General features: G+C 39.6%; 1 protein-coding gene across 1 annotated transcript; it reads left to right on the forward strand.

The window, feature by feature from the left end:
* Positions 1 to 6,262: 6,262 nt before the first annotated feature.
* Positions 6,263 to 54,505, forward strand: LOC142151907 (tropomodulin-3-like). Its single transcript, XM_075207999.1, has 10 exons — positions 6,263 to 6,369; positions 23,229 to 23,425; positions 31,780 to 31,936; positions 43,749 to 43,871; positions 45,014 to 45,082; positions 47,403 to 47,533; positions 48,039 to 48,146; positions 48,834 to 48,977; positions 49,840 to 49,984; positions 53,303 to 54,505. The coding sequence occupies exons 2-10, from the start codon at positions 23,300 to 23,302 to the stop codon at positions 53,335 to 53,337; spliced, it is 1,038 nt and encodes a 345-aa protein (XP_075064100.1). The 5' UTR covers positions 6,263 to 6,369; positions 23,229 to 23,299; the 3' UTR covers positions 53,338 to 54,505.
* The last annotated feature ends 17,584 nt before the right edge of the window (positions 54,506 to 72,089 follow it).

Here is a 72,089-nt window from a genome sequence, read left to right on the forward strand (position 1 = left end):
AAATGTAATTGTTTCTGCGTACAGGGCAAATACTGCATGCTCATGCACTCTGCACACATATATTGACAAGATCTATTTTTACACTCCATTTTAGAGGTTGCTAGGCCACACCCTCCTCAGAACTCAAACTGCACACAGTTGCTCGATTTACTCCTAATTCTAAATCAGCCTCACCATGTCATGGCAAGGGTGACTAATGCGCAGCTTCCATTAGTCCCCCTCAGCTACTGACACCAACATATTTGAGAGGCATATTGGTTTCAGTAGCTGAGGGGGAGTGCTGGCGCTGTATTGCAATTTGGAGGCTTCTGGGGTACCTCTTGGTAAATACAAAAGTGGAAGCTGCTCAAATCAATTTATAGGCCATAACAGGTGCTGAAAGGGTGGGGTTATCCTGCAAGGAACATACACACAACATTTTTTCCCCCAGCACACTGCTATAGCCAGCAACAGATCTGCCATTTCTACTGTAGATAAAAATGCAAAAGTCTTTGTTGCACACATTTGCAAATGTATGTTTAAGCCATCCTGCCACGCCAAGGCGCTTTTGCTAATAGGATGGTCCTACTCTAAACAATGAGAGTCCCATATATTTGGGCCATACATATGTGTTTTTAAATTGAGAGCCAACTTACCAAAGAGGTACCCCAGAAGCCTCCAAACAGCAATTCAGTGCCAGTACCCCCTCTCAGCTACTGACACCAACATGCCTCTCAGACAAATACAAAAGTGGAAGCTGCTCAAATCAATTTATAGGCCATAAGAGGTGCTTGAAAGGGTGGGGTTATCCTTCAAGAAACATACACACAACATTTTTTCCCCCAGCACACTGCTATAGCCAGCAACAGATCTGCCATTTCTACTGTAGATAAAAATGCAAAAGTCTTTGTTGCACACATTTGCAAATGTATGTTTAAGCCATCCTGCCACGCCAAGGCGCTTTTGCTAATAGGATGGTCCTACTCTAAACAATGAGAGTCCCATATATTTGGGCCATACATATGTGTTTTTAAATTGAGAGCCAACTTACCAAAGAGGTACCCCAGAAGCCTCCAAACAGCAATTCAGTGCCAGTACCCCCTCTCAGCTACTGACACCAACATGCCTCTCAGACAAATACAAAAGTGGAAGCTGCTCAAATCAATTTATAGGCCATAAGAGGTGCTTGAAAGGGTGGGGTTATCCTTCAAGAAACATACACACAACATTTTTTCCCCCAGCACACTGCTATAGCCAGCAACAGATCTGCCATTTCTACTGTAGATAAAAATGCAAAAGTCTTTGTTGCACACATTTGCAAATGTATGTTTAAGCCATCCTGCCACGCCAAGGCGCTTTTGCTAATAGGATGGTCCTACTCTAAACAATGAGAGTCCCATATATTTGGGCCATACATATGTGTTTTTAAATTGAGAGCCAACTTACCAAAGAGGTACCCCAGAAGCCTCCAAACAGCAATTCAGTGCCAGTACCCCCTCTCAGCTACTGACACCAACATGCCTCTCAGACAAATACAAAAGTGGAAGCTGCTCAAATCAATTTATAGGCCATAAGAGGTGCTTGAAAGGGTGGGGTTATCCTGCAAGGAACATACACACAACATTTTTTCCCCCAGCACACTGCTATAGCCAGCAACAGATCTGCCATTTCTACTGTAGATAAAAATGCAAAAGTCTTTGTTGCACACATTTGCAAATGTATGTTTAAGCCATCCTGCCACGCCAAGGCGCTTTTGCTAATAGGATGGTCCTACTCTAAACAATGAGAGTCCCATATATTTGGGCCATACATATGTGTTTTTAAATTGAGAGCCAACTTACCAAAGAGGTACCCCAGAAGCCTCCAAACAGCAATTCAGTGCCAGTACCCCCTCTCAGCTACTGACACCAACATGCCTCTCAGACAAATACAAAAGTGGAAGCTGCTCAAATCAATTTATAGGCCATAAGAGGTGCTTGAAAGGGTGGGGTTATCCTGCAAGGAACATACACACAACATTTTTTCCCCCAGCACACTGCTATAGCCAGCAACAGATCTGCCATTTCTACTGTAGATAAAAATGCAAAAGTCTTTGTTGCACACATTTGCAAATGTATGTTTAAGCCATCCTGCCACGCCAAGGCGCTTTTGCTAATAGGATGGTCCTACTCTAAACAATGAGAGTCCCATATATTTGGGCCATACATATGTGTTTTTAAATTGAGAGCCAACTTACCAAAGAGGTACCCCAGAAGCCTCCAAACAGCAATTCAGTGCCAGTACCCCCTCTCAGCTACTGACACCAACATGCCTCTCAGACAAATACAAAAGTGGAAGCTGCTCAAATCCATTTATAGGCCATAAGAGGTGCTTGAAAGGGTGGGGTTATCCTGCAAGGAACATACACACAACATTTTTTTCCCCCAGCACACTGCTATAGCCAGCAACAGATATGCCATTTCTACTGTAGATAAAAATGCAAAAGTCTTTGTTGCACACATTTGCAAATGTATGTTTAAGCCATCCTGCCACGCCAAGGCGCTTTTGCTAATAGGATGGTCCTACTCTAAACAATGAGAGTCCCATATATTTGGGCCATACATATGTGTTTTTAAATTGAGAGCCAACTTACCAAAGAGGTACCCCAGAAGCCTCCAAACAGCAATTCAGTGCCAGTACCCCCTCTCAGCTACTGACACCAACATGTCTCTCAGACAAATACAAAAGTGGAAGCTGCTCAAATCAATTTATAGGCCATAAGAGGTGCTTGAAAGGGTGGGGTTATCCTGCAAGGAACATACACACAACATTTTTTCCCCCAGCACACTGCTATAGCCAGCAACAGATCTGACATTTCTACTGTAGATAAAAATGCAAAAGTCTTTGTTGCACACATTTGCAAATGTATGTTTAAGCCATCCTGCCACGCCAAGGCGCTTTTGCTAATAGGATGGTCCTACTCTAAACAATGAGAGTCCCATATATTTGGGCCATACATATGTGTTTTTAAATTGAGAGCCAACTTACCAAAGAGGTACCCCAGAAGCCTCCAAACAGCAATTACCTCTTGGTAAGTTAGCTCTCAATTTAAAAACACATATATGTATGGCCCAAATATATGGGACTCTCACTGTTTAAAGTTAGGACCACCCTATTAGCAAAAGCGCCGTGGAGTGGCGGGTGGCTTAAACATACATTTGCAAATGTGTGCAACTGAGTGTTTGTTCCTTTCAGGATAACCCCACCCTTTCAAGCACCTATGAGCCTATAAATTGATTGAGCAACTTCCACTTCTGTATTGAGGGTGACTAATGCCCAGAAGAGTCTCCACCCAGTTGGACCTCTGACCACTAAAATTTAGGATACATCAAGGATGGCCTTGTAATAAAATGACAAAAAAGTCCAGCTGCTGCTGAGAGAACAGTAAAATAGGATGGTCAGACAGATGCTCATTTGGCCTACTGTTCTTATTCCACCATAGCAAATCGATTATCAGAATTGGCTGTATCGGAGCTGCCTGCAAATAAAACCAGTGGGACTGTGCCCATCAGGGTCTGTGCCCCCCCGGCTGTCTTTCAGTCCCAGCCTGGCTTTAAACCAAAGGCTCAGCTTAGACCAACTAGAATGAATCCATGTATTATTAACTTCAATACATTTAAACAAAAATGAGGTTACTGCAACTGCAATGTACACAAATCACTAATAAGGCACGGTGGCTAAGTGGTCAGCACTTCTGCCTCACAGCGCTGGGGTCATGAGTTCAATTCCCGAACATGGCCTTATCTGTGTGGAGTTTGTATGTTCTCCCCGTGTTTGCGTGGGTTTCCTCCGGGTGATCTGGTTTCCTCCCACACTCCAAAAATATACTAGTAGGTTAATTGGCTGCTATCAAAATTGATCCTAGCCCCAAAAGAGGTAGAGTGTGCCGGACAAGGTCATCATCTGTAATGCATTAATCCAACCTAATAAATAAAGACCAGGGGTAAATCTATCAAGTTGCGATTTTGAATTTCTGGCAATTTTCTAGGACGAGTTTAAAATCGCAGATTTATTAACTAGCGATTTTATGTAAAATCACTGTTTTCAAAATCGCAGTCCTGATTTTTTGCCACTCTAGCTATGCAAATCGCCAACTATATGAAGCTGCGATTTTTGCAAACTCGCCCGAGTTTGAATTAAAAATCGCCAGATACAACACGCTGCTTTCTATAGGCGAGACTGGCAAACACATCACTGTTACACTGCAGGGCAATGTTAATTTGCCAGGAGGCACAATGACAGTTTAAATAAGCCATCTTTTTTGTTATAGAGGGGCAACAATGATTATGATTTTGTTTTACAGGGGACAGTTTATTTTAAGAATAAATTAGTGGCCCAATGTAATTATTGATTAAATGTAAGTGGGTTTTTTTTTTTATCACAGTGTCTTACTATTTCATCAGCAGTGGGGCAATATTTATATTTTTATGATATCTCAACACTTAAAATTTCCAGATGGGGACACCATTAAAAGTACAGACTTGTGGCACTACAAGTCTCAGCATGCACATGAGCACTTGTACTATCAGAAGTCTGTACTTTTAATGGTGAGTCATCAGAAAATGTTAAGTGTTGACATATCATAAAAATATAAATATTGCCCCACTGCTGATGAAATAGTAAGACACTAATAAAACAAAATGTAATAGTCTGGAACACTGATAATTTAGGTGAGGTTTAGTGATTTAGTGATTACAGGGATGAGAATTAATATTGTGCTGCATTAATTACTGGAGCATGTAGGACAGTATGGTTATTAATTTGGTGCAATACATGATTTCACTAAGGCTCTAGTTGTAGTGTAGGCCATGGTATACATGGTGCAATTTGTGTAAAATGTGTAAAAGGAAAATGGGGTAATTATTCAAGTGTAATGTGTGACAACAGTGTGTGCTAAATATTGCAGTGTAATGTCTGACAGCAATATGGAGTAATTGTCGCAGTGTAGTCAGGGCCGGATTAACCCAAGGTCTAACTGGGCTACAGCCCAGGGGCCTTGAGCATCCAGGGGGCCCTTGAAAGTGCTCAGCAGCATTATTGATCGGTCGGGGGCGCCCCCGCCTAATCAATGCTGCTGAGCACTTTCACTGCGGTCCTTCCCCGGCGCGCTGTAGTCTCCTTACTGAAGAGATCTCGTGAGTCTTACTCTCACGAGAACTCCTCAGTAAGGAGCGTACAGCGTGCCGGGGAAGGACTGCAATGCCAAGAGAAGGAGGCAAGTGCCTTGAGGGCAGCTCGGCTCACAGGGGGAGGGGGCCTCAACGGGGGAGTGGAGGCCCCTTAGCCCAGGGGCCTCCATTCCCTTAAGTGTAGTGTGTAATGGCAGAATGGGTCAGAATGGCTGACCTGCCACAGGTTAGCCAAGCCTGTTCTAGTGGGACAATCCCGATTTTTGGTGACTGTTCTGCCCAATCTAAGGGGCAGGTCAAGACTGTGTACTCTTTATATACACACTGCATTCTTTATATACTACACTATGGTGCTAGCTGTCCTTCGTGGGCTGACCACTCCCCCTCTAGTGTCTGGTCTCGCCTCTATGATGGCTGGCCACACCCCCTCTGGTAGGCCCCTAGCATTGCAGTACCCGGATGGGCCCTTCATGCCCGACACAGTCCGACACTGTCTGGCTATATCTATGCAATTAAAGGACAAGTCCAACATTGTGCACAGTATAATAAAGTCCATTTTACTATTACGTTCTTTTTTATGGTTAGTATTACTGTACTTTTTTTTTCACATGGAAGGACCTTTGACTCTATTACTACCTTTACTCTACCACTCCCTATTTGGTTATAAAATACATTTCCATTGTAAATTAGGCTATCACATTTTAATTGCAATTACACGATGGGATACAGTATCCCGATATATATTTTTAGGGATAATTTCTATAGGGAATGAAATGTGCTTGTGTTCTGTATTCAGTTAACTATGAAAGTGTTTTGTAAATAAATGTATAATATATATAATATTTACATAAGAAAGTCAGTGCTAATTTACAAGGATCATGATCTTTGCTAAGCACTGTATGAGCAAGCACCCTAAACATAGATGAGGAAAGAATACACTAAACGTACAGTGCACTGCTTCACTTGACACGAAACCTGCTTTACCCCTGTCCTGACGACATGACAGTGACACACCCTTCAGATAATTATCTACGTCTGTCACACAGATTCCAAGCGGATGACTCCCCCACACTACAACTCCCAGGCTCCTTCGCGCCCCGGTCCCAGGGAGTGCCTGCGCATGCGCTGTGCTGCTGCGGGAGCAGCTTCTGTTTGGTGTGTGTATAGGTTGGTGGGTGCTGGCGGCTTCCTGGCAGTTGTGCAGGGGGCTTGTTATACTGAGGTAAGACTGCACGTTCTGTGTTCTGTACTGTAAGGGGCTCCTGGATGAGTAAACTCGTATTGTGCACTAATTGTCAGTAAGCACGGGACGCGTAAGGATTGAATTGTCTGCAGCTACTTGATGTTTCCAGGAAGTTCTGCACGGAGAGCTAGACGCAGCCCGGGACACACTGCCTACCTGGCTGTGTTGTCAGAGTTGCTGCTCTGGTAGTTTATGTGTAAGGCGGATATAAGCAACCTGTAGCCAGACAGAACTACATGTCCCAGTGTGCCCTGGCATCCCCAGGCTGGGACGTGCACTTAGCAGCGGGAGAGCTATTTGCTGCCAGTTCCTGGGGTAATAGCGTTGGGCTTTGGAAAGCAATGTTTTCTGTTACCAGGAGTAGACATTTAAACAGGGAGAAGTACTGCTCATTGGGGTGTGTGCAATCTGAAGTATTCTGCTGTGTGATTCATTGCAATGATTGTACCACACAGGTTGGTTTGGGGGAAATTGGTATTTGTGACATATGTCACAATGGTACGTTGCCTCTAATGGGTTTTTGGTCTGGATTCTGTTGCATTATTAAATCTTTGAGCTAAAATGTATCTCCTTGTACCCCCAATAGACAGCTTTGACAATACCTGTTAATGTGCTCTTCAGCATCTAAAGCAGAGGTGTCCAAACTCAGTCCTCAAGGGCAACCAACAGGACATGTTTTCAGGATTTTTGTCTGTAGAAACAGGTGGGATAATTACTGAACCAGCCAAATAGATTCTCACCTGTGTCTGTTTAAAGAAATCCTGGAAACATGAACTGTTGGCAGCCCTTGAGGACTGAGTTTGGACACCTCTGCTCTAAAAAAAAATAGAACCTCTTTTTATGGAGACTTGCATTTTTAAATGTGCTTCACAGCTTGTTTCCCATACTTTAATGCACAGTATAGGATGTATTTGTAAAGGTACAATGAATAAAAAACACGTTGGACACATTTTAATGATGTGTTTTTAAAATTTAATTTGCCTGCTTTTTACCTGCGCATTTGTGTGAACCACCCAAAATGTGTTTAGTGTAGTAACAGCCATATTTTTGTGGATTTGGGAAAACAAATATCAATTGTGCAGTAATGCTAAACATTGTTATTTGTGTTATGGACTTTTTATCTTTATTATGTTTACAGATAGATGTTTTGTGAATGTTCTTCTATTATTCCGAATCGGTGGGAATCCTCTACCCAGCTTTTCCTTCACGTTTAAAATCTTTATTGTACATGTTTATGAACATATCTTGCAAATGTTTATTTTAGCCATGTTTCTGTAATTACACATCTACTTAAACAATGTAATGGCTGAAGTCATTCCAAATACCTGGGACGCTGTTATTTGTCTGACAAATGTGAGCAGTCCAGCATGTTAAATATTCTTCATCACTTGCTTACAATGGGAAAAATGTTAGATTGTTATACAACCTATGGTGACAGACTGGTTTAGTCACCCATGTTTTTAGAAACAGGAACTCACTTCTTTGTATGTAAATATTATTTTGTGTTCATTGCCAGTTGTATAGAGAGTGTTGGTGTGTTCTACCAATAAAGGTAAAAAGTTGGCATTTAGTAAGGTGGGTGAAGCAAATAATAAAAAGAACCAATCGTAGTTTTGTTTCAGTGACCCAGTATTGTAAATGATGAAACATGAGTGTCGCAGCTTGTGATTAACCATCGGCAGTGACCAAGAGGGAAGGCTACAATGGCCTTGGTCAGGACACAAAAGAAAGACTGTAAGGGTCATTTATGAAACACAAACAGTTCAAAACCACCTTTCGTATTTATTATTGTCATTACTGTTTATATAGCAACACCACACTACACAGCACTTTACAGATGTTTTAATAGTTCACATACATCCCTAGCCCATTGGAGACTAGAGTCAGTTCTCTTCCACACAAGCACACACATTAAGGTTACATTTTGTCAGTAGCCAGTTAGTCTACCACTATGTTTTTGGGCTGTTGGAGAAAACCTACTCAAATACTGAGAAAACATGCAGACAGATAATGCCCTTGTTTGAATCGATCCCATGGCTCCAGCACTGTGAGCCATCACTGCTAAACCCTGTGCCACCTTTATGTGCACTTGCGTTTCTGATTGGGTGTTTCACAGTGCACACCCACTTCACTATCCTTGGAACCCCCAGTAAATGAATCTGTGCCTAGCTCTGCAGGTTTTTTTGGATGAACATGAAAAAGAACACGGTGAAAAGATTGAAATGTAGCAACCTACTAAACATTTAATACAGGGGTGGACAAAGTAATGAAAATGTAGATTCCATAATATAAAATTAAGGGGCCAGGAAAGATGTGGGAGCCCTTTCTATTGATGTCAATGGATGTACAAGTCTGTTGCCAGCAGTCATTTTTGTAGGAGTATTGACTATTTCATTCCTGGTATTTGTTGATATCTTCTTTTTAATTAACGAGGGAGATGATTCTGTTTAAATTCTACTAAAATACTACCTGGTTTAGCTTCATGTCTGCCTTCAATTAATTAAGGGATATCGGCACCCTTTATAACATATGTCACTTTTTTGTGTTTTTTGAAGTTTACTACATTGGTCTAAGTGCCCATAGAAATCCTGCAGACGTGCAGTTGGAAGGTACTTTTAATGGTACTCATTTTGTATCTCCGAAAGTCAAGTCTTTTTTTGGGGGAGAAATAGGCTATGTATCCTCCTACAAAGCAGGTAACGTCCTTGTCATTGCTCCCTGTCCACCTGTTGGATCTCATTTAAATCTCATCCCGCAAAACTAAATCTCATTTTTCATGCCCCATATCCATACTCTGTAAAGAATATCCCTCATCCTTCCAACACCTTTCGTCAGATGTTGCAAACATAGTCTCCTCCCCAGACGTTGCTATCTTGGCCAGTAAATCCATTTGTGTGTAAAACTGAGTTGTATTTATTTTTTAGTGGGCATGTGATGTCCCTGGAGGTCAAAATCATTTTTAGTTCCAGATATAGAAGATCCTTGAAGGGTATCTTATCTTAGATTGTATTATGCCTGATCCTTTGTTAGCAGAATTTAACAGAGAAGTGAACATTCAATATTTGTAACACAATAGCTTCAACAGGAACAAATTGTTAGTGTTGTTTTTTGTTTTCTTGATTCTGGTTCCCTGCTGCCACCATTCTTAACATAATACTGATTTTGTATTTAGATGTAGGCGGAATAGAGAATTGTCTCTATTTGGTTCTGCAAGTATTATATGGTTTAGTTTTTTGCAATCCCCAGTGGCATCAGTGTGTGCAGTTTGGAGGTTTGATTACTGACTATGATGTCTGTACACTAGCACATTTTAAATGTATTTTTAACTTGTTACCTTGGACTGCACAGGTGCTTAGTTTCAGTGTGGTGACATGTGTACTATACATTGGGGAAAGTTTAACATTTTCTGGTTTGTGTACTTATTTATTTTTGAGAATGCCTCTCAAATGTCACCAGTTGTAAGCTCAATTGTTGCTCAAGTCCTGTGGAGTGTTTCTAACACCCCTTTCACACAAGGCATGGATAACTCGGGTAGAGTGTTGGTGTGAATGGGTCGCAACCAGGGTTTTTCCCATGTTGGAGCCGGATACACTGCAGTATGAAAGGTGTTCCCAGGTTATTTTACCCGGGTTCTGTTAAAAGCAGGCTCATTGGCCTCTGCTGCCTGTTTATGAGACTCTGTTGTCCCCTTTTAATGAGTCCACTTGATAAAGCAGGGCAGACACAGGATCAGTGTGAAAGCTGGCGACCTGGGATGTATTCTGGACCTGAGTGTGGTGTGAAGGGTTGTAACACGAGTTGAAACAGTGTTCATTATCCCGTGTCTGACCTGGGATTTTGGTGAGAAAGGGTTATTAGATAGCAGTCTGATAATATATATGTATCTGTTTATGCATCTAGTATCTATCAACCCATTACCCAGAAAGTTATTGAGAGAGGGAAAGACAAGAATCCTTTTTAAACCTCTCTTATAGAATTTAGGCATGCTGCTCCAAATTATGGAATATCACAAGATATGTGTGTAATTTTATTTAAGTTCTTATTGGAGATGAAATCCTTTAAGTTCTGTAACATTGTGCTATTAGATACTTAGAAATCTTTGTCAGGGACAGTTAAATGCAGTAGTTAAGACGATAGACATGTGGAATGTAATGCAGCTGGTCATGCAGCCCAAACAGTAGGTTAACATGTGGCTAGTTGATCAAACTGATGAGAAGAAATCAACATTCAACCAAAAACAAACTAACTAGACTAGGTGACTGCACTTCACTTACTCTGTGATATCAAAATATGAAGATCAGTAATGGAAATTAATTTGGTTACGAGGGCTAATTGTTGCCCCCTTGATTGCTGTATGTAGCCCACCATTGTTCTTGCAGGTTAACTTTTTTAAAATTGAATCTGCAATTCTATTAGTTGATGTTTGATGAGTGTGACTGTTTTTAGCATGTGGAGTTCACTGACAGCCAATTCAATGCTAAAAGGCTCTAACCACAACATATACTACTTTGGATATACTGTTTGTCTTTGGAGACTGAAGTCTTTGTTAGGTTTGCAGTTATATACATGGTTTATAAATATTTCAAGAAAAATGCATCTTTATTTGAAATAAAGAAATGTGTTTTATCCCCTTACCCTATGTTTGTATACAACTTGTAATTGAAGAATTGAAAGGTGGACTATCATCATAAAGCCTTGGATTTTGAGCACTTATGAGAAAGCACATGGGTGTGCCGGCAGACAAAAGTACCTCACTGGTACTTTAAAGTTCAGACAAATTGTCTAGTTATATGAACACCATGGGAACGTTACTGTATTTTGTTCCATTATTAACATTGCTTTTTCAGCCTCAACATGACCAACTTGTTAGAGTAGTTACACAGAATGTAGCTTCCTGTTAGACATGATATATCCCTAATGATTCTCAGAGTGATTAGCATACAGATAAAATTCCTTGCGCCTCCAGGTGTTTAAATGGATACATTTTGCAACATTTTTTTTAATTTTATTTTTAACCACAATCACTTTGTGTGGGGAGTCTCCTGATCTTCTAGTGTTGAAATTATCCAGGCACAGAGGAATAACAAGCAAAAAATATTGTCCCCAGGTCAAATTGAGAGAAGGTGTCATCCCAATAGGATAGACAATTGTTCTAGAGGTAATTTTATGCTTCTTTGTGCTTGACTGACACATCAGTGTGTTGAAAAAGTATTCAGCCAATTAATTGTTGACCTGTTTTTGCTGCAGGCTCTGATTTTGAAATAGATAGAAGTGTGATTTATTTTTGGGGCACTGATACACAATCAGAATTCCACGACAAATCAAAATTCTCGAAAACCTTACTACACATTAAGGAAAGCCCCTCTAGAAAAGTTTACCTTTATAAGGTATAGATATATACTTTCATATAGTTTCAGATCATCTTGTCATTGCAAGTTCACATTTGCACAGGTGCAATATATTCTCTAACAATCTCACAAGTTGTCCATTGAATTGACCTATGTAAGAAATGAGTGGATCATGTATTATCAATTATTTTGCAACTGTAAATACCTCTTTCTGTGAGATACTGCAGCATGGTAAAGATTAAAATAAAACAACAAAAGACAAGATGAAAGAGCATAATAAACTGGTCAGACATTAATATAGAGGCACAAATCTAGACAGGATACGAGACCTTTGCAAAACCAACATCCCTGGAGCTCCATGCAGTCCATTGAAGTAGAAAATTGCAGCCACACTGTATAAATTTGGCCACCCTTCCCCCTAAATTTAGTTTCTGGGCAAGAAGAGCACTCTTCAGAGAAGCCACTGTCACATTGAACAAGCCACAGAAGTCTGTAGAAGATAATGTCCAAGAGATTTCACAAAAAAGTGTTTATAAGGGGGTTACAAGAGAGTGTGTATCCTTACCAGCAAAGATTGTATAGAATGCCATCTACAAGATAATGCATAGATGTAACAGAAAGTAGGGCCTGACAACACTAAAGTAGAATTTTTGGCCAGAATGCTAAAAGATTTGTATGGGACAATGCACATCGACCAAGTAACCACACCACCCCATGAAGTATGGCAGTGTTAGTGTATTATGTATAGTATATTGGTGAATACTTTCATCTGCAGAATACTGGGATCAATTGAAATATGAACCTGTTACCTTCTACCAAAAACCTCAAATTGGTATGGAAGTTTCTTTCAATAGGGCAGTGTTCCTAAATCCATTGCCATAGCAACATTGCTGTGGTTTAAAATGAAGAAAATAAATATCCTTTAATAGCAGATTCCTGATCCCAATCTCATTAAAAATCTTTGGCAACTCCTCAAATTTGTTTTCCATAACCTCTCCCCAACTAACCTCTCTCAGCTTGAGCAATGGGCAAAAATTGCTTCATCTTCAAATTAACGAAGACTATTCCAAAAATACTACTTACTCTTATAGCTGCCAGAGGTGGTTCAGTCAAATATTGACTAAACTAAATATAAACATTAATGACAATGACATGTTTTTATTACATTATGGTTTGCTGTTATCGTTCTTTTTTGGGTGACTTAAAAAGAGTGTTTGATTTTTGTAAGTGTGAAAAATGGAATGGAGGCTGAATACTTTTTCAAGGCACTGTGTATCTATAGGCAACCTAGTATCACATATTTCAAGTAATGTGAATGCCTCTTTTTGTGTATATGTGTATTATAGCTGTCTGTATATTTAATGTGTACTTAGCTGTCAGCTCGGAATGCACCCTAGCAGATGTCTCTGTTCACTTGGTAATGCTGTAACTTAAATATATATATTATTATTTTTACTGAAGAGTGGGAATGGAAATAGCATTGTTTCACTGTGAGAAGACGGTTCTGCCCTGTAACTGTGTAGATTTGGAGGCCAGTGAGTCACAATGGGGAAGTTCTCAGCATTTTTTTTGCTTCAGATCTTAATTATCAAGTGACCTCACCCTACTGTTTTGGAATGTTGCATTCCCTTTATGAGGCCTGATAAAGGCTTTTCTCCTTGATTGTTTGCTATAGCCTTTGATGTGTGTGACGGTAGGGCCTGAATCTGTAAGCTCAACCACAGAAACCAGTTTCTGGTATCTTTACCTCAGTAGTTTCTTGGGTTTCACCTGAATGAAAAATCAGACTTCAGATATGAAATGTGTTAGTGTATAAAGGATTTTCACAAACTAGCAGATGGCAGGGTGCATATTTCAGATGTTTACATGTGAATGGCTTTCCCTGTAGCTACCTTTTTAGTATTTTACTTACAAGCCGAAGAACAGGCGCATTGGCTAGGGAAACCATTAAATGCCGTAAAGACTTCTCACATATTCAAGGGCATACTTAGAAATAAAAATGGAATACATTTTTTAACACTGCAACAAACTTTTTGCGATGTCTAAGATTTTTAAATACTTGTATTAATATCCTCTGTTTTGTGGTTTAACATTTAAAGGTATTTGCTAACTCTTCGTACTGTAGAAAAGCTAACAATAACTGTGGATGCCTCCAAAGTTCTAGAGTAATTGATTGGAAAGGCAGGATAATGTGAGATTTTAGGCTGCTATATTTTCAAACTTCAGGCCAACTAGAAACAATGCTTGTTTTCAAAATATGGCAGCAGAAAAGGGAATTATACACTTCTGGATGAAACTTTCTTAAGTAGCTGCCCCAGCCCTTGCCACTTGTGTACCATTGCTGTTGGTGTCAGTGCCCTTCGTGCCCGGTTGTGATAATGGACAAAAGAGTTTCCTGTAGGACCACACACATCTATAGCATTCATTACACTATGGACTGGAGGTGTATGCAAATCAGTCCCCTGGTCACAGCTATCCAGTCAGGTACCACTTGCACTACAAGCCTCCTGGTATGGCTGATTTAAATCTCCCATCGTCAGCAGAGTTTTAGTGCTGGAGGCTCTTTTCACCATGGTCATTGATGGCAAGATCTGATACAAATTACAAGATGATGGTGACAGTTAATTTGTCAAAATAAATTATCCATTTACATGTAGGTGTACATCAGAACAACACACACGTGATTCAATACTTTGACAGTATTCAATTGTGGGTGGTGTTGACTTCTTTTGCTGCAGGTATAATACGTTATGTGATAGGAGACAAATTGTGTTTTGCATGTATTGTTCGTTGCAGTGACCTAGAAAGGCCTCTCTTTGACTTGTAAATTTCTTTGCACAATTGAAGACAGTGAATCTTGATGAAGTAAATTTGATGATCAATTAGTATGTAATTCTCGCTAATAAGTAGAGATATTGAAGATAAGCATGTATTGGTATAGACATAGATTACGATCAGGGAAGGATACAAATTATGATACGTTATTAAATATGAACGCTGTCAAGTCTTAAATGCAAGTTAGTTTCTCTTTTCTGATTTAAGAAATATTTGACATTTATTGATTTAATTACGTTTTCATTTTTGAGATGTAATCATTTGTACCATAACTTCGTTCTTGCTCTATACCTTTTTTTTGCCTCTCTCCTACATGCTTGCTGTCAGTGAGATGTTGCAGAATGCGTAGCGCTGTGTGTAGGTGACTGAGCCTGCACTGTTCCAATCGTCTAGGTGATTCTTATGACAAACCAATTACTGAATGAGTCCCATAATTAACCCGGTTTCTATTGTAGCATTACACTATCCAGGGCCAGCGCTACCACTATGAGAACCTAGGTGGTTGTCTGGGGTGCCAGTTGTTACAAGGCACATAAAACACTAAATTACATAATGTGTATTTTGTAATGGCCCCGTAGCGCCTCCACACAGAGCGTTGACTGCTGAAGGAAGAGAAGCAGCCTGCAGCTTCTTTCATGTGAAGCTGGTAGTTGCTGCTCCCTCATATCAGTGTTGCTGGGACCGTGGAGCTTTGGTTATGGTGTTACAGCCAAGGCCCATGTTCCCAGTCCCAGGAGGAGACGATGGCGCTTCCACCTGCTAAGGGTAAGTAGCCGGGGTGCAACGCAGTAAGGGGGGGCAGGTTTTGCGCCAGCCCTGACTTTATATGCTAGCTAGTTATACCCCTATTTATTAAGTTGACTGGAGTATATGAAAAAAGTATCTTGTAATCCTGTAATCTGGTTATGATAAATTCTGGTTGAAGAGCTCCGCGTTAATGGTGGCCACCATAGGGCCAACCCATCACAACTTACTGTTCTCAAACATATACTGGTCTGAGCGACTCCTACTGAGTGTATGGCTAGGAATATTATTCATTGGTGCTTGCGTTTCTTTTTATGGGAAGAGCTGTAAATAGATTGAAAAACATATGCTCGCAGGAAATAATTTAAACATTGGTTTGAGGCAATAGACAGTGGGACTTTATTAGGAATCTAAGAACTACAATATACGTGGATTAGTTTCCATGTAACCAATAGGATACCCTCTGGATAACCCTGTCATAAGTCAACAGAACTTTTTAATTCACAATCCTAGTACAGACTTTCTAAAGAACATACATGAGTTTAATTACAGGGCTAAATTGTATTTTCCAAAGAGTGAAGTATGATAGTCAGCTGATATGCATTTGTCCCATATTTTTCGTCCTGAGGTCATAACATCTCCAATCCCTCTGTTCCTGGAATAAATTGAGACCACTTTCCACAGCTGGAAATCTTTCAGGACAGACGGAGAAGGATGCTGGAATGTGGATTAATATCTGCTTGTGGACTCCCCTCTTATTTCCAAATTATGTTCCACTGGTGATTTACTAGGCTGGAAACACTGCAAGGAATCATAGGTGATGAATGCACCAAACACAAACTGCTGAATGCTCTAAGTGCCTAAACTCCTTTTAACTATTTCGTTCACCGTTTGTGTCCCCATGTACTTATTCAACAATTAAAATGGATGTTTACACCAAACAAGTTACTGAACCAATGTCTAAGTCACTCCTTACGTCAGAAGCCATTAAACACTCCAGTGTGCCTTGACTCTCATCAACTATATTTCCATTTTGATGAAGAGAAATGGCATTTGAAAGTAAAAGTTTTCTTTCTACATATTTGTATGTATATTTGCTCGGCTGCGCAAAATTCTTCTACCCAAAACAATGGGAATAACTTCATCGCAAAATGTACTTTATTTTCTATCCTTGTAAGACTGGAATGAGTGAGTAGCATGACCTGTGGGAATTTGCAGTAAAGCTGCAACTGATCAGAGCATGTGATCATCAAATGATTCAGAATTGTCAACATTTAAAAGCAATGTCCAGACACTGTGCTGTTGGAAAGTGAACCTTTTAGCATGTCATGGAATATTCATACTGACAAACAATTATACCTAACCAACGTGACCTGACTGCTGGATATAATCATAATACAGTTCTGTTCTATTCTAAACAGACATGGGACATTACACTGTACTAAGTTTTTGTGTTTGGACAGAATTTTAATACAGTTATTATACACTTTAGTTCAGTACACATGCGAATAACTGATACTGAGAACTGCATGCAGTAACTAAACCAGGAATGTATATTGATTATTGTTAAATTACGGTTCCGTGTGTGTATGTGTGTATGTGTCTGTGTATATATATATGTATATATGTATGTGTGTGTATATATATATGTATATATATATATATATATATATATATATATATATATATATATATATATATATATATATATATATATATATTTTTTTTAGGATAAATACTTAACCTTGGTTAACTAGAAATTCAAACAATATGTCCTTTTCACAAGAAAGGTGGGGTCTAGAAGGTAGATCTAGCGTCTGCAACTCTACCTTGAAGTAGACTTGAAGTGCAGACACTTTCCTCAAGGATCAAAACTCTGCATTAATGGAATGCAGGATATCTAAATTATACTCGTCTGCGTGAGCATGAACATTGAAATCAAGCTGACATTTTATTAGGTAACTGCTTAAAAAATTGGGCAAAGTTTCTGTTCTGCCTGGAGCTTTTGTGCACACAGACCTGGTGCAGTGCTTCCCATCTGAAGCTTTTTAACTGAATTAAGAATCAAAAGTTGGTATTCATTAAAAAGTTTTTCATTTTCTTAATCCTCTCTTAAGTAGAGAATTGTATGTATTTAAAGGTCAGCTTTCCTTTTTTAAAGAGTAGAAAACACCAGCTGAATCCCAACACTTATCACAAGTCAACCAGTGGTCGGCCAGCAGCAGAATGTGCCTGGCCAAATAGCTGTCTCAGGGTAGGCTGTGAGCGATCGCGTGACACTCACATGATGATTGTGATATGGTTTGATACTTTCTACCCGGTTTTAATAAGCTGGGAAATGGCTATTTTCCAGACATTAGACCAAAATTAAGTGTTTGTTTTTTTTAAGCACTCTGGCCCTGCTAATTTATCATCTCAGTCTATTGCACATATTGCTGTTCAAATATTAAGGAAATAAGTAGTGTACAAGTGTGTTCCTCCAGGGTGGATATACATCTAAATATTCAGAAGTACTGTCTGGATAGAAGCATCTGTCAGCTTGAGTTCCTTTTTAATGTATCTCTCCCACCAGCAGCACCTGTACTTCTTACACATGAAGACTTTTGTACTACAGCTATCACAACACACCCTGGTGCAAATGCCCCGACATGCATGAACACCTCAGCAAGTGTAGACCGGCTTTATCCCAGAGACTGTTTGTTTACCAGTCACCTGCAGTGTCTCAATGGTTCTATTGTACATATCCACATGATGCTTTGTCTGATAACTGAGCTTGGACACCCCAGTTTGTTACAAACAATCACTGCTTTCCTTGTTCCTCTTCATATTTGAGTCACAGAGTAGAGCTCCAAAAAGACCAGTTATTTAAGGAAATAGTCAATAATCTGTTAGATCAATGTTTTGTTTCCTTTTAAAAGTTTTGTAAGTGATGATTGGTGTTTTCCATAGTTTACTCCAGGCATTGCTGAACTTTTGCAGTTTAATTATAAAAGCACCTTGTTTTTTTTTGTGTGATCATTATGGATTTCTGTTTAAATAGCCTACAAGTAAATTATTACTGCTAACTAGCTTACTCATGATTTCAGCTTTGCCATCTGTTTCCCTTCATTTGGTTGGCATTCACTTTGAAAATGCTTCAATACCGCATGAAAATAGCTTAAATGTTGCTGGTGGCTTTTTTGAGGTTCAGCCAATGGCATCATAGCAAGCAGTAATTTCTACTTACTCTGACATAAAAAAAAATGCAGCAGGGAAGTCCATGATCGTATGCTCTGTGAACCCATGATTTACCCTGCAGATATAAATATAACTGCTCTCTAGGCTCCTGAATGAATGTAACAGAACGGAATTCCCCCCCTTATAAGTCCAGTGGGAGCCTCGATTGATGTGTGCATTTCCAGTCTAAAATTCCTGTTGTTTTTTTTTTGTGAGGTTTCAATAATAAATCAGCGATGTTTTAGTACTGTAACATCCGGCGGAGCCTCAACACGTGAGACTCAGGTGGGACTTCACGCACAATTGAGTTCCTCTAAGAGCTGCTAAGGTGGGAGGTATTCAACCACTCTCATACATCAAAACATGAACAAAATACCAAGAGCTGCATTTGTTTCACACTTTATGGGGCCAATTCAATTAGTCTAGGAATACCGCAGCGCAAAATGGTATTACTGTTAATGCAGTGATTTTAACCTGGATTGTCAACCTGCATTAAAATTACCATACTAATAGTAATACTGCGCACCTTTTCCTTAGTAACGGTAATTGAATTGGCCCCCATGTATAATAAATGCAAAAAGGGTCTTTATAAGAAATAAAAAAGCATACATCATTGTATCAGTGCACTAAACGACAAAATTCTCATTAATGTTAAATATGAGTACAGGTAATTACACTTGACTGGTTCAAGTTGATCGCACCCTACGTATTCTATTGATAACAGTATCTCCAGTAATGTACCTAAACACCACTAGCTCATTTAAATGTGCAAAATTAATATTACTTTTATTTATAGGCATTGTCATGTTCTGTATAGAAACTTCCATGCTTTTACATCATACAGAGAGAGCTAATGGTGTTTCGGTACATTGCCAGTGATCCTGTTATCAATAGATTGTAATGTATTTTTATTATTAAGACCTGATTCCACATTAACGGTGGACTATTGACATTATAAGCATCCCATTTCCATTTTTATACATAGTGTGACAATTGGTATGTTTATGTTTAACCTACCACACAAGTTGTTTCAACGTGTTTTCAGAATGTTGGCATTGGGCACCTAGCTGTTAGGGGTGCTCTCTTGATAGTTTGCAATCGCATATGTTTCTGTAAACATACTTTGCAGATGCTTCGAACAAAGAAAAGGCTATTATGTTGAACTCCCTCATATATACCTGAATGCCCAACACCAATATTTATCATTTTGAAGATATCCAAAGAACCACCGCTTGCTACGTCCTAGTTCTTAGCTGCAGTGTACTGTGTCATTAGTTTCAGGAAGGAGTTTCCTAACTTGATAGTGAACTGATGACTATTTAATGTTTCCACTGTTGCAGTCAGCAGGAAATACTCCCCTTACCCCTCCTTGTTTCGTAAGCTTAAGGTTTACATTTATCTTGGGCACTGTATCAGACTTCATAACCTTATTTTAATGTTTAATAGCCTGTTTTCAAGTCTTTACAAAGGAACTGGGAGAAAACAGAGGTTCCTTAAACTTGTCTTTTTTCATTACGGTTTCTTTTGCTCACAAGCAAAGTGATATTTCGATTACATAGATGGTGGACTGCAATGGGCCCTGTTAAGTGCTTCTATTGCTGAAAACCAGCTATATCTGAACATTTTAGATTGTGTAAGAATGGAACATCTACAATTTATTTTGTCTAAATAAAATGGGAGTGGGTGACACATCTGTAGGCTGGGTGCGCACTACAGAATTTTCCGACTAATGTATTCTCTTTTAACGATTGTACCTAAGACTGACGTTTCGATTAGTCTGTTGATTCATGCATACACACTATAGATGTTTTAACCAATTTTTGAACGACTAACCATCCAACCAGTGATTTTAGTAGTAATGTTGTCTCAAAAGATATTAACTCCATACACACTGAAACAATATTAGCGCTCCCTGCAATATGCAAATATGCAATATGCAAAAACTCCCACAAACTCAGATTCCGTAAAAGGAAATACGTCATTTACATTCCTTCTATAACAAATCTTTGTGCAACTGCACATTTACTACGGTTTTTTAATATACATCTATGTTCTTTTGGCACAGACAGGGTGTACATAGGTGTACAATTACACAAATTGCCATATCAATACACCTCTATTCCTACTCAACCATTATTTTAAGAAAGTTCACTACACATAAAGGTATTAATGGCCATAATATGTACAATCAGTACACATAAATATGACTATTATGCCATTGTATTTAAAAAAAATAAAAAAAGTGTGTATTCACATGTGGTAAGAATACATGTTGTATACACTTGCATACAGGAACACATAATTGTCATATTGAACATGTAAAACAGGTTTATTATTGCTTCTCCAATAAAAGCAGATTATTCCCATTTGACTGACGTTCTGACATCGCACCACGTGGGAGAGGTAGAGACCTCAGAAATGTATTTATACACGCCCAGAAAGGAGTCGCTGTTTGATGAACTATCAGCCGTTGGTCAAGCATTCAGTCGTGATCTCATACACACTGTGGGTTTGGAAGGAAGTTAGAACGGGATTTATAGTTCTGATGAACAATCAAAAAAAAAAAGATGATCAATACTTTGTAACGACTGTCGTTCATCATTTAAGTATACACACTGTGATATTGGCTCGAATGGTTGTTTATTGCTCGATTGACCAAATAGTCGGCTGAAAAACCTATAGTGTGTACCCAGCCTTAGTTAAGTTGGGCTTGAGTGTATTCATATTTAAAAAGCTGTTTAAACACCTATGGCTTGGCATTTGAACTACATCATTTGTTGGTTGGCTACTGGGCTTGATTTGTTGGTATTTAAATCTTGGTCATTACTATATTTGTATGTTCAGTAAATGAGTATTCAATGAAAAACGGATAAGTAGCCAATTATGTGGTGTTGCTTTTAATTAGATTGTTTTGGATTTCCTTTGTTATATGTGCACCAGGGATTTAGCCGTGGGTTTTTGCTCACCAGTACAATTTTCTGCTCGATCCATTTCATAAATTAAGAGGAGCATTGTTCTGGAATTCTGGCAAAATAAAGTCAATGTTAAATATTTCCAGCTCCAAAATTCAAGACCGTCATAAGAAAATTAAGACACATGGAATATGTAAGCTATGTAATATCACACTGTATGTAAACATCTTGTGTTACATTAAACAGTTGAACTGTATGAAGATTCAAGACCTAAAGTGTTTACATTGTAGCTTATGTGAAGTTATGTACTTTCAAGGTAAAGCTATTTACAGAACAGTGGTTACTTGGATTTTACAAGAAAATAAACTGAAGCTATTTCTTTGTAGTGAGCATGCGTTCTCCGCTTCTGTTTATATAAACATAAGTAAAACATTAATCCCATAATACACACTCCTTAGATGTTTTTGTTTGAAGACACGGAGGCATAGTGCTTTGTTTAATGGTAATGATATTTTTTAAATTTTATACTGTAACCTACAAAATAACACATTCATCTTGAGCATCATTTTAAGTTTGTCTTAGACAGGCAAGTTTAGTTACTTTTCTTTACACATACTGTACATTAGGTGTAAGATAAAACAGCATAGTTTATTATTGTAAATTACATGGCACATTCCTAAAAAATCTGGTTTATGCAATGTCTATGCCTGGACATACAATAAAACATATGTGTATAATGTATATCAATGAGAGGGTTACAGTGCATTCTTATTCAAGCGCTAACGCCTGGGTGCAAGTCATAGAGCAGGCCCAACCTGTGGATCTCCAGGTGTTGTGAAACTTACTAGCCCCACCATGCTTTGGCGGGTTTGGTTTTTTTGTCTTTTTTTTTTGTTGAGAATAAAAAAAACCACGATTGGATGGAATCTCTCATGGGACTTTAATAGGTTTCCTTGCTGCTTCCCAATTGAAACATCTGTCTAGGCCATTAATCCTTTCTTGTTTCACCTTTTCAAGTCCTGTGAGTGCTTCCATGTTACCTTGTTAAAATAAAATAATAAACATAGTAAAGGAGGTCTTGCCTGGATAGATGACTAGAACAGAGTTGGCGCTTCGCATTGGCTTTTAAACTGCTCCTTGAAGAAGGCACTGTCGCATAATGTACTGAAACTTTTTTTTAATTTAAATACATTGATTTATAACATAATTCGATAAAACGCTAAAAAAAAATCAAATTAGTGTGCCTTTAATTGCAGTGGATTCTTCGTAGCAGCTTATAGGCACTGACGTCATAGGCCTAGACCCCAAGTCTGCATAGAGCGCCCAGAGCCATAAAATTGATTTATAGCAGCATACATTTTATAAAGCGTTTCTTGTTTCTGACATCAGTGTAGTTATCCTAATCTAAATGTACTATTTTTAATTGGATTGGTTAATATATTGTGTGTGTGTGTGTGTGTGTGTGTGTATATGGGAAAGGAGGGATGAATAATTTTGGTGTTGCCTGTGCGACCTATGGAAATCCTAGTTCCTGTCTTCTCCCAACAAACATGGGTCTTTTAAATTTGCTATAAAAATTTACTGAAAATATGGTTGGTTTTTATTTATACAAACCATTGTAATATAGCAAAATGAGTATTTGAATATGAATTGCTTTATATATTGTGGAACATTTATTATTCTTTTAATGCAAATCTAGAAATCTCGATGTTTGGTCGCATGTACTTCACTTTTTTTATTTTAAGTGACACAAATTATTTGAATCTTTGTTTTGTTTTGATAGATTACAGTGACATTAAAGGTAATTTAAAACGCTGTCAGGTGTTGGGGGCACCTAACAAGTCAGCTGGAACGATGACCATGGCATTCCGGAAAGACTTGGACAAGTACAGGGAAATGGATGATGACGAGCTCCTTGGAAACCTCTCTGAAGCTGACCTAAAACAACTGGAAAATGTCCTGGAAGAGCTTGATCCAGAGGTGAGCGCACATGTGATCCCTGATCACACTATATATTGTGGTCAAACCTTCATCCAAGATAACATTGTTATTCTAGGAAGATACTGCTGGGTGGATTAATTCCAAACACTTTATTTTGCTAGAACTGGTGCTAAACTTGTTAAATAAAATAAAAACTATGGCAAAAAAGTTTGTAATGAGGTTTAAGAGTTGAATGAAGTAGAAAACCAGTAAAACAATAAAAAAAAAAGTTTTGTAATTAAAGATGGCTGACTTTCTGTACGGTTCTGTAGAGGTGTGAAGACCTGACAATACAATGTTTGAGTTCGTTATTTTTTATAGAATTTGGTGTCCATGATTTTATCCAATGACAACTTAAAATTACCTAAAAGAACACCTTTTAAAGGCTATGGTGTAATTCTTATTAAATAAACTCCTAAAATATGTTTTGTTTTTCTTCCATTATTTTTTTATAGACACACAATGTAGTTGTGCAAACAAGTAGTTTTGTTTCTAGCAAAAAAGCTAAATATTTAACCTCATCAGTTTTCTCTTTTGTATTTGTTCCATGTTCATAGCTGTACCACTAGAGAAGAAATTATTTGTAAGAGTCCCCACTAATGGAAAGCCATACCTTGCAGCCACCAACAGCCAATGCTATCAGATATTGCTGCCCAGAAGTTTGACAGTAGTAAAATCTCCCCATAGGCAGGGGCAGAATATAACTGAGATGTTTAAATTATGCATTATCCACTAATGTGAATAGTTGCAATGTATTCAACATAAGCAGCCATACTTTATTTCTGATATCTGCATCTGTTATCATAAATTCTGTCTCTGTATGAGTACAAAATAATAGGAAATTCAGAAGCCAGTAGTATCTTTTTAGTAGCCAGTTAGGTGCCAGCAGTGTCCACTATCTATATGCAATTGTGGTGTTTTAATAGTATGTTTACAGTGCTTGCAGGACAGTACAAAGTGATAATCGTCTACCATAGAACTTAACAAACAGTGTACATTTTAATCCTGTTGTAGTAGTGTGTGTAATAGAGCCTGAAATCCTCCATCCATTGTGGCTACAGGTTGTGTGTTCGCTGTATAGCCTTGTGTATATATACCCAATTATTATAAACATTTAGCATGCGTTCTTAAAATTGATAATAATGTATACGAATGGACCTGTACATTTCTGATGTTAACTGCTTGTTAACTGCTTGTCTACTTAAATGTTGCCTGCAACACTCAGAAATTCTAAGGAAGGCTTGGTAAAATACAGTGGAGTTCTGTGGGAACTTTCATAAAGTACGTTGTACAGTCATGACCAAAAGTTTTGAGAATGAAACAAATATTATTTTTCTGCTTTCTCAGTTTTTATGATGGCAGTTTTCAATTTCCAGAATGTCATGAAGAGTGATCAGATAAACTGCAATTAATTTTAAAGTTCCTCTTTACCATGACAAAGAATTTTATTCCAAAAACCTTTCCACTGCATTTCAGCCCTGCCACAAATGGACCAGCTGACATCAGGTCGGTGATTCTCTCGTTAATGCAAGCGAGAGTGTGGACAAGGCTGGAGATCACTCTGTCCTGTTAATTGAGTTAGAATAACAGACTGAAAACGTTAAAAGGAGGGTGGTGCTTCAAATCAATGTTCTTCCTCTGTTAACCATGGTTAACTGCAAGGAAACACGTGCCGTCATCATTGCTTTGCACAAAAAGGGCTTCACAGGCAAGGATATTGCTGCTAGTAAGATTGCACCTAAATCAACCATTTATCGGATCATCAAGAACTTCCAGGAGAGAGGTTCAGTAGTTGTGAAGGATTCAGGGTGCCCAAGAATATCCTACAAGCACCAGGACCGTCTCCTAAAGTTGATTCAGCTGCAGGATCGGGGCACCACCAGTGCAAGCTTGCTCAGTAATGGCTGCAGGCTGGTGTGAGTGCATCTGCACGCACAGTGAGGCAAAGACTTTTGGAGGATGGCCTGGTGTCAAGAAGGGCAGCAAAGAAGCCATTTCTCTCCAGGAAAAATATCGGGGACAGACTGATATTCTGCAAAAGGTACAGGGATTGGACTGCTGAGTAATATGGTAAAGTCGTTTTCTCTGATTAAGCCCCTTTCAGGTGGTTCGGGGCATCTGGAAAAACGCTTGTCCGGAGAAGGAAAGGTGAGCGCTACCATCAGTCCTGTGTCATGCCAACAGTAAAGCATCCTGAGACAATTCATGTGTGTGGTTGCTTCTCAGCCAAGGGAGTGGGCTCACTCACAATTTTGCCTAAGAACACAGCCATGAATAAAGAATGGTACCAAAACATCCTCCAAGAGCAACTTCTCCAAACTATCCAAGAACAGTTTGGTGACGGGCAATGTCTTTTCCAGCATTATGAAGCACCTTGCGATAAGGCATAAGTGATAACTAAGTGGCTCGGGAATCAAAACATCGAAATTTTGGGTCCTTGGCCAGGAAACTCCCCAGACCTTAATCCCATTGAAAACTTGGGGTCAATCCTCAAGAGGCAGGTGGACAAACAAAAACCCACAAATTCTGACAAACTCCAAGCATTGATTAGGCAAGAATGGGTGGCCATCAGCCAGTATGTGGCCCAGAAGTTGTTAGACAGCATGCCAGGGCGAATTGCAGAGCTCTTCAAAAAGAAGGGTCAACGCTGCAAATATTGACTCGTTGCATAAACTTAATGTAATGGTTAATAAAAGCCTTTGACACATATGAAATGCTTGTAATTTTACTTCAGTATACCCTTCTAAAAAAAGGTCTAAAAACACTGAAACAGCAAAGATGGTGAAAACCAATACTTGTGTCATTCACAAAACTTTTGCCCATGACTGTACACTGTGCTGTCAGGAAACTTTGAACACAATAATGAACATGCTTCTAATGCTCTGCTAAAGTGATCACAAAGTACAAGGTTGTGTTTTTGTCTTTAAATAGCATTGTTTTTCAACACCTATGTGTATAAATCCTATTATCTTGCACTTCACTAAGCTAAAATATGTGAAGTAACACTGGAGACACAAATTGCTAGTTTTATCAGCGTTTATAAGAAACCCCTTAGATCAGGGGTGTCCAACCTTTTAGCTTCCCTGGGCCACATTGGAAGACGACAAGTTGGTTTGGGCCGCACATAAGATACACTAACAATAACGATAGCTGATCATCAAAAAACAATTGAAAACATAGTTAACATATATATATATATATATATATATATCACTTTTTTTCAAATCCCCCTATACTTACCTTTCAATCGCCCTGTTCAAAAAAATCCTCTAGTTATTATACTATAATCACTTTTTGTATTGTTTCGATGCAATATCAATAAAGTGCATTTAAGCCAGGCATTGTATATCGGGGTGCCCTGACCAGGCCTGCGGTACCTGACATATACATCACTGTGACCCCAAATTGTCACCTGTTCTGATAATTACACCACTATGTTAGTTAAGGGATAACAACTTATAATGGGCCAAAGAGAATAATATATAATGCCCCATTAGTAATACAAGTAGAAGTATGTAGCAGGGAGATAAGGTCCATGATGCTCCAGGACCAGGTGACTTTTATTCACTTGTCAGCGTCTCTTGAAATAATAAAAAAAATAATCCCCCTTAATTTACCTTTTTAATCGGTTTGTTCTCCTGTCCTCTTCTCTTCTTTTCTCCAATTCTGTGCTGCTGATTGTTCTTCTCGCGCGGGTGTCTCCTCTGTGCTGCGCTCCGCAATGGATGTTGGGCGTGATGATATCACGCCCGACATTCACTGCGAGCACCGCACGGAGGAGGAGACAAGGGAGGGAGCCAGAGTACCAGCTGACGTGACCGCGTGACCGCAAGGTAAGTATTTTCTTTTCTTTTTTTTTTGCAGGATTTTTTTTTTCCATTAACAGCGCTGCCCCCTTGCCAAAACCAAAATTCCTTCTGGGCCACATTTACAGGCGTGCTGGGCCGCATGTGGCCCACGGGCCGCGGGTTGGACAACCCTGCCTTAGATAGTATGTTATCATTCAAATTAACGATATACAGATTGGTAATAGCGGCATCAGCACTTGTGCAAGTCCTTGTAATGAATGGTACAAAGGGAGGTTTTATAATGCACTTAATCTCCCATATAACATATTAGAATTTTTGGTGTTTGTAGATAGTATTTTATAGATTTGCTATTAGATTACTTCTTAGTGTTGCAGCACCTAACACATGACCGTATTTACCAGGAGCAAACGTGATTGTTACAATATTTGAATGTGCCCACAACCCTTGATTAGAGAGCTCTCAATATTTTCCAGTCTTTCAGCTGTGAATAAATGGGAATAGTTTTAGGTCTGTTTACGTTTACAGGGTTTCATAAAACTGCACCCAATATATCTGTTAATGTTCAATTTTGGCTCTTGTAACTTTTCTCACAGGAACTTAAATTTGTACCAGAACTTGGTAACCTGTCCAATTAATCCTTCAATCCTCTTAACGCCTCACAGGAGTAAAGTAGAGCATGCAAACCTGTTTCCATAAGATGTTTGTGTCTGTCTTCAAAGCTTCTGTATATGAATATGTGTCTGTTTGGCTTCTGTTTTGCATTTCCTGTAGAACATTGTAATCTTTCCTCAGGGTTTGTTATTGGAGCTGTGGAACTCAAGGCAGGAAAGTTACATGGGGATACTTTTTAACAGTTTAGAGCCAGTTAGTGCTTGCAGTCATTCTATTATACTACTTTAGTATTATTTCCAGTGCTTGCAGCATGGTCTCAAAGTTACCTGGCTGATGGGGATAGTTAACTATGATGATTGATATTTCCAGGTTCACTTTGGGTCTGTTCAAGCATATATCAGAGTAATGTGTATATTTCATCTTATTTTTTAGGCGACCACATTTAGCTTGAGAAATTCTGGACACTATATTTAAAAACACAATACCGGCCACTACATGTTCTTCCCTACATGGACTGCGCTGTCTGTGTTACTCTGTAGTGAGATGCACAGACTCAATCCTCACCCCAATAAAAACTAGCCCCTTACTTCTTGCTACTTGCCAAACCTATATAAAGACTGATCGAGACCTAGAATTTATAAGAAATTATAACCTCTTTAGCCAAATTAAAAGAGGCCCTGTCTTCTGATCCCAGTCCTCCATTGAGGCGGAGGTGAGGCTGAGGGCAAAGGAAAGGCCTCTAGATTGGAAGGAATTAAATATTTTGAATCCCTAATTTTCAAATCCATATAGTCCAGGGTTTCCCAAACCCAGTCCTCAGGGCTCCCCAACAGTGTAGGTTTTCTGGATCACATGTGACATAATTAGGACCACCTGTGGAGCTGTTACAATGTGTCTGTCAGTAATGAATACACCTGTGCTCCAGCAAGGAGATATGGAAAACCTGCACTGTTGGGGAGCCCTGAGGACTGGGTTTGGGAAACCCTAAGGTCCATGAAGAAAGAAGAATTCCATGATTTATGACTGTATAAAGTCCTTGGTAAGTGCTTTGGGATTGCTATTTGTAGGGTTAGACAATATTATCCAGACATTTGGAGCTAACAATTTTGTAATTATAACCTTCTACATATAAAGTGCTTGAGGGGTAGTGCTGCTCATTGGTAGGTAACTGCATCATAGCTTACAATGAACAGTAAGCGACACATGAAAACTTAGTTCAAACTGTCCAGCACACATTGTACGTCACACTGTACTAGCTTGTGCCTGACACATAACCTGTCTGTGCCCCACTTATGATCACATCCGTCTGTTCACATAAAGAAATTATTAATTAGACCATTGCTTATTCGTGCAGTGCCATAGAAAAGCATTGCATTCCAGCCTGTTGTCTCCATAAAATGTTTATGCCAACCAGTGTTCTCACAAGAAAAAAGCATTGAGTCAATCCCCCCGCCCCCCTTCTTTTCATGGAGAGACTCTATGGCAGCCATATCTATGGGTAGATTTTTCCAGGTTGGTTAGAGACAGGCATCAAAAGAACACACCCTGGATGGTATATCAGGTAGCCCTTCCTTTACCCTATGAGTGACTTCCCAAGCTTATTTCTGAAATGTATAAACGTCAGCATTACAAGCATGGGTGATAAATTAGGCTGGTTCTGGTTTTGAGTCTTAAAGCAAAGGAATTATCAGTAATTATAATCTGTTCTTTTCTCCTATGGACTCCATTGCAGGCATATCTTTGGAAGGTACCGAAGCAATACAATAGGGAGGGCCACATAATGATCATACTGAGCCAGATATGATGCATATTAAAAATGTATTTGGGAGCCGAACTAGAACATGTCCTATAAACTGAGCATCTAAGGTGGATGGGATATCCAGATGATGACGACTAGTGAAAGTATGAATAGATGACCATTCAGCTGCCTTGCAAAGTTGCAGAATCTGAGCCTTGCCTGCACAAGTTGTTGTCACTGCTATAGTTGAGTGGGCACTGAGGTTCTCTGGAACTTTGAGTCTATTACTCTTGTAGGTTTGTTTAATAACTTTTTTGATCCAATTGGAAAGTGTTTAGAGAGAGCCTACCCATTTCTGGACTCCACTGTTAGCAAAATGACTTGTTCTGTCTTCCTGAGTGCTTCTGTCCTAGACCGATATATGGAGATTGCTCTTTCTAGATCCAGCGACTATAGATTTTTTTTTAACCTCTCTTTGCTGTAGATAACATATGGTGGCACTACTTCCTGATTAATGTGGTAGGAATTCTGGATTAGGCCTGAGTACTATTTTATCCAAGTAAATATTGAAAAAAGTCTCTTTGCACCATAGCTCAACCACTTTGTGGGTAGCTGTAATTGCTATCAAGAAAACAACTTTGTCATTCATTTCAAGGAGAATTTTTGCAGAGGCTCTAAAGTGTCAGACATCTCTGCATTGAGAACTAAACTAACACCACGTAAGGCCTGATGTATGGCTAATTCTTCCTTGTAGAATTGAATAAGCAAATCTTATGAGGCTAACTTGGTGTCTAAGAATATGCTCACACCTTAAGCGTAGATGCTATAAGGCCTGTGCTGAAACCATCCTGGCACGAGACAGATCTGTGGAATGGCAGGTGCTACTGAATTCCATCTAGAACACTTAGCAATAAACGTCTTCCATACTCTGTAATCCATATCTGGAGAATTCTTCCTTGCCTGTAATAAAATTTTGGTTACCAGTTCTGACACCCCCTTTGTTCTGAGCAGGCTCTCCTCAATTACCATGCCATGAAAGGCAACCTCCCTGAATTGAGCCTTGGAATAGGCAGAGTCCCTGGCTGTTCTCTACCAGGCTAATGAAAACCATGGATAGTGAGGCCAGAATGGAATATTTTCTATCACAGATGACATGCAGATAGTTGTAATGCCCCACACGATGCATGCTGCTCCTAATAGTGTCTGATCAAAAACTCCCATACTGAAACCAAAGAATGCACAGGATTAGTGTGGTTGGTAGAAATAGATTTATTAAAAGGTAAGAGTTGCTCCTGCATACATAGCATGTATATACATAACTCGCTTTCTACTATGTATAGTCTTCAACATGCCTCAGCTGCTGACATATTCCACAACGACTTTGAAACTGTTTACTGTACCTTTGTTCAGGTCAATCTTCATTTTATAGCTTATAGTTATACACACCTTTTATGTGTATATGCAAGAGGATCGTTTTATGTGTGCAGGTCCAGATTTGTAGAAAGGCTTAGGGTGGCACAATTGCAGGGCAGGCACACTGCTCATTGTTTTATTAACTTATCATTATACATTCTTCATGTTGGCATAAAAAACAATGGGCATAAAAAATTACTTGTTATGCAAGGATTTCTTTTATACAAATATGTGAGAGTATGGTGTTATGGAGCCTTAAAGATGATGTGGGTAAGATAGCCCAGTAAAACTTGACTTGGGAGTCAGACTGGGTGTTAAAATCTGGTTCTGGACCAATTAGCTATAATACTGTAGCACAAACCAGTAATAATGGCTACAGGATTTCCCAACTTGTGGCGTTGTATAAAGGACTGTATACTTACTGTATGACATGACAGACCTGCCCATTGGAACTGTGCAAATGTTGCCATACACTCTCTACATCTGGTTGTTATGCTCTTGGGTAAACATTGGGGGAGGAGTTAGAATTTAGGACCTAGGAGACTTTATAAATGCTGCTGGACAAAATATTGAGTAATTTTTTAGCCAAACAAATGAGATTTGTGTTTTTTTGGTTTTGTTTTTTTTACAAAGTGTTCCAATTGATATCTATAATAAATTACTGGAATAAGTTAAGCACCAAAAGTACTCTTTGCGTTTTTTTGTAGATGGCTTTAATTACTACTTTGAAATGTATCTGCAAATCATTCAAACCATTAACTGGTGTATTTCTTCTGTCACAGAATGCACTGCTGCCAGCAGGATTTCGACAGAAGGACCAGACAATGCATAAGTCCACAGGTGATTTTGACAGAGAGCATCTGCTGGAATACTTGGAAAAGGAGGCACTGGCCCATAAAGATGTTGATGATGTTGTACCATTTACTGGAGAGAAAAAAGGTATACCAACCATATGTTATGTATGCATACATATGCAGTTTACCTAGGGCTCCTGTTTTTGTTTTTTATGGTTTTTTTTCCTGAAAATGAAACTCGGGGGACATAAAGTGCTTTTCATTTTTAGCAATGATTGACACATCCTCAGTATTTATGTAGGGGTGACATTTGGTGACCATATCCTGTAACGTGGCAACGTAACCAGATCCTATACCATTCTGCCTGTTCAAAGTGTGTTTGGAGAATTGGTACAGAGATCCTTTTCATAGATGCAATTGATAGAGAAGCATATATTACATTTTTCTCATTCTTTCTTGTATTATTATTGGAATGTCCTACTTTATTTGATACAGTTTAGCGGCCTATAAAAAATATTCAAGTATTTTGAACCACAAACATGTTGGAGTTCCTCTTTTAATCAAAATTGTTGACCACAAGACCTATTGAAAGATTGTTATTTCAACATGTGGGTGCGGATCTGGTCTTCTGTCCGTATATGATGACTTCTCTATTTCTCATGTCAAGCTTTAAAGTGGAAAGTGTTAGACCCAGTACAAATGGTAAAAACACGTAAATAGGCCAGACCTCTCTTGTTTAGTGACTGATTAACTCAGCTTAGCTGCCCACTGATAGGCCTGTGAGTCAGAGAGACCATAAACTTGTCAATGTACAATGCCTTAAATGGAATAATTTCACAGGTCATTCTTACCTGTACACCTATAGTTTACAGATGGCCTTACTTTGACAACTTTACTAACAGTCACTGTTCCTTTTTAAGTGAATTTATAGCAAGCTATATAAGGGGCGTAATGTGTGCACACAAGAGCATTTAATCACCTTTCGTGGTGATTTTGTTTCACAGACACCAAAAGATTGTTTTTATTGCTGTAGTATCAATGTATAAGAGAAGCGATAATTATAATATAGATGTACATTTTATGGTAATATGTACCATCAAATTTATCCAGTGTTAAAGGAATGGGAAAACCAATGGGGCTTTCAGTTGCAGATAAAAATCAAGCAAAATATCACAACGCCAATAGTCAAAAAAATGTAAATTGGTTTATATGTCTGCATATGTTTGCCTTGGATGGAAGAAAATGTATTTTTTTTGGATTTTTATGCCCTGCTTGGATCAAACTAGTAGAAATGCCATTTATGTGCCTGCTGGATATCTCCTATGTTCTCGCTAACCTGCACTTGATATTTGGTGTGTAATGTTACATTGTACATACAGTGCTTTTTTTTTTTTCTCTCTTCTTTGACGTAATACACAGTATAATGTTGAGGCCGAGGTGCATTTTATAACATTTTATTGTATGGATGTAACCTTTGCTCCGCATTCTATGACGTGCAGCCACATACTTCTTTTCATAAGGAAGGAAAAGTCTTCAGCATTGCGAACTTTGTGTATGCTTTATTAGGCTATCTGATTCAAGGTACTACGTATGACAAGAATGCAATTTTTATGTGTGTATGTGTGTGTGTGTGTATATATATATATATATATATATATATATATATATATATATATATATATATATATATATATATATATATATATATATGTGTATATATATATGTGTATGCAAATATCTTCTCAACCAATCATGTGGCAGCAACTCATTGCATAGAAGTATACAGACGTGGTCAAGAGGTTCAGTTGTTGTTCATACCAACACCAGACATGTAATCTAAGTGACTTTGAACGTGGAATAATTGTAGGTGCCAGATGGGTTGCTTTGTTTTATCTCAAAAACTGCTGATCTGGTATTTTCAGACACAACAGTCCCTAGAGTTTACATACAGAGAATGAGGCACAAACCAGAGAGCACCTTTGGGATAAGGTGGAACGGGAGATTCGCAGCTTGAGTGTGCAGCTGACAAATCTGCAGCAACTGCGTGATGCTCTCTTGTCAACATAGGCATGTTTCCAGCACCTTGTTGAATTCATGCCATGAATAATCCATTTCCAGTTAAATAACATAACCCTTGCAGATCTACACTAGAGTGAGATTGTATTGTGTCATCAAGGCATGTTGAGTGCTCTGCTTATATCATGTCCTCTGTTGTGATTCAGATCTTGTCATTACTTGCTGAACTCATGAGAATGAATCAATAAATACATCCTGTTCTTACTTGAAGATCTGATATTTGAGATCAAGCCCTTACTTGTAAAGAGACAAAGAGAATCAGTATATATCATAACTTCTGTGTTTGTTTTGTTTTCCATAAACGACTGATCGCTATGAAACAAGACCGATCTGTGCAGCAGCAATGACCCCTTGCTAATTTGCATCTGCTTTGCTCTCATATTATGTGTTAGGAGCAATGCTGTTTTTACCAAATAGGAAAACTAGACCTACTCAGCAGACCAGAACTGTTTAGGAGGCAGCAAAAAAGTCTATTAAATATATTCATGCATTCCCATTTCATTTGAAACTTGATCTATGCCAACCACATATGTTTATCAATAAAATAATGGAGGTGGGGCTTTGGATAGAGGAGGTGTAACTATGGCAGATCACATTTACTAATTTATGGTGCACTTACTAGGGCAGAGCCAAGTCACAATGAAATCTTGGTCAGGAGTGCTAAAGTTGTACACATGGAAATAGAAATGTTGGGTTTTAGCAATATATTAATGTTATTCCCTGAACATATGTTAAACTAGACCTGGGGTTAAATTTATTAAGATGCAGGTTTGAAAAAGTGGAGATGTTGCCTATAGCAACCAGATTCTAGCTGTCATTTTGTAAAATGTACTAAATATCTAGAATCGGATTGGTTGCTATAGGCAACATCTCCACTTTTTCAAACACGCAGCTTGATAAATATACCTCCTGGTCAGTGTTTGAGAGCATGATGATCTGTCTGCAGATATGCTAGTGAGCTGCCCAAGGTACATTAGAAAAAGAATTTGATACATGATTTCTAAATAAATTCTAGTACCCACTGTCATTAATAACATTTTGTTTTATGAACTTTTTTTTTAGGTACAAGACATGTAAATAATTCTGACAATAGAAACCATTGTTTCTAAGGTAACCATCTTGCACTATCCATTTGTATTTACATTGGACACATGCATTTGGGAAGTATAAAATAACCTTTAAACACTGGTAACACACCCGGACCCGCCTCCCTTACTCTTTTAATGTCTGCATTGTGATTAGCAACATTGTCATTGTCGCAAATCACACTAGCGAATCGGGAACCTGTCGGTGCGATGGAAGTATCAGCATGTAGCCTTCCGACATGTTCATTTTGGCAGGTTAAATGCCGGCATTTCCACTGCTGGAATTACGTACCCCACCCGTTATAATGTGTGTCTTAGGTACCTGGGAGTCCAAATTAGGTCTTCAGTAGCGTCATTTGGGTTGTTGGTAAGGTAAATCCAGGGGTTTGTAGTGATTAGTTAAGTTTCCTAGGTATTATTATGTGGACCTCCTGTTATCTAGTCTGCTATGATTTGGGAGAGAGAGCCCCCTTGTTTTTTTAATAATAAGTGTCATACATAGTAGTGGTTTGTTTTCCCATACATATGTGATCATTATTTTACACTATATGTTCCTAAGGGGGTAAGATATACATGATTTTAGGACGATAGAGGACAACAGGTGGCCCTTGGGCTGGCATTGGCATAATGTACCTTACTGTACCTTCACCTACATCCCCCCGCTTAGCTGCTCAGTCTCATTTTCTGCTTTATTAGTAGAATGTGACCTCCTCTGCACTGTGCTTACCCAGAGGAGGAGGGAGGCGTGCGCTGCGCCTTTGAAGGCTGGGAGACTACACACGCAGTCCGTCAGCGATTTCAAGTCGCTAAACACTGGTTATGAAGTAATAACTTAAATGTCGCTAATTGATCCAACCAGAACATCTCATGGTTTATCCTGGCTTTAGTCAAATTTGTAAGTGTTAGGGGAGAAAAGTTGAATTCAGATGACACTTATTTTTTTTTTTGCTGGAAGCTGTAATCCCCAATATATCATGAGGAATAATATTTCCGTACATATTTGTATTTTGAATATGATTCATTTTTCCTGGCAATATTGAACGGATGGGTTCAGACGTATTTAATTTGTAGAAGGAGGCATTACTTGTATCTAGTATCTCATGTAAGGATAACAGCAAGCTCTGGTTACATCGTAGGCCATGGTCAGCAAAAAGACAATTTATGCACATTTACTTTTTGATCAATACTATTTGGGGTAATTCTATTCTATTATTTTTTTTATTTTTTTTTCAATTACAAGAATAAAAATTAATTGGAAATTTGGCACTCCTCTTTTGTGCCATTAGTGATTTTTAATTTTGTCTGAGAAGAATTGTTACTAAACACTGTAGCAGATGGGCCTTTTAAAAAATGCTATAATTGATTGTAAACTTTTATCTTGAAATTACCAACGTTTTTAATGTAAAAAAAAGTCAGTAGATATATGGTTTAAATGTATCACGAGGTTAGTAAAAATTTTGAATGACGACAAGAAGTATTCATTAAAATTAGTATCAGTATTGCCACACTTGCAGATTTACTTTGTAGACACAATTCCCTGCTGGTTTGTATGAGGCTACACTAGGGGTATGTCAAACTATGCAATTGAACAGATATTAAAAGTCAAATGCACTCTGAGGCAAGGCATGAAAGTACAGAACAAAAAAACTATTTTCTTTTGTGACTAACTTCCTAGTATAATCTAGAGTAGGCCTGTACAACCTGTGGCCCTCCAGGTGTTATGAAACTACAAGCCCCAGCATGCTTTGCTGGTAGATAACTAGCTGATGGCTGGAAGGGCATGCTGGGACTTGTAGTTTCACAACACCTGGAGGGCCACAGGTTGGACAGGACTGCTCTAGAGTACATAAGTCTAGAATGAAAGTTCTTAGAGGCATAGGCATCGTTCCTATTGTAGTTTAATATCTGAAGGTGCTGTTCTTTGCAATTATTTTGGCATGTGTGGTATAATGTACCGCATGCATTTTGTTTTCGCCACATAAATAGACTGACTCATTAGTACATTAAAAAAAAAAAAAAAGCCAACACCAAAACTTTAGGAACAGGTGGATTACATATGGGGGAAATACATCCTCTCTTTCATTGAGTTATTTTGTTTTATTGTAAATATATATATATGATTATCATCTTGTAATTTTTTCCCAGGATTCCATAAATAAGTTTATAAACAATGGTTTGTGTTGCCATCAAATCCTTCAAATTTACTAAGGCAACAGCAATTTTGTTTTCCTTGGGTTGTTAGTAGATGCTATTGAGTTTATATTTAGAATAAAATCACAGAAAACAATATCCAGGTTTTCAAATTCCTTTTGATCCAAGGTGTGTTGCTGCACCAAAATGTAACTAGAATGCACAATTTCCCTGCGTTAATCTGTCACTCAGCATTGGCACTGAAAGCTGGTGTGTCCATACTGGCTTATTATAGGTCACCATGTTCCCTCTTCTGAGTTGCTCACTTAAGCAACACTTCTCCCATCAACTTGAGAAATATAGACTGCACTTGAATGTTTCACCTGCCATCATACCTTATTTCTGGTTTGATTTGTTATTATAGGGGATTGTGCAGCGCTACGGAATGTTAGGACAAACAAAAATAAAATGTTAGAATAAATATGGGTGATTCAAAGAGATGATATTTTTTTTGTTTTAAGTTTAGCCATACTGTAATCAATATAATAAGGTTGGTTAGATCTACTTTGGTGAAGTGTGTAGGTTATTCACTATGAAAGTGTAAAATTGCACTAGTGGTGTAGCAAAAAAACAGGTAATCGCAATTTAATTTTGATGAGCTTATTGGAAATTAGAGACTAAAGTTAAGAGTCTGGGGCCTGATTCATTAAGGATCTTAATGAAAAGGTATCTTATTTCAGTCTCCTGGACAAAACCATGTTACATTGCAAGGGGTGCAAACTAGTTTTCTGTTTTGCACAAAAGTTAAATACTGCCTGTTTTTTCATGTAGCACACAAATACTTGATGGTTTATTTGTGCACTGAAATTTAAAGTTGATATTTGTGTGCTACATGAAAAAACAGTTAGTATTTAACTTTTGTGCAAAACAGAAAACTAGTTTGCACCCCTTGCATTGTAACATGGTTTTGTCCAGGAGACTGAAATAAGATACCTCTTTAAGACCCTTAATGAATCGGGCCCCTGGTTACTATAGGTTACACATTTCCACTTTGCACCTTGTCAGCACTGTAGTAAACCATATTTGTTATAGAATAGTGATTGTACGCTAATGTGTATCTATAAATCAGTTTTTTTGCCAATTATTTTACCGATGCAATGCTATGTTATTGTTCTTGCTGTACTTTACACATTTTAAAAGTGGTTGAACTGATGATATAAGCTACTGTATGTGAATGTATCGCTATGTGAGCGTTCTGCTTTCTGTAAAGATATACTTATATTCCTATTCACCGTTATTTAAACAAATCTGACTTATAGTTATTTTATTGGCGTGTAATAACAGAAACTTGCAAGTAAAAATCACTGCTTCCTGCAATAATTAGAGCATCCATGAGACATGTCAGGAGGTGCAGGACTGTTTTACAGCTGTGCACTACATATTCACTCATTCTAAAGTGTTTTGCCTGAGTAACAAAAAGCCGCAGAGGCAGGTGTACGCTGCCAGAAATTCATTACCCTCCATGTTCTGAAGCTTGTTGCTTTCCTGTACTTTGATGTGGTCATAAATTCAATGTCTCCCAATAGGTCTATTCTGCAGCCAGGCTTGCATGTGAACATATTATCGATGGAATATTTATATATACTTTTCTCCTTCTTCCATGTATAGCTAACTGATCTTTAATGAGCAGGTTACGTGTGTGTGTATATATGTATCTCTCTGTGTGTGTGTGTGTGTCTGTATATATGTGAGTATATTTTTATCACTTAGAAAAACATTCTTGTTAAGGTACAAACTAACTTCAAACAAATCTACATAAATTGTGAAGAAAAAAATCAAACTTTTTATAATGTACAGTTGAGAAAGTGTGTGCATTTTTTTTTTTTGCATGAAATATCATCTGATCAAAGTTCTATTTCATAGTCTAATTAACCGAAACAAGTAATCTTTGTTTTTTGTGTCCTTTATTGAACTGGATGTAATGTGTACTCTTTGCTGGAAATGTATGTGAACCTCTAGGCTTGGTAACAGGTGGCACCTCCTTTAGTGCCAATTGCGAAGCACAATTTCTTCACCTTGTTCCTTTTTTTTTTTTTATGGTTAATTCATAACGGCCTATGCAAAAGAGGCCGGCGTACCCTTTACCATTGCCATAAAAGTGCCCACATACAGGACGACTTGGCTGCTCGGCCAAGTGCCATGCATCTGGCCATTTCACACTCGGGTCAGATGTTTGTGCGTGCATTACACACTGTGTCCTATAGGAGCCACAGTCTGACAGTGCTCATTGTCAACTCTGGGAGACGTTTTGGGCCCAGACGCATTGTAATTTGAAGCCTAATCAGTTGACTGAATTGCTGCATGTATGGGCACCTATAGGCCCTTTGTATTGTGTACTATTCTGTGTTTATTTTGGCTACTGTGGTATTATAGAATGATGTCTCCACATGTTCAATTTCTTTTAAAAGTTTTCATGACTTAATTCAACAATTGGATCGAGACTAGTCTTGGCAGTTTTGCTTTATTGTTTGATTTATTATCAGGAATAACAGTTTGAGTATACCAGAAATAAACCAGATTGAGTTAGTAAACATTGGTACTTCGCTTCTCAGTAAAAAGCATGGCCATGTCATTTGGCTTCTGTTTCCACATTAGACCTAGTTCATCACATCTGAGACCTGATGAAGCGGCTACAAAGTTCTGCCCAAGGAAGGGACTAAAAGGCAAACGTCCATTCATTCATTTACGTGTAGCTAATAAATGCAAGTTAGTGACAAGTATTACACCTGCTGGTAAGAGTGCATTAATATAACTCTGTTTAGAGTAAGTATCAATACTATGTGGATATGTTCTATTTAGAGTTTTGTGCACCTGGTTAAATTGTGTGATCATTAGTGCTCTGGAAAAAAAATAAAAATAAAAAAAATATATATATATATTTAATTTCACCCATCTGAGGCTCCCACAAAAAGTTTCGGCACGCCTTGTTTGTCAGTGCTATGTCACTGAATGACTTTCTTGCAGAAGCTGTTCTACAAAATCCTTTTTTTTATAGTCTGTGTGCAAGTTACTTGAATCCTGTTAACTTCTTACACTCTGTACCAAGCAATTAGGCTATGCTATTAGTTGCAGATGTTCATTCCTCATTATAGTAAATGTGGGGTTGAATTTCCTGTATATACAGTATATTTGCCTAACTATGGTTTAATGGAGGCCACAGTTTGTCCAGCTTATCCACAACAATTTTCCTGAGGCCTGATATCACTTTTAGTACCCCATAACACAAGGGGGTGGCAAGTACTGGGATCTCTAATATATATTTTTTTTTGGTGCAGGTGAGCTGGCGTCGTGCCTTCCTGTCAGATTTACTGTGTTCCGACAGGTCCTGTAATCTCCCTACCTTTCAAGCTCCTTTCCCAGACTTTTCCTAGTTCCTTTGTGTTTACATGTTTAGACAATGCCATTGTATTGACCTTTTTTAGTGGCTCTGATTGTAATAAGAAAATGTTCCCGATTGGGGAAAATAGCTTCATCTGTTATTTCCGATCCTCCAGCCTCTCTCGCACAGCAAACCTCTTCCACAGGGGTTCCTAGTAAAGGGTGGGCATAAGAGGACAGCTGCAACGCTCAGATGGTTGAGGTCCTAGGGAATGGTTGCCAAGCCAATTCACTTATCCTTGAGAAGCGAGCATTATGTAAACCTCTTCAGAGGTAGAAGACCCCTTTTAATTGCTTTCATAATACACCCTATTTTATTCATTTGAAATGGCTGCATGTACAGGCCAGATGTGTGCCTAAGAGAGCCTTTTACAGCTTAACTATGAGTAATCTTGAGAATTTACATTACTCTTTTCATTAAAATGGTATTTATTCTACAGTGTGTCTGAACTGTAAACAAAACAGTTACTGATAATGAAGTTACGTATTGTTTTTCAGCACAAAATAGTGGTGCAGTAGAAACACTGTTAAAACTACAGCTTTAAGTGCATTGACATTTTTCCTTCAATAATAGCTTTTAAAAAATGTGCAACATTTATTCAAAATAGAAAAACAAGCTTTTATGTTCAAATATAACTATCTGGAATTTTGATATTCATCTCTTTCTGTGATATACATTGTTTGTATTGTTTAAAAAAAAAAAATCTCATCCTACCTAGTATATTAATAAATGGAATTGGTAGAGTAAAATAACTTGCAGTACAAATGTCTTTGTCCTCTAACACACAGACTCCTTGGAAATCTCTGGATGTTTTCCAGTCAGTCATTACTACCATAACTAGGAAAGTGCTGTTTGTAATACTGTGGGTGTATATACTGTATAACACACACTCTCTTCCTGAAACCTGTTATCCAGAACGTTACTGGACATTACTTAGGACATTCATGAGTGATTTGTAAAATAATCCTTTAAAAAATAATATGGCACTCCGTAAAGGTCCATATCTGTAATACAGGGTGCGTCTTGGCATATAAATGGGGGGAGCTTATAGTCAGGACTTTAAAGTAATAGTCATAAATAGATAAATATCGCTTGCAAAAAAAACACCCCAAAACCAACATATGTACTAACCTGTCAAACAAGTGGATGGGTCATTTGGGGACCTTTTTAAAAAAAAAAAAAAGTCAGTATAGTTTTTATGAATGTTGTGAATTTTTGATCATTCATTTTTACAACTTGCTAGATCATACTTGTTTGGATGGATTGAAAGAGAGAGTGGAGCTGTTTATCATACTGTAAATACTCAAGCTGTTAAAAAAAAAAAAAATCCTGTAAGACCGGGACCAGGCTTGCTAGTGTGTTTAGAAAGATGTTGGCATGAGTGAACAGACTCGTCTAAACGTGGTAAGAAGCAAATGAACCCTGTATTTATTCAAAGTAGGTCCCAGGGCAATGCCATGTGGTAACCTGTTTATGTTTGAAATAGACATGTTCTCTATTGTTGGTGAGATATTGTAATTTGTGCCAAACAGACTACAAAGCTATGCATTTAGCATTATATGGTCCCTAATCTGAACCCTTGCAGCTTCTCATCTAGTTTCCTCCACAACTGGTATAGGACGAGTCTGTTCAATTGGCTGTTTTTAGATCCCGGCATGTATGTAAACCACTGTTGTTGGACTTGGTCATATTAATAAGTTCAGGCCTGAGAAACGTATTCACCTTATCTGTAGGCCTACACAATATCTATACATCATTTGACTAATAATTATCCTTAATGCCTGGCACATATTGGTAACCATTTAAATTTCTGTACACAAAGCATAAATAATCTGTGTGTAAAAGATGTTGCCATGAGATTTGTGTCTACGTGTACCAGAATTTAACATAATCTAGTGAAGGTCACCTGGACAGTTTAATCACTTTAGTGTAATAGGCTTAGGTCAGAAAAATGGCTGCAATACTGTTGGGTTTCTCACAGAATGGTCTGAAGATTTTGTGATATATGGATATATATTTTTATCTTTACATTGTTTATTTCTCACTGGGTGCCTTGGAGCCCTGCTTCTTTCATTTGGTGCCTTTTATTCTCACTTGTTCAGCTACTTAAACTGTTTGCAATTATATTCCCCTCCCAGGGGTGAAAAACAATAGCACTAAAGTGCACTGCTGAGTGTTATAAGGCAAATCTGTCACCTCACCCAAAGAAATGTGTTTCACCAGAGATAATATCTGGCCTATGTGGTTGGTAATGCAGAACAAGTAAATCAGGCTGATCACTAGCCTATTTACAGAACAACCACTTAGTAATAATGGCTCATTCTTGTCTTGATGTCTTTGGATATGATGCATTGTGTTTGCTTCCTGTGCACTCAGACCTGGTCTCTGGAGGGCTGCTGATGGAGCATTGTTCAACTTCTGGTCTCGTTTACATATTGTTAAGCACAATCGTTTATCTGTGTATGTATAATAAAGTGGGTATATTCTCATTTCTCTGCGAAAACGTAGGTGTGTATTCTATGTAACACTGCGTGTTTTGTACACAGCTCTGACATAAGTAAGCATACTGTACAAAACCTGGAATAATGACAATAGGTGCAGTGATTGCACCTAATAAATAACATTACTATATGGCTGAAGTCACATGCATGACATCATTGATTTAATATGCCTTTTTCAGATTATTTTATGCAAGAGGTAGTACTAAAAGTACTTGGTCTAATTAACACATGCGGCTCTACATCGTAGAATATAGATAACTGGGGACTGATTTCTTTCAGGATCCCTATAGCACAGATGATGAATTTCACAAAGCAATTTCTGCAAAAAAAGGTCATTGTAAAAATGCTCTACTTCTATAAAATGACAGCATAGACTATGTTGATAAATATTACTTGGCTTGTACCTGGAAAATGTTGTGACGTGAAGTCATCCAACACAGTGTGACAAATCACAGTTGTGAGTGAATTACAGCTAGCACACATTTTATTTTTTTTATTATTTTTTGTAAATATGCTACTATATACATTTTTTGTTTTGTGTTCCAATGAACCAGTCACACTTTATTACCTTAATTTAACATTCATACAATTTAAAAACTCTTATAAGACTCTACAGTCATAACTTGCAATTGTGCCACCTAGAGGCCAAGGTTGCTGGTATTCCAGCAATGTAAATATTTTGTTACTTAAAGGTTTCATTTTAACATTAAAATGTTTCCTTTGCAGGGAAAATATTTGTTCCCAAGCTGAAACCCAAAGATTTCCATACAGAAGAGAAGTTATCACTGGATCCAGAACTGGAAGAAGCATTGAGCAGCGCCACTGATATAGAACTAAGTGACCTTGCAGGTTAGCATTTAAGTAGCAAATATCATGCCTATAACTACTACTTCTACTACTAACTGCAGGAATCACTAAATCTGGGCTGTATATATGAGTATCTATATTTTCTGACACGTGCACTTTTCAGAGGGTTTATAGAGTCCTAACTAAAAAACTGAGGTTTATATAGAACCAGCAAGTTTGCTTTTATTGTCTTGCATTGGATCTGTACACAGTTATTCTTTAAAACAACAACCCCCCCCCCCCCTGCCATCAGACATGCTGAGAGCTGTGAGTCTGTGTTAGAAAATTGATTAGTCGCATGCTTAAAAGATACTTGCTGTGTAAAGAAAGAAATTAAATGCTATGTGTGCTCGTTGCTTTAATGTAATTGTTTGCAACAGTAACTTGGCTTTAGGGCAGTGGCTCCCAAACTTTTTCAGTTCACGGCGCCCTTAGAGTCTCCATAATTTTTTCAAGGCACCCCTCCAAAAATAATTACTGAGCAGTCTCATTTTATAAGTAGTTGGGTCAAAATAACATAATAAATATTTAGATCAGGACAGAAATACTTCGTTGTTTGTAAAAATAATACACATAAATCCAAGGGAAAATAATATTTTTATATATTTGTTTTCAATTATATTTCTGTCAAATAATTTACAGCTAATATTAAGAGGAATAAGATCAAACAAAATAAAACGTGTACAAAAATCATCACAGTGCGTCCCTTCAGCCACACACTCTGTGCGCCCCTTCATTCTTTTGTCCCTCTATTGCTGTTTCCCATCACCTTTTTCCCTCCCCTTTCTTTACTTACCATACTTGGCCTTCTTTCTTCTATTTTTTATGTCTTCTTACCAATCCGGCGGCGCTTGGAACCCAGCATCCTCCTCTCTCCTGGTGCTTCTCACTGAATATGTCGGACGTGATGACGTCACGCCCGACATTCAGTGAGGAGGGAGGATGCTGGGTCCCAGACGCCGCTGGATTGGCAAGTTTTTTGGGTTTTTTTGTTTGTTTTTTTCTTGCTGGCCGCTGCACCCCTGTGACAGTGTCGCGGCGCACACTATGGGAACTGCTGCTTTCGGGTGTATTTATAGCTTGCTGTTGTAATTATTATTGTTTGAAGTTATAGTCTGCTAACATATTTTATTTTTCCTTTTAAGCTATCCTTGGAATGCCCAGCCTGTTACCAAGCAGTACTAGTAATGGGTTTGATAGCCAAGGATTTCCAAGTAAGTAGTTCTATTTTATACTGCTGCTTCTGCATATAAATGCTTCCTTGCACATTAAAATACAAAATCCATTTTGAAAAGGATCTACAGGCCAAATTAATATGAGATGTAGAATATTTCCTTGGCTTCACCAAACAATAGATTTAGAACAAAATATATTATAAAAGACAGTGTATTGCCTTTGTGTTTCAGCAACTAGAGACATTTGAGTTTCAGAATTAGTATTTATGTATAATCCATTGATGTATGGCGCTGTGGGTCTCACTTTTCATGTTTAAAGGCTGCATCTATGTTTTAAATGTATTTTTTTTATTCGATCTTTTAAGTAAATGGCTAATGTGATATTCAGGCCACCATGTAAAGAGCTGTAATATAGGCAGTAGTACATGAGCTTAGGGCCTGTCCTGAGACCTACAACTGAGATTGAGACGTAGCTGTTGTCTATTTGCTGGTTACTGCTGGCTCCTCCTTGTTTGTTTTCTGCTCATAAAGAAGGTAGAGAAGTGAATCAAGTGACAAACTGAAAATAATTATAGCCAGCTATAAGATAAGTGGTAAAATATCAAATAATACTCAAATAAAAACAAGTAAACATCATTGAATTACTTTAGAAAAAGCACATACTTTTTCACTAATCGCTGTTTTGTCAAGCATGCGATGTCATGCATTATATCGCCTATCCCTGTTCAAAACAATGTTCTAAGTGAATTTAACATAATCATCCATTTATATAGCGCACTAATTCCGCAGCGCTGTAGAGAGAGAGCTCTCTGTACAACTGTCCCTCAGAAAGTCACTCATATATAACAAGTTCCAGTGTGCAAAACATTTTCACTCACTCCACAAACAGCTCCAGGGCCATCTCTGTGTATAGATGTTTTCAGTGGATTATATATGTATATGAGTAATTCCCAGCTGTTGTATCAGAATATAGAGGTTTGTCACTTTACTGGGCTGGATATAAAAGGAACAAAGTTTGTTTATATGAAATGTTGTAATGTGTGTATAGAATTTATTCGCTTTTATTTATAAGGCACCACAAGGCTTCCACACAGTGCATAGAAGGTTAAAACATAAAACAAACTAACAAGAATATATCAGTACATACAGATAAGAACAATACAGATGAGCAGAATAATAAAAACATAGATGCAATTAACAGAGAGATCATATGGCATACAGAAACAATTCGGCATAACAAGACAGGGAGAGAGAGTAGGACGGAGAGTGGAGAGACATGAGAAATAGGATAGAGGACCCTGCCCGTGAGAGCTTACATCTATAAAGAAAATATATATTTTGGTCGAAATTTAGAAGTGGTGGTATGAAAAATGTAATGGGAATGTAAGTGAATAGACTTTGATAGGTTCAGTGCAATGAAGGCAGAGAAGTGTATGGTGTAAGTGTATGGCATACCACCATATACACCCCCACTTCAACCAATGTGTGTGTGCGCACATACATACATACATACATACATACATACATACATACATACATACATACATACACCAACTTTTTACCGTTTCCTTCTGGGCTTGGAGGTGAAGTGTGAGTGGGGGGGGGGGGGGAGAATTATGCGATTCACTGTGAATCTTGTCATGGAGGTGTCCACCCTGCCTACTTCTCTAGGAAATGGCCTGGATGCCGGAATATGGCCTGCTCATCCGGGAGTTTTTTTGGGGGGATAAGCAAAAAAGTATGTACTGCATCTAGGTATTCCTTTTTTTGGTACTGTTCAGTGCCTGAATTATTTGCAAGATTTTTCATTGCTTATTAAAATCAGCTGGGTCTAATCTCTTTTGACTGTCGCACAATAGCAAAGAAACATGACTGTACAAATCCTAGGAACCAGGTAGACAGTGCACCTAAAAACTTACTGGATGACTAAATTTTTAAAATAATTTGTATTGATGGTCAGTGGAGGCACATCACTCTTCAAAGCACCTTCAAAGATCCTGCTGGCTCTTAGACTGAGTGAACTCTCTTCTGGATGCTATATTATTTTGCCTACCCCTGATAAAGTAATGAAATAGTTGTAATCCTCACGATTAGGCATGTTTTACAGTTATGTAGTTCATGGAAGACTCTCAAGAAGAGTGATGTGATCTAGTTTGGTTCCTTGAGTACATACAAATGACCCTCATCTGACAAGCAAAATCCTTACCTTTAGCAATGCACACTTAAAATGAAAAGGGCTCCAGCATCCAGAAGACAGCACATCCCTCCTTACCACTCATTTCTCATTTTTCATTGCTCTTATTTATTAGTCATAATTTTCCTATGAATGTATTCATTTTTGTTTTTTTTTATTTTTCAGATGTTGTCAAGGCAGAACCAATGAGACCTGTCTTTGATGAGCCCCCAAATCCCACCAATGTGGAGGAGAGTTTAAAGAGAATCAAAAGCAATGACCCGCGCTTGACTGAAGTTAACCTCAATAACATAAAGGTAGTACTGAAGGCTCACTATGGCTCAGCAAGGCATGACAATGCTTTTCAAAGCTCTATTTTTATATATTTTTGACAATTATTATTAATCCACCAGAAATCACTGTTTCCTAGTGAACTGATAGATGCTGTCACTTAAACACTGCTTCAGCCCACAAAATGGTCTTTCCACAGGTGATAGGTGTACCCTCATACACTATTTTGTTTACATGCTAACTATGGTGCTGCCGATTATTGCAAGCTATCTAATAAAGCGCAGAGCAGGTGGCCATCAAATGACTAAAGAGAGGTCAGCAAGTTAGATAATACAATGTTCATATGCCACAGAACTAATTGGATCAACATCACTGATCAGTCCAATGTCATCCAGTCACTAACAGTGGGAAACTTTCACATTCGTGCTTTAATTGACTTGTCATTGTTGTTTTGTCTTTGTCGTGGCAAATCGGTGCAAATTTATGCACTGTGCTTAATTTCTCTATATATTCATTTTTGTTTCTTTTTAGAATATCCCGATTCCCGCCTTGAAAGAATTTGCGATGGCTTTGGAATCAAATACACATGTTAAAACATTTAGCATTGCAGCAACAAGAAGCAACGATCCTGTTGCAGTAGTAAGTACTCAAGATGTGCTGCTTGTCCCACACATGCAACATTTATTTTTCTCGCGATGTGATATTAGAAGATTACAATTTTTGTTGCTTTTGTAGCAAACAAAAGATCTTCGTCCAGAAACATAATTGTCCCAAGTCTTGAAAATTGTTATTGTCCTATTGAAAAGAATAGTATGGTACGGTTTGTTGATTGATTATAATTAAGTGATCTTTTTCCTGTGCATGATATTTTAAGTTATCAAATGTAGATTATTCTGTGTGTGCGCAAATTGTTCAATGAAAAGCTAATTTATGAAAAGAATAAAATTCAAAGTTGTTGCATGTCTGGGTACTACTACTCCTGTGTCCTTGTGAACTACAGCGTAATAGAATAACTTGTAAAATAATGTGCAGAAATGTAATAATTTATTTTATTATACAGTCACTTACCATACTCCCACCAGTGTGGGAGTATGGTATTATGTCCCTAGCTGCTGCCTGTACAGGCTTCAGTTTAAACTTGTTTACAAGACTCCCAAAGGAACCCTTCAGACCAAGCCTGGCATGTATACATGGAATTGCAACTTCCACCCCTCTGTCATATCATTATTGCTGTGAATGACATTTAATAGCTCTTGGATTTTCAATCTACATTTTTAATAGTAACTTGGCAATAGTCTTTATGGACCATTTTCTTTCATCCCTTAGGCATTTGCTGATATGCTGAAAGTGAATCGAAGTCTAAAGAGTCTAAATATTGAATCAAATTTTGTCACTGGAGTTGGTATCTTGGCTTTGGTAGAAGCACTGAAAGAGAATAAAACGCTATGGGAAATCAAAATTGATAATCAGGTATTTTCCAAGTGCCTTTTCAGCTTATATGCAGCATAAGCTTTACATTTTTAAGTTCTCGTTGTACTCTCTCTGGAATTGCAGAATTGCTTATAGAGTGTTTCAGATACATACATTCAAACATTCCGATGGGATGGATTATTGCAGCTAATACATATGGTTCATGGAGAGAAGTACTGCTACATTTAGCATACATCATAGTAGGACTGAGAATGTGGATGACATAAGCCTACATGATTCCATCAAGCTTATTTCTTCACTTTCATCAGCACAGAAAAAATAACACTCATTAATCAAGGAGAGATGTACAATTAAATTTGCGTAGTCCCATCTTAAGGAACATTATGCAACTAAGATGGGGGTTAATCTGCCGACATTTGGGGACCCCTCCCCAACCCTCTTCATCTTTGCCAAGAACCACACATTCACCTGGGACTTCCACCGTTGTCTGCATGTGTAGTCTATCAGTACTTTTGAGAACCAGCTGCTAAAGAGGCAGTGATGCATCTGAAGAATATATTTAAAACTTTCAAGTATTCTATTTAATTTGATTTGTAATGTAAAAAGACATCATCCCCTGAAGAATCATTGCCAGTTAGGGAACCATTAACTTTTACTGCTTATCATAACATTACTGTTTACTCTAGTATTTTTACTGCTATGTAAATCTGCTATCATAGACAAGTAACTTCTCCCTTTTCAGTGATATTGCAGACATATAGCATTCCTATCCATTTTTAAGCCAGTCCACCTTCAAGAAATACAAGATCGATAAAAAGTAGCAGAGATTGAAATAAATTGCTCATATTTTCCATGTTCTTTTTGCTGATGCCAATTGTTTTTTTATTGATTTTCCAAACAGAGACAACAACTGGGAACTTTTGTGGAGATGGAAATTGCTCGGTTGCTGGAGGAAAATGTAACCATTCTCAAATTCGGATACCACTTTACACAGCAAGGTCCACGGACAAGGGCGGCTGCTGCTATAACGAAGAATAATGATCTTGGTAAGAGGGGAAGTGCTGTACACTATAATACTGCCATCAAAGTGCACAACACACAGAAGCGGCTAAAGAATTTATAGAATCATGCAGCTTTCACGATTCACAACTCATTAGTGACATCAGAGGCATGTGGCTCAAACTGCCTCATTTATGTAATTTCCTAGTGAATTCATAGGCTTAAAGTTGGTTCTGACTTCAAAATTGCTGCCTCCACTGAGTAGGCAATGGGTTTATTTTATGTCAAATACCTTTTATAGCAGCTGTACCTGAATCATTTGTAAGCTTTGCTAAAGTAAAATAAAATCCTTGTATATATTTCAGAGTATATGTGGTATATTTTCAGGTCAGGAGTCGCACTGCTTCCTAGTTAAAAGCAGTGTAACAGATTTGGAAAGCCTTTAATGAAATTAAACTAGCAGTTTAATATTCCAATTTTTTCCCAAAAATGGTATGTGTACAGGGTTTTCATTGTGCCCTTGTTCCATTACTCCGAGGTGTGGTCCTCTCACTGCTTTGGAACACAGCTTGTACCACTATAAAAATAGGTGCCACATAACTGTGTTGTCCTTTGGCTCTTTAATCTATGCCCATATGGAGTAACACTAAGGCTTACATATACAGTCTCCAGTACTGGTGCAGAACTGCATGGGGTATGTAATGTGGGTTAATAATCTCAACCTAGACGGATATCTGAAATAAAACTAGGAATTGTTATTTAATCACTCAATGAAAAGAGCTTAAATCACTATCAATATTTATATAGCCAACTTTATGGTATTCAATAATAAAGACATTGTGGAACACACATAAAGGAGTATGAGTGAAAGTTAATCAGGTTTCCTTAGAGCTGACATTGGGGTTTCCTACAGATATCTTGAGACTCCTGCTAGACTGCCAATGATGTAGCAGCAAAACTTCAGTCTCAGTTCATTTTCAGCAGCCACATGCTTTTACTATAACCTGAGTGCTTCCTGAAGTGAATTGATAGTCGTCCCTTCTTCCTCAATGACTTTACTTCAGTGGGAACCTTAATCCAAAAACTGTTCTCCAGCCTTGTTTCTTATAGGTTCACCATTACTACGCTCCCTGCCCTGGTCATCAGGAGGAAGCTTTGTGCAGGCCAGAGCTTAATAGGTCTTCCTATCTTGATGGACCGGTATATAGAGGATTCCCTGCTGGGATCAACTCCACTGAGGCTGGTGATTAGGGACAATGGGGTCCTTCACCAGGGAAACCATAGTAATTAATGTAGTTCGGGGAGGGCTGATTCCCTTCTGTTTACCACCTTAGAGTCAGATCCTCATGAGCAAGGAGCTGGAGCCTTCTTCCTATGGGCTTGTATCAACTTTCCAAGCATCTCTTTGGGATGGGGTAACATGACAGGTTAAGTCATGTTTCTACACATGTACATATTTGGTTGTATTCTTAAATGTTCCAATTATCATTGTGGGCAAATAGGACCCCAAACAGCATTAACCTTTATTAAATAATAACGTCTTGCCAAAATAGGGCAGTCATTGATCACTATAGGCATTCTCTATAGTGTTTGACACTTTTTAACACTCAACAAGTTCCTGCATTCACTCTTAGAAATATTTTTTATGTACTGACAGCAGACTTTCCGTAGCGGTCTATGATCACCATGTTTTTTACAGCAGTTGAAGCTGCATTCCTGTCCGGCACAACCTACTTAAGCTCAGTTAATCATAGGTGCATGAAAAGTTACTTGCTAAATTGTACTTGTAAATTCATAATGCTGGAGTTTTTTGCTTTTCTTTAAATGACTGCCTTTTTCTCTTCTGCATTGCAAAGGATTACAAACTGCTGTTAACTCTAGCTTTACCATTTATCATATGCTGTATGCAAAGGGAAATCTACTGAGAACTTTATATATTTTATTGTAATTCTAAATAGTAAGAGTGATGTACCATGCTAATCTTGAGACATCTACCACTTACATTGTTGTAATTGGAACTATTTGCCAGGTCTTTTCTGCTGACATCTTTTCTTTCCACTGTTACATTTTTCAGTATGGAGTTTACAGGTACTTGTTACTTCACATTTATTGGCATCTCTTCAAGACCAACTCTGCAGTGACACAAGGTTATAGTGCTGGCAGTACACATTGTCATGGTTGTTTTATCTGTATTGCCCATTGCATGTCTGTTTTTGAAACCCTACCTTGTTTTATTCACTAGCTGGAATTCTATTCCAGTGAGATGTGTTGGGTGTTTACTTCATATGTTTGGTGTTACACATAGCCACCTTCAGTGGTGTTTAACTGTAAGTGCCTATGGTGTTTGCATCTGTTTGTTAGTAATCTAATAGCATGAGACAACTGTTACATTTAATACACCAAAGATGCCAGACTAATGTACTTTGCAATAACTTTGTCTCTGCTAAATTACTATTGGAAGTAACTAAAATATAGCAACATTAACCAATCTAAATATAACAGTGATGAAAGGAGAATTCCAGGCAAATAAAACATTTAATCAATAACACTCCCCACAAGCAAAAAAGGAGAGTTCCAGTGGCCAGATCATTGCTTGGTTCAGTTACTGCAACATTCTAATATGTTGCTTTTCCAGGCATAAAAGCCTGGAAGTTTAAAAGTACAGAGGATGCATTGAACAGTTGGCAATGCACCTGATCAGACGAGCAATGGAAGTGACTCAGTAAACCTAGCTGTCAACCATTCACTGCAGCCTTGTTCTTTTCAACGTCTCCAGACTTTAATGCCTGAAGTAACACCTGATGCCGTCAAACATGGGATGTAGTGGGCATTGGACTGCCAGGATGTTCAGTAGTTCGGGGTGGTGGTTTTATTGACAAGATTTATTTCCCAAGAATTTTCCATCATTCTTGCGATTGTGTCATGATTTTGAGTTATAGCGCAATATATGTTAAGATACAGTATGAGTAGTTATCCAGTCTTCCACCAATGTGATGGAATCTTTGCTGTACATGCCAAAATGAATAAAACAATATTCTAATTCAGAATATGGTCAACAATGTGAATAAATAGTTTTTATTTTACTCTACAGGGTTCTGGTTTTAAAAGTTGGGATCAAATCATATGGTTGATACAGCATTACGCTTTTCTCTTCAATATCCACTTGGCCTAGTGTTCTGCTTGTGGATTCCTAGACATATTGCAGGTCAATTTTGCCGTGCAACCATGCTGTTAGGAAGGGTAGAACTGCAGCAGGCACTTAGAAAGTATGTCTGTTCCTTATAAAACTTGGCCACTTCATAGAAGAGATTGGTAAAAAAAAACTGTGAATAATTAATATTGTTCTTTTTGTGTTCTTATTGCAGTTCGAAAGAAAAGAGTGGAAGGTGACTACTATTAAACTTTATTTTACCTTAAGAACATTGTTGGAGATTTCAAGATCATTGGTGAATAATGAGCTCTGTTCGGGCGTTATAGTCTCCGACTTCATCTGACTGGGAAGAAGGGAAGATACTGGAAAACTGCAAACCATTATCTGATCGTTCTTTTCACACTATTATGATACACCTTGCTTTTTTTAATCTAATTTAAACCCTATCGGATATTAAACTGAAGAGCCATATATCGGATAATTGCAATTTGAAGAATGTAACCTACTTCTTGTCCAAATGTTTCTCTTTGGAAGACCACCACTCGGATGCATCAAGGAGGGTAGATGCTGGTTAGACCCAAGCGTAAGCATAAGTTGTATGTATTGGAGTTAAAAAGGGAACCTCAATGTTGCAAGGGTCTTTTTGTATTTTTAAAATAGCTTTTGACCTAATGACAGAATAGAAAATACACAGATACAAAATTATTACTGTAGTGATTTTAGATTAAATTGGACTGAAATCGCCAAGAGTGTGTAAACTTGTCTTAATTATAGTACCAAGCACTCCTCTGGGGAAGATGGTTACCACTTCTCCCTTTAATATATTTCTTTACTATACAGAAGGTGGATTCTTTAGGGAAGTGGCTACATTATAATGTTTTTTTATGTTCTTTAAAACAAAAAATTCCATTAGTTTTTAGGGCATATTGAAGATGTTTTCATTATGCAATGGATCCATTCGTTATTTAGCTCACTTATATCAGGGAAACAATGAACCAAATATTCCAACCCGGGTAACTATAGATCAGGGTAATCTTAGTATGTTAACCTCTTCTGCCTATAATATGCAAAAACCAGAAAACGTCTCAGTTGAAATTTACTCTTGAATTAAGGAATAGCCATAATAAATGTAGCCATTTAGCAATACAGATTGCATTGTTGAAACTCCGTGTTTATTCTAATAGCTATCTGAGTAAAACAACATTTTACTTCCTGTATCCCTGAATTACATGCTGAAATTATGTACATTGGCTGTATCTTATATTGTATTTTTATAATAGTGTACACATCATTAAAGGGTGCCAAACACTGTATTCTTGCGGTATAAATTCTTATGTAATATACATATTACTTTCATTCTTAAGAGAGCCCTTAATGTGTTCAGCATTTATAAATAAAATCTCTTTTTTTTCATGAAGTGTGTACTGTACTCTATAGAGAGAGGGTTCGCAAAACAAGAAATACACCATAAGAATGCATCAAAATAGAAAATATACATTTTGACATACTGTTTACAACTATTACAAATACTAAACTGGTTTATAAAGGGTGTGCTAGCTACAACCATATAGAAATAAATACTAGCTGCTAATTTTAAAAATTATTTGGAATGAAATATACAGATAAATTACCATATTTGAGTCAGTGAAGTATTGTCATATATTAACTTTTTGCCTCTGCAATTACATTATTAAAATGCATGGTCCATTGGAAGGCTTCACAAAATTAAATGGATGGACCAACCTGTCACAAAGAAACCTCCAGAGTGATCCATTTGCTTAGGGCATCGTCAGCTCCTGGGGCAGATGGATTCACCAGCCAATATTATAAGACATTTTCTCACATATTAGGAGGCATATTTGACTATGCAACCACCCGCAAATTAAATTAATTGGAATTAAAATCGGAAATAAATCCATGTGACAATGCATCATCACCATCCTGAATAATAAAAAGATCATCACTGTAATGGCCATAGAAAACCAGGCATGTCCTCAATAAACATGGTGAGATTACCCCATATACATGTTTGCATAGCTGGGGGTGAACCTGGTCCCCTTGGCCGTCCCCATCACCTATAGAAAAAGTGTTGTCAAATAGAAAATAATTAAGTGTTAGTATAAACAGAATAGAGTCAGGGATAATTTTATTATGTCTCGAAGATCCCACCTTGAGAAATTAGATGGTCTCCAGTAGCTTTTACACTCCTAGAATGGGATATGTTGGTATATAGTTTTTGTAAATCCAAGGTGGAAAAACCTATATGAATATTTCCATTTGATATCCGCTATCAAATTTAATAGATGTGTAGAATCTCTGAGAGATAATGTATGGTTGGAGAAACTGATCAACCTAGAAAGAAGGATTCGAGGTGAGGGATCGAATACCTGAAATTACAGGACGTCCTAGAGGTGATTGTAGTGATTTGTGCCATACAAGATAGAACATCACAATTTTCTGGACAAGAAAGTGAGTATAAGATTAAAAGCACAATGTATAGACACCCACAATTTGGCAGACTAGGAGTTCCAAATTTAAAAACAATATTTTCACAGCTCATATAGCACTATACATACATTGGCATACCATACACGACCATCTGGATTGACATAGAAGCAGCCAGCTCAAATCGAAGATATATCTGCTCACTACTTTTGCACCCAAACCAAAGTGACTAAACAAAAATGGCTAAACCCCACACTATAGTTTATTTTTCTTTATCAATTTATGTAACAATATGCTACATAACTCTCCATGTGTACTTGTTTGGAACAACCCACTATTTTGTCCAGGGGACTAAGTCACATCAGATTCCTAGAGAACAGTGGGAGACTGCTTCCATTCACAAACCTAAATTCCATCAGTACTTGCAGATCAGACTCTTATAAACATCTCCCATGTACAGTCATGGCCAAAATTTTTGAGAATGAGACTAATATTATTTTTCACAAAGTCTGCCGCCTCCGTTTTTATGATGGCAAGTTGTATATACTCCAGAATGTCATCAAGTGATTAGATGAATTGCAATTAATTTCAAAGTTCCTCTTTGCCATGACAATGAACTTTCTACCCAAAAACATTTCCACTGCATTTCAGCCCTGCCACAAAAGGAACAGCTGACATCAGGTAAGTGATTCTCATGTTAACAAAGGTGAGCGTGTTGACAAGGACAAGGCTGGAGATCACTTTGTCATGCTGATTGAGTTAGAATAACAGACTGGAAGCTTTAAAAGGAGGGTGGTGATTGAAATCATTGTTCTTCCTCTGTTAACCATGGTTAACTGCAAGGAAACATGCAGCTATCATGGCTTTACAGGCAAGGATATTGCTGCTAGTAAGATTGCACCTAAATCAACCATTTATCAGATCATCAAGAATTTCAAGGGGAAAGGTTCAATAGTTGTGAAGAAGGCTTCAGGGCGCCCAAGAACACCCAGCAAGCACCAGGACTGTCTCCTACATTTGATTCAGCTGTGGGATCAGGGCACTACCAGTGCAGAGCTTGCTCGGGAATGGCAGCAGGCAGGTGTGAGTGCATCTGCACACACATTGAGGCAAAGACTTTTGGAGGATGGCCTGGTGTCAAGAAGGCCAGCAAAGAAGCCACTTCTCTCCAGGAAAACATCAGGGACAGACTCGATATTCTGCAAAAGGTACAGGGATTGGACTGCTGAGGACTGGGGTAAAGTCCTTTTCTCTGATGAATCCCTTTTCAGATAGTTTGGGGCATTTGGAAAAACGCTTGTCCGGAGAAGGAAAGGTGAGCGCTACCATCAGTCCTGTGTCATGCCAACAGTAAAGCATCCTGATACCATTCATGTGTGGGGTTGCTTCTCAGCCAAGGGCCTTGTCTCTCTCATAATTTTGCCTAAGAACACAGCCACGAATAGAGAATGGTACCAAGACAAGAGTAACTTCTCCCAGCCATCAAAGAACAGTTTGGTGACGAACAATGCCTTTTCCAGCATGATGGAGCACCTTGCCATAAGGCAAAAGTGATAAATAACGAAGTGGCTTGGGGATCAAAACATTGAAATTTTGGGCCCATGTGTTAGGAACCCCTCCAGCCGGCACAACACAACACAACCCGGAGTCTACTCTGCCAGTCAGGTGTTCACTGGAGCCCCTGATGGTGGGGACAGACTGGGCTGCAGACTGACAGAGGGTCGTGAAGTGTGTACCGGCTGGGGAGAACCCAGGCAAGAAGAGTCAGGTCCACGCAGAGGTCAAAGGCCGGCAGCAGGTAACAGTAATGATGAACAAGCTGAGGTCAGAGGTCACAGGCAAAGTAGCAGAACGGGTAAACAAGCCAAGGATCAGGGTCACAGGAAACACAAGCGAAGTCCAATACGAAGCCAAGGGTCATACACGGGAAGTCAAACGTAGATACAGGATACAGGAACTGGAACAAGCAGGTCAGCAGACTGGAGCACAGAAGCTATAACCGGCAATGAGGCAGCAGACCTCATTGCCTTAAGTACAGACACAGACCAATCAGCAGTTGAACACACTCCTGCAGGCTAATTTACTAGTATCCAGCAGGGCCAATCAGGGCTTGCCCCTGACCTACACAGTTGCAGGCTAATGCCTGTTAATAAGCCTAATCAGCCCACAGGCTGCCTGCTATGCGCATGCGCCCGGCTACCAGCACCGCCGGGACGCAGCGCTAGTGTACTAGCGTCTGGCCGTTGCCCTGGTAACGGCCGGACAGGAAGAGGAAATGACGTCCCGGTCGTCAAGGTGACGGCCGGGACGCTGGGGCGCATGAGAAGCGAGCCGCGGCGGCTGTGAGTACCGCCGCGGCTCGTGACAGTACCCCCCCCTTGAGGAGGGGTCAAGGGACCCCGACACCCAGGTTTTCTTGGAAATTTCCTGAAGAATTCCTTCAATTGTTTGGGAGCATGGAGTTGTCTCCGCGGAACCCAAGATCGTTCTTCTAACCCGCGGTTCCTCCACTGTACCAAAAAGTGCACCTGTCCTTGCACTTTTTTAGAATCCAAGATTTTCTGAACACTGTACCTCTGTGGCTTGCCTGAAGACTGGGCTTGAGCTGGATAAAGAACTGGTTTTAACAGAGAACAATGAAATGTGTTTGGAATTCTTAACGAGCCCGGAATTTTTAACCTAAATGCAACAGAGTTCACCTGCTTGATGATGGGAAACGGCCCGATGAATTTAGGGCCCAACTTCTTGCAAGGTTGCTTCAGCCTGATATTTTTTGTAGACAGCCAGACTTTCTGGCCAACCTTAAGAGAGCAGGGGGTACGGTGTCGGTCCGAAAATTTTTTTGCAACAAGTGAGGCTTGTTTTAAAGATGAATGTACTTTCTTCCAGACAACTCTGAGATCCCTGGCAGTGGAACGGATCTCCTGAATACCAACGGACTGGAGTGAATACAAAGAGTTAGATCTGGGGTGGAAACCATAATTGCAAAAGAACGGAGAGGTTTTCGTGGATGAGTGACAGGAGTTGTTACAGGCAAATTCTGCCCAGGGCAACAAGGAGGACCAGTTGTCATGGAACTCCGATATGTAGCATCGCAAGAACTTCTCCAAGGACTGGTTAACCCTTTCAGTCTGCCCATTTGACTGAGGGTGGTATGCAGATGATAAACTGACCTTGATTCCCAGGAGGGTACAGAATGATCTCCAGAACTGCGCTATGAACTGGGAACCCCGGTCGGAGACGATGTCTGTAGGGAGTCCATGGAGGCGGAAAATGTGTTGAATGAACAAGATTGCCAAATCTCGAGCAGTAGGAAGCCTAGTGAGTGGAATGAAATGCGCCATCTTGCTGAACCGGTCTACCACGACCCAAATGGTATTGTGTCCCGCAGAGGGCGGCAGATCGACTATAAAGTCCATGGACAGATGTGTCCAAGGTTTACCAGGGGCGGCCAACGGAACTAACTGACCTACCGGGCGAGTCCTGGGAACTTTGTTCCTGGCACAAACTTCACAGGACCGGACGTGACTCTTGACGTCAGCAGACAGAGACGGCCACCATACAGTACGGGAAAGTATCTCTAGTGTTTTGTAGATGCCAGGATGTCCAGCAGTCCGACTGTTGTGTGTTTCAGCAAGAACTGTCTTCCTTAAATGAACTGGGACAATCAACCGTCCTACCGGAGTGTTGTCAGGAGCCAACTTCTGAAACCTTTGTAAGGTACAGCTCAGATCTTGAGTTAATCCGGCATGGACCATGGATGCAGGAACAATAGGCTCTGGGTTAGTGACTGGGGCATGATGTGCCAGAAAACTTCTAGACAGAGCGTCTGCTTGAATATTTTTAGAACCAGGACGATAAGTGATAATAAAGTTAAATCGGGTGAAGAACAGTGACCACCGAGCCTGACGGGGGTTTAGGCGTTTAGCTGACTGAATATACTGCAGATTCTTATGATCCGTTATAACGGAGATCTGGTGTGCAGCGCCTTCCAACCAGTGTCGCCATTCCTCAAAGGCCCATTTAATTGCTAGTAATTCTCGATTTCCCACGTCATAATTGGTCTCTGCTGAGGAGAATTGGCGGGAAAAAAAGGCACATGGATGCAAGCGGTGAGTCTGAGGATCCTTTTGTGACAAGATAGCTCCAGCACCGACGTCAGAAGCATCTACCTCGAGAATAAATGGTACCTTTGGGTCCGGGTGTCTAAGGACCTGAGCGGACACAAAAGCTTCCTTTAAGGTTTTAAATGCATTTATTGCTTGCCATGACCAAACAGCCGGATCACCCCCTTTGCGGGTCAAGGAAACGATAGGAGCCACGATGTCAGCAAAACCGCCAATAAATCTCCTGTAATAATTGGCGAATCCTAGGAATCTCTGGACCGCCTTGAGGTTATTGGGTTGTACCCAATCCAGGATTGCCTGGACCTTGGTGGGGTCCATGGAGAAACCCTCTGAAGAGATTATATAGCCAAGAAAGGATACCTTCTTAACCTCAAACTCACATTTTTCGAGTTTCGCGTAGAGATGATGTTCCCGTAGTTTCTGTAGGACTTGTCTGACATGACTCCGATGTGCCGGCAATGAATTGGAATATATGAGAATGTCATCTAAGTAGACAACAACAAAGTGTCCCAGGAACTCACGTAACACCTCATTAATCAAATCCTGGAACACAGCAGGAGCGTTACTAAGGCCAAACGGCATGACCAAGTATTCGTAGTGGCCCGAGAGCGTGTTGAACGCCGTCTTCCACTCATCACCTGCTCTAATGCGTATGAGGTTATAAGCACCACGAAGGTCGATTTTTGTGAAGACCGTTGCTCCTCTTAATTGATCAAAGAGTACAGAGATGAGAGGAAGCGGATAGGTGTTTTTAACCGTAATCATATTCAGTCCCCGATAATCGATACATGGTCTGAGTCCACCGTCCTTCTTGGACACAAAGAAGCACCCAGCCCCTACTGGAGACTTAGATGGCCTGATGAAGCCTTTCTCCAGATTTTCATCAATGTACTCCTGCATGGATTTGGTCTCTGGACCGGAGAGAGAATACAAACGTCCCTTGGGTAGTTTAGTACCTGGAATTAACTCGATGGCACAGTCGAACTCCCGGTGCGGTGGTAGAATATCAGCAGCCTTTTTAGAGAAGACATCCCAGAAGTCATATTACTGGGAGGGAAGCTGCTCCGGAATGGACCGAACCACACGTAGAGGTACTGTCAAACAGGACTGTGAACAATGAGAGCTCCACTGGACAATCTCTCCTTTTGCCCAATCTATGACAGGGTTATGACAGGATAGCCAAGGATGACCTAGAATCAAAGGCACTGACGGGCATTCAATGAGACGAAAGACTATAGATTCGGAGTGGAGAGCCCCAATCCTCAATTGTAGTAGCGGGGTCTCCCAGGTAACCTTACCGCCTGGCAATGGAGCACCATCTAAGCCACATACCGTGATGGCGGATTTGAGTTTAACCCGCGGAATTCCAGCAGAGCGGGCAAACTCGAAGTCCAGGAAGTTACCTGCAGCTCCACTATCAATGAAGGCCGCCAGACCCACAGAACAAGCACTGAACGTGAGCTGTGCAGGAACCAATACCGCATTTTTTTGGGAGACAATTTGTAGACCTAAGTGAACTCTCCCCTCGTTCCCTAGGCATGCTCGTTTCCCGACTTGTTTGGGCAAGAACGGGAGAAGTGGCCTCTTGCGCCACAATATAAACATAAGCCTTGTGACCGTCTCCTGTCTCTTTCCTCAGAGGAAAGACGGTATGCTCCCAATTGCATTGGTTCCTCACCATCCTGGGAGATAGGAACGAAGGCGGATGGAGGAGATGACGTTTCCTTTTCAGTTTTCCGCTCTTTATATCTCCTGTCAATTTTAATGGAGAGGTGCATCAGATCCTCCAGAGAGCTAGGAGACGGGTATTGCACCAGCGAATCTTTAATCTGTTCAGATAGGCCGACACGGAACTGACTACGTAAGGCAGGGTCGTTCCATCCACTGTCAGGTGACCATCTACGGAATTCCGCGCAGTATTCTTCTGCTGACCGTCGGCCTTGTTTCAAGGACCGTAGATGAGCTTCTGCGGAGGCCACTCGATCCGGGTCATCATACAGTAAACCCAATGCCTCAAAGAAGGAGTCTACGGACTGCATGGCCGGACTGGTCTGTGGCAAAGAAAACGCCCAGGACTGGGGGTCACCCTGTAGAAGGGAAATAATAATCCCAACTCGTTGCTGCTCTGAACCGGAGGAGCGGGGTCTCATACGAAAATAGAGCTTGCAGCTCTCCCTGAAGTTCCGAAACAAGGTTCTATCTCCGGAGAACCGATCCGGTAAATTCATTTTGGGCTCACAGATGGGACCTGGAGGAGGTTGTGAAGCTTTTGTGGCTTCTTCTTGAACAGACATACGCTCAGCCAATCCCTGCATCATCTGATACAAAGACTCAACATGGCCTGCTATGGTTTGTGCCGGAGACGGTGTGGATCCACTTGCATCCATCCTAATCTTGTCTCCGTGAGTTGGCCGGTTATAATGTTAGGAACCCCTCCAGCCGGCACAACACAACCCGGAGTCTACTCTGCCAGTCAGGTGTTCACTGGAGCCCCTGATGGTGGGGACAGACTGGGCTGCAGACTGACAGAGGGTCGTGAAGTGTGTACCGGCTGGGGAGAACCCAGGCAAGAAGAGTCAGGTCCACGCAGAGGTCAAAGGCCGGCAGCAGGTAACAGTAATGATGAACAAGCTGAGGTCAGAGGTCACAGGCAAAGTAGCAGAACGGGTAAACAAGCCAAGGATCAGGGTCACAGGAAACACAAGCGAAGTCCAATACGAAGCCAAGGGTCATACACGGGAAGTCAAACGTAGATACAGGATACAGGAACTGGAACAAGCAGGTCAGCAGACTGGAGCACAGAAGCTATAACCGGCAATGAGGCAGCAGACCTCATTGCCTTAAGTACAGACACAGACCAATCAGCAGTTGAACACACTCCTGCAGGCTAATTTACTAGTATCCAGCAGGGCCAATCAGGGCTTGCCCCTGACCTACACAGTTGCAGGCTAATGCCTGTTAATAAGCCTAATCAGCCCACAGGCTGCCTGCTATGCGCATGCGCCCGGCTACCAGCACCGCCGGGACGCAGCGCTAGTGTACTAGCGTCTGGCCGTTGCCCTGGTAACGGCCGGACAGGAAGAGGAAATGACGTCCCGGTCGTCAAGGTGATGGCCGGGACACTGGGGCGCATGAGAAGCGAGCCGCGGCGGCTGTGAGTACCGCCGCGGCTCGTGACACCATGGCCAGGAAACTTCACAGACCTTAATCCCATTGAAAACTTGTGGTCAATCCTCAAGAGGTGGGTGGACAAACAAAAACCCACAAATTCTGACAAACTCCAAGCATTGATTAGGCAAGAATGGGTTGCCATCAGTCAGTGGCCCAGAAGTTGATTGACAGCATGCCAGGCCAAATTACAGAGGTGTTCAAAAAGAAGGGTCAACACTGAATATATTGACTCTTTGCACAAACTTAATGTAATTGTCAAAAGCCTTTGACACTTATGAAATGCTTGTAATTTTACTTCAGTATACCATAGCAACATCTGACAAAAGGGTCTAAAAACACTGAAGCAGCAAACTGTGCGAAAACCAATACTTGTGTCATTCTCAAAACTCTTGGCCATGACTGTAGTCCCCTTACCACTACTGAATACCTATTCGCTAGAAACATTTCTTATAAAGGCTTGATTTCCATGATGCAGACTTCTTTAGCATGGGAACACACAACCTTAGTTGGAGCACGACTTGGGAGAAATATTAGACCCAGAGTACTAGTCAAATATATTGAATAGAATTTAGTGAAACGCTACATATGTTAGTATTAAAAAAAAAAAAAAAAAACCCATACAAGCTACTATTCTGCTGGTATGTAGTCCCTTCTAGATTGTTAAAATTATTACTAGAGATCTGACTGCTGCTTGAGATCATGCGTTTAGAGGTACACACTTACATGTTTGCGCATCTCACTAAATACTGGTCACATGTTAGAAAGTTATATACCAGATAATACACATAACTATCCCTGATCAAACTAAACATGTCCTGCCGCCCTCCCCATTCCTAGCATACATTGGAATGGGGCTGCAATAGTATCTCCCTCCTCCAAGGCTCCTGCTCCCCTACCGCCCAGGGCCCGCTAGTCAGCTTGCACATGGGGGAGCCCAGAAGGCAGCCTCACCATCACCTATCTAAATGTTTCATTCGGACCCTCCAATACACTTTTCTGCCCCTGTGTCCCAAAAATATTATCATTGCAGCTAATTGTAAGATAGCAGCTACCTGGAAAGACCCAGAAAAACCCACATCACAAGTAATTTATCACATATGGTTTGTATACAATATGTAATAAGTCCATTACTTTTATTTTTAAAGATTTCTCTGCTTCCTTTGGTAAATACTGAGGCTCTTGAGCTTTATATCACGGGTTATTATTAGAATACTGAACATACAAATTGACAAGCACATGGCATGTATCATTTACTGCATTTACACAATATAATTTTAAAATAGGCTTAGAATATTCTAACGTTTACGCTTTTAACAATTATTTCTTGTATTAGATATATCCTTAAAATGCTACATATGTATGACTGTGATGTTTGAAAAAATGCACTGTGCATTCTTTTTTTTTCTGTCAATCCAAAAATGGTTTAAGTACAGGGGTTAAGTGGCATGTGGCCAAATACCGTAACATCAATTGTCATAAGAAAGATAAATGGCATGTAATCACTTCAGCATGTTTAGTTTGAAAGAATCACTTGAAGATGTTGAAGACGAGGACTTTAGCAATTGGTAATTACAATTAATCTCTTTGACCCTTACTAAATCATGGACTACAGGCAGTCTTATGTGCCTAAAAGACAACTGTTTTCATTTAATTTCAGGGCAATGGGGCCTATTGGTGTTTTAGTCAGCAAAAGAGCTGGTTATGGTATTGCCCAATACATGCCAAGTTTCTGCGTTACCATAGCTTGCATGTGGCTTCCCCATCTGAGGATGACATTAATCAAACAATTTGATCCCACAAATGAAGAGGAAGTTTCTACTCTCTTCTCATCTTCCTACTCTACCTCCTCATCTTCCTACTCTACCTCCTGTCCTCTTGATCCCATTCTCTCACAAATGGGTATGTCCCTGCCTCCTGTGCTCATTCCCCCTCTAACTAAAATCTGTAATCTATCTCTTTCTACTGGTATTTTTCCATCTATATTCAAGCATGCAGTGATTACTCCCATTTTAATAAAACAGAATTCTGACCCTAACTCTCTCATAAATTACCGCCCTATCTCCCAGCTCCCATGCCCCTCCAAGCTTCGAGAGAGAATTGCCTACACACGTCTCACACACTTTCTTACATCCTTTGGATCCTCTTCAGACAGGCTTTCGCTCTCAACACTCCACAGAGACTGCGCTGACCAAAGTTGTCAATGATTTGATCACAGCAAATAACCAATACTCTCTTCTAATTCTCCTGGATCTCTCTGCTGCATTTGACACTGTTGACCACTCTCTCCTCATACAAACGCTGCAATCCCTAGGTCTTGAAGGCACTGTCCTATCCTGGTTCTCATCCTACCTATCTAATCGCTCTTTCAGTGTTAATTTCTCTGGATCCACCTCTGCTCCGCTTCCTTTATCAGTTGGAGTTCCACAAGGCTCAGTCCTAGGTCCTCTGCTATTCTCTATCTACACCACTTCTCTTGGAAAACTAATAAGCTCCTTTGGATTTCAGTATCATCTCTATGCGGATGATACACAAATTTATCTATCCTCTCCTGATCTTTCACCATCTGTGTTGTCTCGCGTTACTGACTGTCTTTCTGCCATTTCATCTTGGATGTCTTCTCGCCAACTCAAACTCAATCTTTCAAAAACTGAATTAATAATATTCCCACCCAAGAACAGAAGCTTCCTGCCTGACATTTCTATTTCTGTCGATAACATGACCATAAATCCCACCCCGCAAGCTCGTTGCCTAGGTGTAATCTTTGATTCACAACTGTCATTTATTCCCCACATCAACTCTATATCTAAATCATGTTACATACACCTAAAGAACATTTCCAGAATACGCACATATCTGACACAAGACACCGCAAAAACATTAATTCATGCATTCATCATCTCCCGCATCGACTATTGCAATTCCCTCCATACTGGTCTTCCCAAAGTCAGACTTGAACCCCTACAATCTATTTTGCACGCAGCGGCTAAACTGATTTTCTTTACAAACCGTTATTCCTCTGCTGAGCCACTCTGTCAATCTCTACATTGGCTGCTTGTATTTCAACAAATCCAATATAAAATTCTTCTAACATACAAGGCCATCAACAAAATTGCACCGACATACATTTCCTCACTTGTCTCGAAATATCTCCCTACTTGACACCTCTGTTCTGCACAAGATCTACGTCTCTCCTCCACTCTCATCACATCCTCCCATTCTCGGTTACAGGATTTTTTCCGGGCTGCACCTACTTTGTGGAATTCCCTCCCACGCACAGTAAGACTTTCCTCTAGTCTTCAAACCTTCAAGTGTTCACTGAAAACCCACCTCTTCAGACAAGGTTATGATATTCCTCAACCATCATCTTAATTTCCCTAGATTACCCTATTACCATCCTCTACACTGCTAACGCAAGACATCAACCTTCTGACCAACATTGCAACACACACAGCCCACTCAGTACTTTTACTTTTGCAGTCTGGCTGGTCCATTGTGCAATATGATGTAGCACATACCCTTGTGTTTCTAACTCCCATTGTCCTATAGATTGTAAGCTTTCGAGCAGGGTTCTCTTACCTCTCTGTCTGTATGTATTACCCAGTATTGTATTATTAATGTTTGTTCCCAATTGTAAAGCGCTACGGAATTTGCTGGCGCTATATAAATAAATGTTGATGATGATGACGATGAAGCATTAAAAAAACTATGCCTGGGAAAAAAATTTTTTTAATGCAGTAATGTTTTAAAATGTTTTTTTCATTTTTAAGATAAAATGTTTATTTTTGTTTCACATCCGTGTTACCGAAAGCAGAGATCTGGGCTTACAGTTTAGCTGTTCATGTGCAAGCTGGCTCATTCATCTGCACACCTGCAGAGACTGGCTCGGCAGTATTAAATTAACTCTTATATTGGTAGGGCAGCAGGATAAGCCTGAGCCTTTCCTAAATGATAGTAATAAGCAATTGTGTATCGCTGTGACAATGATAAAAAAAAATACATATCAATCAGCATGTCTATTGCAAATGGAGGAAGGAATGTAGTAACTTATGAGAGTAAGAGTAGCTCGACTTGCCATGTGGATCTGCTCCCACGGGATCTACAGATGCTGTTTGTGGGTTGAAGGAGTTGCTTACACTTCATCCTTATACCTAACACCGTACTGATATATGGGTAAGTATTTTCACAAGCAGATAAATACCTGTATAAAGAATATGAAGTTTATTTTAAAATTTCACAAGCAGAGATATAGCTCTTTTTTGAACAAGTATTAATAACTCTATACAAATGCAACATTACATAGTAGGGAAACAACACACAAATACAAGTACTATTGAGCCAATCCCTGGGCAATCATTTTTGTCACAGTCTTTAGTCCGTAGCTGCTTGTCTATTACTGTATTACAGACATTCAATTCAAGTGTTACCCCGCTTTCAGCAGACACATAATATCCATAGAGTTTGAATGGAAGGTAGGGAGAAGATGATGTCCTGTAACCCCCACCCAGTCCTATAGTCAATTCTGTTTGCAGTTACTGCTTTTTAAGTCCCCTTCTGTTCCCATAATGATATTGGGTGATAGGTGTCAGGAGGGAGCCTGGATTGGTGGCCCTTATCTCTTGTATGTGGTTTACAGCCGCTCCTCTGGCTTACATCCCCTGGGACCCCCTGCTGAAGAGATATGTACAATAGGCACCAACTTTGTTCCACAAAAAGGGGCTTAATCATTGATAACTGTGAGTGGTGGCCTCCTCCCTGAATTAACCCCTGAGGGTCTTTTTTTCTTCCGGTGCACTATAGCACAAAATCCTGGAAACGCTTACCGCTGTTGGGAGAAAATTGAGAATTATACTCACCGTTAATTTCCTTTCCTTGAGATACTCCATGGCAGCCCTTACAATGGGTTAATCCCTGATCAGCTAGTGTAGACAGGCAGAATTTTGTTCCACCTGGCCCCTATAAAAGGCAGCTCCTCCTCTTCCTCAGTGTCTTTCGTAACTTCCCAAGCCGTCCTATAACATAACTATCAAAACAAGGGTGGGAAAATATAGGGCTGCCATGGAGTATCTCAAGGAAAGGAAATTAACGGTGAGTATAATTCTCAATTTTCCTTTCCCTACTCCATGGCAGCCCTTACAATGGGATATACCAAAGCAGTACAATAATCGGGAGGGCAATTAAACCAACACCTTAATAAGGTCATACAGAAAATTTATTCACAGCGCTTGCTGGAGAATCTTTCTCCCAAACTGTGTCTCCTTAGAGACTGAAATATCAAGAAGATAATGCTGAGAGAAAGTGTGCATCAACAACCATCCGGCTGCCTTACAGATGTCGGTTGCCAATGCATGGGTTCTATGTGCCCAGGAGGTCACTACCGCCCTAGTTGAATGCGCATTCAGTATCCTAGGTACTTCACGCCCTTTCCCCCTGTAGGCCTGTGCAATCACTTCTCTGATCCACTTTTCCAATGTGGGTTTGAATGGGGCATGTCCTTTACGAGGACCTTCAGGAAGTACAAATAGTTGCTTTGTCTTCCTAAGATTTTTTGTCTTGAAAATGTAAGCAGATATAGCTCTCACCACATCTAGAGTATGGAGACGTGTTTCGTCACTATTAGTGGGATGAGGGTAGAGAGATGGTAGAATGAATTCTTGATTGATATGGAAGGAAGATACAACCTTGGTTAGATAATCCGGATTCGTCCTCAAAATTACTTTATCTTCATAGATATTCAGGAAGGGCTCTTCACACCATAACGCACATATTTCCCCTATTTGACGAGCCAAAGTGATTGCCACCAGAAAGAGCACCTTCAGAATGAGCCACCTGAGAGATATGTATTGCAAGAGTTCAAAAGGATAAGCTGTTAAGGCATCCAAGACAATATTAAGGTCCCAAGGGGCTAAGAATGGTTTCAGCCTCTGTCGCAACCTCTTCAGTGCCTGAAAAAACTGGAAGACAAGACCTTGAGATGATAGCATTCTTCTTGATATCAAGCTAAGAGCAGATACTTGCACCTTTAACATAGCGGGTGCTAGTTCTTTAACAAAACCATCTTTGAGAAACTAACACATCCGGCACACTTGCAGACATGGGATCTTTGGGCATGTCCCTTGACCAGCAAATTAATTTTTTCCAAATTCTGTAATAAATCATAGATTAATTATTTTCCCTGGCCTGAATTAGAATGTCTATTACTTCATCCAAGCCACCTATGAATTTCAGCAATCGCCGCTCAGTCTCCACTCCATCAAACCTAGGGAGTCTGGATTTGGATGTAGAACTGGACCCTTATGTATGAGGTCCGGCCTGTCCGACAATGGCCATGGATGTTCCAGCAACATTCTCCATGCTACAGTGAACCAAAGGTGCTGTGGCCATGCCGGGAGGACTGCAATCACCTCCACATTCTCTTTCCTTATTTTCCTGAGTACGTGAGGGATGACTGGAAAAGGAGGAAACACATATCCCAGCTTGAAGTTAAACTTCATTGACAGGGCATCTATCCCTAGGTCCCTATTGTCTCTGTGATGGGTGTAGAAGAGGGGTACCTTGACATTGCTTCCTGTGGCGATCAGGTCTATCTGTGGCATTCCAATTCTGCGTTGTATAAGTTGAAAAACTTCTTCGTGCAGCTCCCACTCTCCTGGGTGGACTTGACGGCTGCTTAAGTAGTCCGCCACTACGTTGTCTTTGCCTGCTACGTGGAGGGCTGGAAGAGATTTCAGGTTTGCCTCTGCCCATTCCATTAATGCAGTTATTTCGTCCAACATTGCTCTGCTCTTGGTACCAACTTGCTTGTTTATGAAGGCTACCACAGTCCTGTTGTTGGAGAACACTCGTAGATGCTTGGTTCATAGGTAGGGCTGGAAGTACTGGATCGCACGCCAGACCGCTCTCATTTTCATGTTTCCCTGAAGAAATCTCTCTTTGTCTCGCCAAGTGCCCTGCGTTACCATAGCTTGCATGTGAGCACTCCAGCCTACTGAACTGGCGTCTGTGGTAAGAACACACCAGTCTGGTTCCGAGAGAGTCACACCTTGCTTTCTCAGGCCTGGGAGCTGCCACCAATGTAATGACTGTCTTGCTGGTCTTGAGAGGTTTACTTTTGAGTCTAGAGACCCCACTGTATGATACCATTGCGCAAAGAGGTCTGCTTGAAGAACTCTCATATGCCATCTTGCCCACGGGAGGATTCCTATTGTTCAGGAAAACATTCCTAGGATGCGCAGACATGTTCGCGCTGACACACGAGATTGAATTTAAACTACGTGCGCTAAAGACTGGATTTTGTCCAACCTTTCTTGAGAGAGACAGACTTTGTCCGTTCTTGTATTTATTTGCACTCCTAGAAACACAAGCTGTTGTGACGGTGTCAGATGGCTTTTTGATACATTGACTAACCAACCGTGCTGTTCCAGAAACTAGATTACTTGGGCTGTAACCTCCAAGGCTGCTCCTTCTGAAATTAGAATATCGTCCAGATATGGCCACAAAGTCACTCCTTTTTCCCTGAGTGCCACTATGAGAACTATAAGGACCTTGGTGAATGTTCCTGGAGACGTCCTTGAATACAAAATCTCAGAAATTGCTAGTGACTGAATGTAATCGGGATATGAAAATATGCATCCTTATATAAATATGAATTGCCATCAGAAAATCTTCTGTTTCTACTGCTTTGAGAATTGAGTTGATAGATTCCATTCGGAAATGTTTTGCTCGCACATAGCTGATGAGCTCCCTTAAATCTAGTATTGTCCTGAAGGCACCTGATGGTTTCCGGACGAGGAACAGTCTGGAATAGAACCCCCTGTTTTCCTGACTTGACTTTACTGGTACAATAGCTTTTGTTTTCACCAGGTCTCTTAGGCTTTTCTGCAACGCTTGCTGTTCTTGGAAGGACGAAGGACTTCTTGACTGAATAAACTTGTTTCCTACAGGGTAGGTATGGAATTATCTGGCATAGCCCTTGGTGACTATCTCCTGGGCCCACTTGTCTTTTGTGGTCTGAATCCAAACTTTTGCAAAGCATGATATCCTCCTGCCCACTGGAGTTAGTGGAGACTGGGTCTGTAGATAGTCATTGGGATCTTTGCTGTCCTTGTTTCCCCCTATTTGGTCTGAAGGGCCGAAAGGACTGTCTTGCCATATTATCTTGATGCCTAGATATTGTCTCCCTGGACTATAGGTACGGGCCTCCTTGAACTGTTGTCTTGGAGAATAAGAGAGAAAACGTCTCACCTTTCTGTTCTGTGGTAGGCGATTGACATTGCCACTTGCAAGCCTCTGCATTAGATTATCCAGTTTTTCATCAAACAAGAAACTGTCTTCATATGGAAGCATTGTCAGACGGCTTCTGGATTGATGATCTGCTGCCCATGAATGTAACCAGAGCACTCTTCTTGCTACAACTGCCGAGGTCATGCTCCTGGAAGAGAAAACAATCGTATCAAACGAAGCTTCACACAGGAAATCAATGCATTTTTGCATAACCTCTAAGGATTTAAGAAGATACAATCTATTTATCTTATCCTCAATGTGTGTATGTAAAGTACTGGCCCACAGCCTCAGGGCTCTAGATACCGAAGCCATGGCTATTCCAGACTTTAGAGTTATGCCTGAGGAGATGTGTAATTTCCTGAAGGAAGTCTCCATTCTCCTATCTATAGCATCTTTTAATGGACCTCCATCATCCCACGGGAGAGTGGTCCTTGAGGATAAGCCAGCTATGGCTGAATCCACCTTAGGCACCAAACACCATTTCAGCACATCTTCATCCTGAGAAGGGTACATGCGATTTAGTATCCCCATGTTAGGATGGCTCTTGTATAAGGCCTGACATTCTTTAGCAATCAAGTTTTTAACCACCTTATGTATATGGAACACTCTAGACTTTACTTGGTGCTCTGAAAACAATGCATCCTGTGGTTTAATTGGTACAGTTGGATCCTCAAAACCTAAAGACTTCTTAATATGCTTAAGTATAATATTCACAGTATCCAAGTTAAACATCCTGGGGATCCTCTTTCACTTCATCTTCACTATCTGACTCCAAATCCCATTCCTGAGCAGAACTGAATGTTTCAGAGGACGGCCCTGGCCTTATTTCCTCCATATCTTCTGCTATAGGGATCCTGTCCCTTATTGTTCTCTGTTCTGGGGCCTGAAACTTTTGCATCGCTTTAACCATCCATGAAAAGAACTGCATAAATTGTTCAGGGGGACCGGGCTCCTCTACCGTTTCTGGCATGCATGAGA

Source organism: Mixophyes fleayi, chromosome 4 (genome assembly GCF_038048845.1).
Source record: "Mixophyes fleayi isolate aMixFle1 chromosome 4, aMixFle1.hap1, whole genome shotgun sequence".
Taxonomy (NCBI): domain Eukaryota; kingdom Metazoa; phylum Chordata; class Amphibia; order Anura; family Limnodynastidae; genus Mixophyes; species Mixophyes fleayi.

Excerpts from the sequence above, each read along its gene's own strand:
- LOC142151907 (XM_075207999.1), top strand. The coding sequence starts at position 23,300 with ATGACCATGGCATTCCGGAAAGACTTGGACAAGTACAGGGAAATGGAT. Across the intron at positions 45,083-47,402 it reads TGATAGCCAAGGATTTCCAA|ATGTTGTCAAGGCAGAACCA; the intron begins GTAAGTAGTTCT and ends TTTATTTTTCAG. Across the intron at positions 48,978-49,839 it reads AAATCAAAATTGATAATCAG|AGACAACAACTGGGAACTTT; the intron begins GTATTTTCCAAG and ends TTTTCCAAACAG.